Below are 71269 nucleotides of genomic sequence, written 5' to 3'. Positions count from 1 at the left end.
CGATGACTGGGAAGGAGGTGGTGCTGCTTTATCAAATGCATTATTAGCTTATGTGATTCATTGCCACAAAATACAAATGGACGCATTCAGGGAGGAAGTTGATCATCAACAGCCCTCCACCACTGTAGCTCAACAGAGCTTCTATGTTGCATTTCATTTTGGTTATTTATTTATTATCTACACATGAAAACCATCCCTTGCCCTATAGGCTCTCAGGGCATGTTTAGGAGTCAATAAACGACTGCAGTTCGACAGGGCAGGGCTGCTGTCTTTTCTGTCCCTGCTTGGCAGCTCCCAGAGGCATGTGGCTGAACTCACTGGACCTTCTGGGTTGATCTAGTCCCCCGTGCCACACATGGGGAGCATCTGCACCTGCTCAGGCACCCAGTGGAGAGGTCAAATAATCCTGCTATGCAGCAGGGTAGGGGGACTCTCTTCATTGTGTGTTTCTTCTGTGGCTTTTCCCAGCTGGTGAGCACTTGCCTGCAGGAGGTGGCCCCTGCGACCTCCTGGAGGGCAGCTCTGAGCAGTGCCTGGAACAACAAGCCACTTCCTGCCACCCAGATCTGCCAGCTCCTCTGCAGCATTCAGGAGTCATTCCCAGGCCTGCAGACAGTGATGCAGGAACTACAGCAAGCTGGTGAGAATCTTTCTGCCTTGTATATGCCACTCTCTAGGCACGTGGTGGGGGACACGCCCAGCCCCAGCCTGCAATTGGCAACATACACCTCTGTGTGCATGCTTGAGAGGTGCATTGTTTTGTGGTCAATTTGGCAGAACTTGAGGCAAAGGGAGAGTGGGGGGAGCAGCTCACTGCAAAGCGACTCCCGCTGTGCGTCAGTTCAGGAATCCACAGCCAGGAGGCTGAATGCTGCCCAGAGTCACTCCCAGCTTCTTTCAGGGGGCTGCTGAGATGCTGGAGCAAACGGAAGCAGAAGAAGCCTTTCATTGCAGAGTAGAGGTAGCACTCAAAGGCCTACGGTCTTGGGTTGTTGCATGAGGAACCTGGTTGTTGTAGAAGGGTCCAGTAGGGGGGAGCAGCCAGAGGAAAGTGTGGAAGACACTTTCACATGGCAGCTGATTTTGCCTGGTTTCTTCTACTTTCTTCTACTGCCGTGGGGAGGAGAAGAGAGTGATGCAGTCCATGGAAGCATTCTCTAACCCTGAAAACCCTGCTCAGTCCCCTGAAGGCGGCCCTGTTTAGGGAAGTTTTTAATGTCTGGTGTTTTATCGTGTTTTTAATATTCTGTTGGGAGCCGCCCAGAGTGGCTGGGGAAACCCAGCCAGATGGGTGGGGTATAAATAATAAATTATTATTATTATTATTATTATTATTATTATTATTATGAGAGATTCCACCAGACACCCCCCTTGCACACGTAAGGCCTAGAAACTTGCTTAATTAAAGGTAGAATAATTTTTTAGGTTTTTAAGTATTATTATCAATCAATTTCTACACAATCATCTGAAGACAATGTACAGGAAAAACAAGAAAAGTTTTTTAAAAAACAACAGATACACCGAAAACAAAAGTAAGACAATGCAAAATATAGACCCTTGTAGCAGAAACCCATTTGTGCTGTTGCTGAGCTGTTCAGTGCATGGGAAGAGTGGTGTCCCCCTCAGGTGCAGGCATGTCCTTGCAGGACTTCTCCTTCCTTTCAAGCCGCCTGACCTTGAGTAGTTGATCCTCGTTGCCCAGCCTCTCTTGCACTTTCCAAGTAGCTTTAGGGAAGTGGTACAAGGTTTTTACTTCAGGTGCTACAAAGATTAAAGCCATGTGACCTGCATATGTTGCACCCGTTCAAGTGCGCTTCAGAATTCCTATTGCTTTACACAGTTGGTGTAAGTTTTGCTTGGCAAGGGGGTAGATAAGAAGCTGAAGCAGTTGCTACTGCTGACCACTCCTGGGAATGGTCTGGAACTGTCCTGATGCTTGGAAGCACTTACTAGAAACTAGTAAGCTAGAAGCTAGAAACTTGACCCTTACAAAGGTTCTCTGGAAGCTGTGCTCAGCATATTGTTCTACAGATATTTTTGGCTCCTGCTGATGGCCCTGAAGCCACAGTCCACATGCCTCAGAACGACTGTTTCCTTTTGTTCTTCCACAGGGCTCTTGACAGCTGTCGACGGAGGGAAGGCCAGTGTCTGGAAATGGAAGGTGAACAGCATGTCTCAGGTTGAAGCGGTGGGCAAAGCGGAGCCAAAGGGGGGCCGAAGCCCAGAGGCCCCCAGGGGGGCTGCCTCCCCAAAGAGCTTTGCCTGCAAGGCCTGCGGGAAGAGCTTTCGCTTCTACTGCCGCCTGAAGGTACACGAGAAGCGCTGCCGGGTGGCCCACCAGAAACCGGCGCAATGCCCAGAGTGTGGCGAGGCAAAGGCCTCCAAGGCAGAGCTGGAGAAGCACCAGGCGGAGGCTCACGGCAAGCTAGGCTCCTCCCTCCGGAAGAAGAAGCCCAAGAAGCCCCGCCTCCCCGTGGCCTGCGACATTTGTGGGCGGGAGTTTGCACACACATCAGGTATGGCCAGCCGCAGGGCTCCTGGGAGTTGCAGGCTTCCCTTTTATCTCTTCATTTACAGTCAGGCCCCCTTTGCATTCAGAAGTGAAACCCCAGAGGTCCAGTCATCCTCTAGATTGGGGTTTCTCAAACTTGGGTCTCCAGCTGTTTTTGGACTCCCATCATCCCTAGCTATCTGGACCAGTGGCCAGGAATGATGGAAATTGTATCCAAAAGCAGGTGGCGACCCAAGTTTGAGAAACCCTGCTCTAGATCCAGATGCCTGCTGAGCCTGGCTGAGGCAGAGGGAGCAGGCTTGGCAGCCCAGTTCAAAGCCTTGAGGCTGGAGAAGAAGCCTTGCTCCTCCCACTCTGCTTAGCCCAGTCTAGATGACTTTCTCTGGGCACATTGCGAGGGCTGTGCGAGTGAATGCCACTTCCTTACCATGCCCAAGAAAAGCTTGAGAGAGGGCCCTTCCCACAGCAGGGACTTTTCCCAGCGTGAATCCCCTCCGCTGCAGCCCGGGCCCAGTTTGAGCAGGCAGTGGTGAGCAGCTCTGTGTCCCTCGAGAAGCTGATCTGAAAAGGCTGCACATAGTGTGCTGGGGAGCTGAAGGCTTCCTGCCTCACCTGCTGCTGTTTCCTTCTCCCTCCCCGCCTCCCCTCAGGGATGCAGTACCACAAACTGACGGAGCACTTTGACGAGAAGCCCTTTTCCTGCGAAGAGTGTGGCGCCAAGTTTGCGGCCAACTCCACGCTCAAGAACCACCAGCGCCTGCACACGGGTGACCAGCCCTTCGCCTGCAAGCACTGCCTGATGAGCTTCGCCCAGGCTTCGGCTCTCGCCTACCATACCAAGAAGAAGCACGCCAAAGGTGAGGCCAGGCGTCCCTCCGGGTCAGCCTCCGACTGCAGCAATTTGACAGGAGTCAGGGAAGCTAGCAAAGAACCGGGGGCCCTTCCGACACGTGTCATTTCCCCCTGCACACCCAGAGGCTGCATCTCACGCAGCCCACTGCCGAAATGTGCCAAGGCTCCCCAATAGAGCAGGGGTTGGGCCGTGATGTACTGCTGCACAGCAGGGCTGGGAGTCAGGGAAAGGCACCTTGGCAAGCAGCACTGAGCCCCGCTGTGTGGAGGAGCCAAACTTCACAGGCTGCTGGGTACTGAAAGTTGGGGCGTATGAGTGCTTCCCTTGTGGGGCTACCCAGCCACAGGGAAGAGACTGACCTCATCACAGCTTTGAAGACCCCAAAGTGGGTTGCTGCCCTCTGTCCCTCAGCCACCTTTTTTGGCTCCTCTTGCTGTCTTTTCCAGCTGATCCCTGTCACTCTGAGACAGTGTTTGAGATTAGCCAGGCACATTTTGCACCTGGCTTTTGAACACTTTCAACCAAGTGAAGATGCCTGGGTGCCAGGATGGCGTCTGACACCACCATCTGGAGGTGCATGCCTGGGGGTCATTGGATCTGGACTGTTTTTACACACTCATACCCCATCCTGTAGAATTCTGTCGGTATTATTTTATCAGCACAATTGGAATGCATTTCAGGAACCCAAGTACTTTTTCTGCACAGCCTGAGCAGGAACAGTCACCATTAAGAAAAACAGGTCAGAATAGGCCAATATATATGTGGGCTGTCTCTGGGTCAAGTGATTTTTCATCTTTAAGATCACCAAGCTCTTAACCTGGCTCAAGATTGTCATCTGAACTAGCTGGATGTTTAACTGAGAGTCAGTTAGTGGCAACTAGACATTTCATTTTGGCAACTGCAACCTTGGTTAAAGGAGCCATTTGGCACCTAGCTTGTATATCTGATTTTCTAACACTGCTGTGAGACCAGGCACGGCTTGGGTATTCTGGAAAGCTGATGATGGTCCTTCTAGCATGCCAGTCCTTCCATGCTTAGGCTCAGTGTCATAATATTAGCCCTCATACCAACACACTGCATTGGCTCTCTTGGCAGGGAAGATGTACGCTTGCCAGTACTGTGCCGCCGTCTTCGCGCAGTCCATTGAGCTGTCCCGCCACGTGCGCACCCACACAGGTGACAAACCCTACGTCTGCCGGGAATGTGGGAAAGGCTTCCGCCAAGCCAACGGTCTCTCCATACACCTGCACACCTTTCACAGTGAGTGCCTTGAGCTTCATAATAATAAATGACAACAAATAATGACAGCAACAGCTTCCCGCCCTCCCTAGCTTTGTAAGTTTTGCCATTTACTGCTCATGCACTTAAAAGTGCTGCAGACACACCCTGGAAGGAAGCAGTTGCAGGATGCCCCCTGCTCTTCCTCTTATTGTGAGGGCATCCCCTTCCTGGACCAGTGCCAGAGATCTAGAGGAGTTTATTAGTATTTAGAGATTTTTTTTTATAATGATGAGTAATCTGATAGTTCTTGCTCTCAAGCTTACACTCTTGCATGTGTTGCTGCTTTGGAAAAGGAGGCAGTGCTGAGCCCTTGAGGTAGGGTGACCCCAACTGTCCTTCCAGGAGCTGGAGGTCTGCTATTGCTGGCAGCTGTTCTTCTGTGTCTCTGCCTAAAAGTCCCACACAGCAGGGTATAGTCAAGGGCTTGGGCTCTGCCAGCAAGGCTGGAATCATGAGGAGCACCGACATGATGCCTAGCTAAGACTGAATGTGGTCCTGGTTGGGAGCAAAGTCCCTCCTGAGGGTAGGGCAGTCATAATCTGAGGGGAAACAGTTGTGTGATTGTAACCAGCTCTTGTTTTGTCCTTCTGCTCCTCCTGAACCCTCTGCATGTGAACTCGTTGTATCCTGGCCCCACCTTCCTACCCTACCCTCCACATGGGGACTCAGATGTTGACGACCCCTATGACTGCCAGAAGTGCCAGATGAGCTTCCCCACCCTGCAGGAGCACCAGAAGCACATTCATGCAGCCCACTCTAGGGAGTACCACCCATGCCCGACCTGTGGAAAGGTTTTCAGTGCACCATCCCTGCTGGAGCGCCACGTGGTCACCCACGTCGGGGGGAAACCTTTCAGCTGCCAGATCTGCAACAAAGCTTATCAGGTGGGTCTGCTTTGGCAGAAGCAGTGGCCAACAGGACAACCGTCCCTCCCCTTTTCCATTCTTAGGTCTCACCTCTCCCTCGCACACACAGACACAACTTGCATTGCTTCCCCCGAGTCTCTGGGAATCCAAAAGTGCTGAATTCTAAAATGGGCATTTTGTCTTTTTGTACACGATAAAAAGCTATATTTTGCACAAGGCGTTTTACAATAAAAATCAGTCAAAGGTGACTTTGTAACAATAAAATACCAAATAAAACCAGCCCATTGGTTCCAAAGACTGTGTTTACAACAGGCAATCAGATTCTGACTTGGTCACTCCTTTGCACCCAGGGATGGCAGAGAAGGAGCATCAGGGAAGTCTTACTTGGACTTCTTCCAAAGACTTGCCTCCACTGAAGATCAGGCTCTGCTGTGTGCATCCATTCACCTCCCTTTGTGGATAGATAGAAAATGCAATTGGGGGCATGTGGGGTAGCAACAGCCAAGGGAATGATGTGGCAGTGTTTCCTTTGGAGACAGAAGCCATTGTCTACCTTGGGGGTGGAGTGAGGGGGTGGAAACCCTATAGTCAGTGTGAATCCCAGAGTCGAGGCTTTGAACCTGCAGCCCAAGCCCCTCTGTGGGTTGTGATAACCAGAATGGATTTGCTCCCTCCAGCAATTGTCAGGGCTGTGGTACCACAATCGGACTCATCACCCGGACATCTTTGCTGCTCAAAACCACCGGTCCTCCAAGTTCTCTTCGCTGCAGTGCAGCTCCTGCGATAAGACCTTTCCCAGCACTGCAGCCCACAGGAGACACACCAAGGAAGAGCATTCAGGTAAAGGACTCAGAGGGCAAAAGTGCCACCTTGGTGCCTTCTGCTCTTGGTGCCCGACAGGTCTTGACATTTGGCACGGGGCCTCCAGCTCAGCACTGGCTGTTAGGTGAACTTTGTGGGATCAGACCAAGGTCCAGTTCATTCGGCAGCCATTGTTCCTGGCAAAGTCAAAATCAGGGTGGTCCCTGCCCTCCCCGGCATTGTGTTCAGAGGTAGACTTCCTCTGGGGGTGTGGAGGTATATGGAATCCACCACACTCTTCCTAGGAACTGTTGGACCTCCAAAAAACCTCCGTTGCTTGCCATAGTTTGGTGGGGTTTGGGTGCATGCTGTCTTCACACTTCACTTTTAATAATAATAATAATAATAATAATAATAATAAATTTTATTTATATCCCGCCCTCCCCAGCCGAAGCCGGGCTCAGGGCGGCTAACAACAATAAAACAGTACAAAAGTACAGCATAAATAACACTCTAAAATCATTCATTATAAAATTAATGAATTCAAGCCACTGGCAACCATTGGGCCAGAGCTCCGCGAAGATTGCCGAGGGAGGGAGTCAGGCTGTGCCCTGGCCAAAGGCCTGGTGGAACAGCTCTGTCTTGCAGACCCTGCAGAAAGATGTCAAGTCCTGCAGGGCCCTGGTCTCTTGTGACAGAGTGTTCCACCAGATCGGAGCCACAGCCGAAAAAGCCCTGGCTCTAGTTGAGGCCAGCCTAACTTCTCTGTGGCCTGGGACCTTCAAGATGTTTTTATTTGAAGACCGTAAGTTTCTCTGTGGGGCATACCAGGAGAGGCGGTCCCGTAGGTACGAGGGTCCTAGGCCGTATAGGGCTTTAAAGGTTAAAACCAGCATCTTAAACCTGATCCTGTACTCCACCGGGACCCAGTGCAGCTGGTATAGCACCGGGTGAATGTGATCTTGCAGCGAAGACCTCGTAAGGAGTCTCGCTGCAGCATTCTGCACCCGCTGGAGTTTCTGGGTCAGTCTCAAGCGCAGCCCCACGTAGAGCGAGTTACAATAATCCAGTCTGGAGGTGACCGTCGCGTGGATCATAGTGGCTAGGTCAGGGCGAGAGAGGTAAGGAGCCAACTGCTTAGCTTGGCGGAGATGGAAAAATGCCGCCTTTGTTATAGCTGCAATCTGCACCTCCATGGAAAGGGAGGTGTCGAAGATTACACCCAAACTCTTAACGGACGGTGCTGGCACTAATTGCGCCCCCGCAAGAGATGGGAGTTGCCCCCCCAATCCCATATCGCCAATCCCATATTTTTAGGCAGTGGTTTTGGATTGAGGGGACAAGTGTAGGGAGTCTGGCGGATCCCACAACAGCCAGGTTTTGGGGAAGAGGGATCCACTCTACCGAGGTGGGTGGCTCTTTGTGAGGCTGTGTTGGTTGGAAGAGAATGCATTAGAGGAGCCACCCAAAAAGGCTTTGCAAACTCTTCTCCTAAGCAGGGGGCTGGATGAAGGTCAGTGGATATCTGGCCTGTGGCTGAACCCTCTTTTTGATAAACTACCTACCGGGGGTCTCATGGCTTTCCTTTAGAAGTGACATTCCATGAGTGTGAGAAGTGCAAGAGACTCTTCCCTTCGGTCGCTTTGCTGCAGGCTCACGAGAAAAGCCAGCACTCAGGTGAGTGTCCCACTAATTTGCCCCTTGTTGCCCCTCTCTCAGGAGGTTCCCATTTCCCTGCCTACTCATGACTTCGCTGTCTCTCTCTCTCTCTCTCCCTTAGGGTCTCAGCCCCTCCACTGCCCACACTGCTCAGCCTCTTTCCACCTCCAGGGGGCACTGCAGCAGCACCTGGCCACCAAACACACCAGCCCATCGGAGCCTTCCTTGGTCTGCACACTCTGCGAGGAGGTCTTCCCTGGACAAGAGCAGCTGGAGCAGCACTGTGGTGCTGAGCACCCAAAGATGGTGGTTGCCAGTTCACAAGTTCCAATGGCCCAGGTAGTGCAGGTCAGTGATACCTTTCCCATTAGGGATGTTAAGCTGACCCCTTCCCAGTCCTTCGTCTGGGCCCCTGTTCTGTGTCATCCCATCAGGAAGGACAAAGCCTCTTAACACAGCTTCCCCCACACGCAAAGTTTTTCCTGGTGTGTTACGATATAGGCCAGATGTGGGGAACCTCCAGTTCATGGGCCCAATTGACTGCCAACCGGTCAGATCCAGTTCCCCAGTCTGGATGTAAACAGTGTCGCCCCTTTTCTTCTGATGCCAACTTGGAGTTGCCTCAACTTCACCCACTCCCCATTATACTGTGAGGAGGAAAGCCAGGCTGAGCGTGAGTGGCTACCTGCCCGCAAAGTGAATGTCCAGCATACTCTTCTGCCCAGCTGAAGCAGTGACATCCATGTCCTTTCCTTGTCAGGTGCTTCAGACACCTGGGCCTGTGGTCACCGTGGCAGAGCCGGAATTTGCTGACGCTCAGGTGTTTCTGACATTGCCAGAAGTGCAAGGTACCAAAGTGGAGCACAGCTGGTGATGGTGAATTCGGAAGACTTCCTGGATGAAAAAGTCACGGCGATGTGAGATGGGGAGAGGGATAGCCTGTGCCAACCTGTGTTTTTGTTGGGCTGGAACCTGCTTGAATATTTGCCATGGAGCAAGGCACAGCAGGGATGAAAGCAATCCTAGAAAAACAGGGATTCCATGATGGAAAGGTTTGGATCAGATGTACCCATTGAAAGGCAGACTCTCCCTTCTGGGCATCATAGGAGGCTGCGTGGTTTTGTTCTCCACCTGGCTGTGCCCTTTTAAAGGCTTCCTTCCCTTCTGTTTGGGTACGCTAGGCCATTTATGAGATGAATAAGGGAGCTGTGTGAGGGCTGCCCAGGGGCCTGGGTGCCACGTTTATTTTTCTGCTCCTGGAAGCAGGCGTAGGGGAACATGGTGATCCAGATAGAGAGTGGCAAAGCAGATGGCAAAAGCATGGCAGCCTTGCCATGTGGGCAGGTAGTTGAGGACAAGAACCCCTACCCAACCTACTCCTAAGAACATGGCTGCCCATCCTGCAGTCCATGAGCTCCATCCAGGACCATCTCGAGGCTTGAAGGGTCTCTGGATAAACTTCCCTCTGGTAGGCCATTCATTGGTGGGTCCTGGTTGACATACCAGGCAATGGTGGCAGCTGTGCCACTGAGAAGCTAGATCAAAGTGCCCTTTAAATTTCCCTCCAGGCTCCCACCTGTTGTTTCCCTCTTGGGATTGTGTGAAGCTTGTCCCAGCCATCTTGCTCTGCTTGCACCAGAACTTTTTTTTTTTTTTTTAACGGATTGGGGGGGTCCAAGGCAGTTGTCACAAATGGGCCCGGGCAGCAGTACTGGCCCTTGCACTGCAATATATTCTTCATGAGGGAGTCCTTTGGCAAACATGGCTTTGAGCTTTCTAGAAACAGCTTGCAAGCAAGACCTTGTAATATGCATCAGTAGCTCTGACGTACTCAACTGTGCGAGGACAAACTGGTATTGAAATTACTTATATTAAGGTAGCAAACATTAACAATGATGTTAACAAACTGGCTGAATAAACTGAGCTCCTGTTTTGTATGAGTCTGTGCTACAAGTGTTATTTAGTGATAATCCTAAATCCTGAATCCATTTGTTCCTGTTGAAAACCTCTCAGAGTCAGCCTGGGTTTACCGAATATTGAACATGGGTGAGCATCTTCAGCCTGGCTTGGCTTACTGTTTCATTTTTTATTTGGAAGTGTATTTAATTTCTTTTCAATAAAGAGAAAGAACAGGGGATCCAGGAACAACTCTGGAGTACATTTTATGTTTTAAATACACATTATGCAAATGACATAACACAGGACCAAGAGGCATTCTGTGTTCAGTTTGTCTTATCCCTTTGACTCCATTACCTTTTTATGTGGCGCCAAATCCCTTCATAAAGCGGCATGTGGAATGGTGGTGGTGGGAACTTGGACAGTGTTGATGCTTCGGCACAATGAATGAATGACTCCAGGGCTTTTTTCAGCTGGAACTTGACAGAACTTAGTTCCAATACCTCTCAGGTGGGCACCATTGCCATTCTAAGAGAAGGAGGGGGGGGGTGTTCATGGTGAGTTCCAGGACCACTTTTTCTAGAAAAATAGCACTGAATGAATCCATTTTTGACCCAAGCTCTTTAACCATTGTATAGTGCAGTCAGAAAGCCAGTCCAGCCACCCTTTCAGTGAAGGCCATTGCTACTCTGCCAGTGTTGATATCGATGAGTTATGGATGTACGTTAAAAACTTCTGAATGAAGTGAATAAACAAATGAAAAGAGGGTGGGGCAGGGCAGAACCCACCCCTCTGGGCTGTGCCTCCCATCTGCAGGTTGTGAACAACAGTAGCACCTACAAAATTACTTTGATTGGCTCCTAAATTGGCTTCTCACATATAAGGTTAGCACAGATTAGGCACACAAAGCCCGCCACTGCATACAGAGGGGTGAAATCCAGACCGCTGAAGTGCTATCCTTGAGCCTGCTGTCTCTTAAATTGTGTTGCTGCCACCTTGTGACATAAGATCAGTACTCCATCTGTGGAGCACAATCTTCTCTGTGTTGTTTTCATCTGCCTTTATGCTGGTAGTATTAGGGGAGCAGCCATATACCAGTGTGCTCTTAAGAAATGGAGGGCCCTGAGTGCTGTCTCTAAAGTTGACATAAAATTAAAAAGCTATTATATCTTTGTCACTGTGAGGACGGCTGAGCTTTAAAATACCTGGAGCTTTGTTTCATGATTAGTAATCTCGCCTAGGCATATAGTAAAGATGACTTGATAATGTTCTAGTGTGTTTTGCCAGCAGTACTGAAGAACCGGTTAGAAACCTGGACCATTAATTTGCCTTTATCTCCATCCAGGGGTCAAGAATTGGTTGTTTAATGTATCCATTGTGTTAAGGACATTCCTGTTCTATTAGTTCATCAGTTAGGGTATCAAAAGCCAAGCCTAGATCAACAAAGGTTGTGTACAAGGTTTTTTTCTGCCACCTACAGCTTATCTGTGACGAATTCTGACGGCTGAAAGAGCTACCTATTGCAAAAGCCTTTCGTAAAAACCATCCTGTTTTACTGTAAGGCCCAAGAGTGACATTTTCCCTAAGAAGTAAAAAACCAGCTTCTTAACTGAAAGGGCAGGTAGGCTAACTGACCTGTAATATTTTGAGTCTTGGGAATTATTCTTCAGATACAAGCACAGTATTTTACTCCAAGCCACACGGGAGCCTGTTGTCATAGAGCCTCTTAAATGTGATGACAACTTCAGCCGGGTTTGGCGATCACATAATGACATTCATAAGCTTGGAGGAAGACTTTGCATCATACTTCCTCATGCAGGTCTGGTTAACAGAGGTCTTTCACATGATGTGTGAAGGGGCAGTCGCAGATCTGTCACATGACCTCCCATCACAAGGCTTTTTCATTGGCACTCATGAGGTAGTGATGAATTTGCTCAAAGGAGGAAAGGGGGGAATTTGTCCACTTTGGGGTAGAGGATATGAATGGAACAGTTTGTGGTAAAAGCAGCTAAAGAGTGGTATGTCGGCATACCACACTCACTATGTGGTGGCAAGCACCAGGAGCAATCTACATTTACAGGGTCATTTTTCTTGAGAGTGGGCTGATGCTGCTCTTTAACAACTGTTTAATCATTCATTCTTGGAGTATTCTTTCCATTCCTATATGGCAGGGGTATCCAAAGTGATGGCCTGCAGATGTTGGACTACAACTCCCATCAGCCCCAGCCAGCATTACCAGTAGTAAGAGACGATAGGAGTTGTAACCCAACATAATCTGGAGAGCAGCACATTGGCTACACATGCTATAGGAAGCACTCAGATTTACAGGGTTAATTCCAGCTCTGGTCCTGTTCAGTAGACCCTTATCAATCCATTTCATTGCGCCTGCTCTGGATAGGACTTAGTTGGGTACAACCCGCAGTGTTTAAAACAATACCCTACTCTGAGGACTTAAGCAAATCCAAATAACTATCACCCAAAATCTAATGGGGGGGGGTTGGTTGTGATCAACACTAGAACTGTAGTGAACCTCCTTGAAATTCATTCTTGATAATATACTGAAGTATTTTTAATATCTTTATTTGTAAGCAGCTTGGATCTTCACAGAAAATTGGGGTATCGTTTTAAGTTTACTTTATTCTTTATAACAGCCCAGTAATCTGCAAGTGGGGCTTGACAGGAAAGACAGAAAGAGGCACTGAGAGCAGAGCTTTTGACAACCAGGCGCCCTCCAGATCTTTTGGGCAACAACGTCCGGTCAGTCCCAAACATCGCACTAGCTGGGGCTGGTGGAAGCTGTAGCTCAGAAGATCAGGAGGGGCACCTGGTTGGGGAAGTCTGCTTTAGAGAAACAGAGCTCAGAAAGAGATAGATGCATCTACCAAAGCAGCCCATGTTAAGCATCCAAAAGGAAAGTGACTAAAATGACCTTCCTGATTTGGGGATTGTGGTGATGTGCAAGTGTATTCCATTTAATAAATTCACTAATCAAAAATGAGCAAATCAGTGGAAAACCCTATTAGTAAGCAATCAGATCACACCAGAGGGACTTCAAGCCCCTGGATGAATACAGAGCAAGCTGCTGAATTGCTAAGAAGGACATTTTATGTTGATTGCAAAACCAGCCAGTCAGAGGATCCATTGGCTTTTGTCAGAGACATATCCCGGGTTGTGGGGAAATCCAGAACATTGTCTTAGATTTTTCCTGCCACCCAGCAGAAACGCCACTGGGCTATGGCCAGATGGCCTTTTTGTGGTGTTGCTTTATGTGTGGAAGGAGGGGGAGGTGAGGAGGTTCTGCCTTCCCAGAGTTACCAAAAAGGATGGGAACCGAAAATGTTCCCAACCTTTTTTCATTCTTTTGGGGGAAGCTGAGACAGAAGAGACGCTACAAATCTCTCGCTCTGTCCCCAGGCTGCCGTGCATGTGGATTTACACATAAATTGTTCTTGGAAGTGACACCCAACTTTGTTCCTCTCTCACAAAGGGGGCATTTTGGGATGAATGTCAGCTCATGGCTTTGCATACCTGATGCTCTCTCCCCTCAGGATGCCTCCTCCATCCAGATGAGACGTTCCGTATTCATTCAGCCCCAGTCCTTTTGTGTAGCTGCCCTATGAAATGGTTTGTGACAAGGTATTCATCTTTCCCCTTCGTTTACAGCTTCATTTTAGCCTTGGCAACCTGGCTTAGCAAAAGACAAACCCTTCATTCATTATATCCCTCTCTCTCGGATTGGGGCTTATTGCACTGTTTCTTGGAAACCTCCCTTTCAAGCAGTCCATAATCCTTTCTCCGAAGGAAGCATTAGCTCTAGCTGAGTTAGTTCCCTTTTACAGCTCTGACACAAGTGTATTGGGGGGGGGGTGTTTTTATACAAGAAAATGAATGCTGGGGTTGTTGGGGTTTTTTTTGTTGGGCGGGGGAGAGAAAATATCTCATCATGCTGTGTTGTATTTTGTTCCAGAGTTAACTGGGAGCATCCATTATATTTTCAGGCAAAGTATGTAGGGGCTTGCAAGCTTATAAGAACATAAACGTTGTGATCACACTGATCGTCCTCTACTCTAGCGTTCCCTTTCCCAGCCAGCAAACTTCCGGACCCTCCAAAGGAGGTCACGGAGAGAGCAGTGGCTGTTGCCAGTACTATACAACTTTTAGAAGACATCTAAAGGCAGCCCTGTATTGGGAAGTGTTTAACGTTTGACGGTTTACTATGTTTTTATATGTGCTGTAAGCCGCCCAGAGTGGCTGGGGAAACCCAGCCAGATGGGTGGGGTATTATTATTATTATAATTAATTAATTAATTAATTAATGCTGGGGATTTGGGATTTTCTGACATAGTATTATCCAGTTTGTGTTCCACACACAAAAATCTGACCCCTTGCCATCCTAAATATACTGGGTTCTTTCAACTTTTCCTTACCAAATGTAGGTTCCAGGCTCCAGGCCGATCGCCCTCCTTTGCGAATGCTCCAGTTTTGCCTTAAAATATTTTTTTTTTATAAAATATTTATTGAAATTTTCAAAGTGTTACAACATAAAATAAAAGCAGAAGAAAATACAAAATAAAAATAGTTAACAAAGTAGAAAAAGAAAAAAAACCAAACCCCTTCCAACCATACGAATACAAATTCAAAAATAAGAAAAAAAGACAGAAAAAAAACCAAAAATACCATTTAAGAACATTTAAAAACAAATTCATTATTCTCGAATCCTCAACTGTCATTACCTTCTTTCTTTGACCACCTACTCCTCCCTTTCTTTGTATCCTAGTTATTAATTATCCCAGCAAATCCTTTCCATATTTCATAATATTCTGTCATTACATTACCCTAAACAGTTTTAATCTTATCTTTCTATAAGAAAATAAACCTTAAAGCTTAAAACTTAAATCTTATCCTTACCAACTTCTCATAACCATAATATTCTTTCATAATTCTTTAAACATCTTTACTAAAGCTGAGTAATTTCATTCCAACATTTTTCTGACATTCATCAATTTTATAAAACAGTTTTAATGATAGAAAAAAGAAATACAAACAGATCCAATCTTCATCCAACGTCCCTTCCTCCTGGTTCCGGGTTTTGTCAGTCCTTATTATCCCATCGATCTGGCCCATTAACCTGGCAACCTTATATCCGAGGCCCTCAAGTCTCTTCCATGTCCCTTTCGCAGCTCTTCTTCATATTTGTAACTGTTTTTTCCCTTGTCTCCTGCTCGTGGTAACTCCAGCTTGGCAATATTTTTAACCTTTCTCGACAGATCAGCCCCATTTCCATATTCAGCACTGAATTCCATATGGTATTTAAAAGCATGTTTCAAAGACCCTCCAAAATTAAGAGCCCCCACAATCCCAAACATCTCACGGCCCATTGCCAGGTTTGAAAAGTCCAAACATACCAGCATAGGGGGGGTCAATCCAGCCCCCCATTTCCAAGCCATACCAAACTTTTTCTTTCCAAATCTGGCTTTTTCCAAGTTCATTTGTCAAATCCGAAAACTCATATTCCTGTTGGGCCTGTTCTGTCAGGACACACTCCTGATTTAATTCCTGGGTGGGCTCCACATATTTTCCCACTGTCTGTTCAAAATTTCCCACTGCCTGTTCAAAGTTTCTAGTCGAAGTCGTCATCAAATTCACCTTCTCATGTAACTGTTCCAGTAGGGCATTTGTTTTGTAGAAAGCACACAACAAAGCTTCTGAATACATTGTCCTGCGAGGTCAAATGCCTATTCCCACGATTGTAATCTGTAAACAGCTGCCGGCTCCCTGGAGTTGGTTACAGTTTCACAGTCTCCCTCTAGGGCGAAAACTTCTATTTGATCTTGCAACAAAGTTTCCCTTTTTGAGATACTTTGTCAATATTTGTTCCTTTGAAATGCGAAGGGAAACAGTGGAATCACTATGTTTCTCTTCTTTTAGCTATCTGTCAAAAACGTTTGTCTCTGGTCAATGAACTTCAAACGTCAGTCCTGACACCCCGCTCCAGGATCAGGACGGAGGAAAGTTGCTTTACTTTAAACTCACTTTAAACAGTCCAAAAAAGATCCCCCTTCTTCTCTGCTGTCGAAGGGGTGTTCCACAATTTTAAATGATGAAATCCAATCCTTTTAAAGGGATTTTCTAAGCTCTAGTTTACGTTGTCTTTGCTTTATTCTGTCTACAGAAGAACGGAAGGCTGACTTCCTGTTTAGACCTTCCCGTTCCGTACCAAATTGAAATAGATTTTTAAGATCCAATTCTTTTCTGCTCGCAAGTCCCCATCTAATGTCCAGTTGTTCAAAGTCTAAGTACTCACGGGTGCTTATTTTAGAGTCCAAATTGTCCCAGGAAAAAGGCAGCACTCTCCGGCAACAGCTATGCGGCTTCGCTCCACGGAAATAGCAGTTGACTCACAGCACCGCGCCACTTCCCCCTCTTCTCTTCGGAGCCCGTTAGTGGGTTCCTTAGCGAGTTGGGGGGGCGGTAAAGGTGCCCGCCGAGTCCCATGGTCACAGGCTTCATCCGCCTGTGATTTTTGAAAGGGTCCCCGCTTCGCCGTAGCGGAGAAGACCCGTTTCCCGCGGAGCTAGTCCCTCCAGTTCAGAGGGAGTCCGCCATTGCCGTTGGCGCCACCCCGGAAGTCAGTTTTGCCTTAAAATAAGGTGCCCAGAACTGGCCACATTAGATGTGACCCGATATCCAGGTGGAGGAATAAAGTGAGGAGGATTTGGAGGCGGGGCATATGTTACCCTCCTCCTCAATCCCTGACGTTTGTACACTGAAGCTGAAGCTTTTAAGCCAGTGATGTGTTACTTGTGCGTTCAAATGAACGTGTTTAAGAGGTCTTTTTGCAGCTGAGAAACCTGTGCATCCTATGAGGTTTCCTATGGCAGGGTGGATTCTAAATGGGTTCAGAGGAACATGTAAAGGATCTCCTTTCAAGCCATCCCATTTGACACAGGAAGGGTGGGGTGTTAGGGACAAGGCTGGAATGTGTCCCCTGGAGCCCCTCTCAGCAGGTTCTTTGAATACTTGAGTAGGCCTATTGTTTCCTGTTATCGGCATAAAGAGGGGTTGGAAGCACCAAACACAGAAAAAGATGAGCAGGCCATAATCTCCTCCTCAGACCCAACAAATCCAGCCTCTGTTTGTCTTTTGCACCTATCCCGTTGCAAAACCTTCCTATTTGCTTGCCCTGATTGCTCACTTTCAGGAAACGGGGCAGCCTTGTGACAGATCTTGATTGGATTACCTCCAGACTGTCAATATTTTGCTGGAGGAATTCAATTGCATGCCAAAATTTAAGTTTGCACAATTAAAGTGGATTAAAGCACTCTGGTGCAACAAATCCACTTTCAAAATACCCACACTTTTTGTTGTTAGGAAAGTGACAGGGGAAAGGATTCTAAAAAACATGATATTGATTTATGGGAATGCTCAATAAACATTCTCATCATCTGAAGGAGCTCCTGCTCCAATCTATCCAGCTATGTCACAGACAGGATTTATTTAATTTAAAAAAAATACTTTCAGGCCACTTTTCCAAGCAATTCCTGAAAGCTGCTTATGACAACAACAACTCCTCCCCCCCCCCCACAAAAACCAGAAATAGGAATACGAAAGATTAAAACCTCAAGCAACTCATCTGATCCAATCCGCTCACAAGGAAGCCAAGAAAACATCGCCACTGTACAAGCAACAATATATATCACTCTGGAAGACCAGTTGAGGAAGAGGTCATTGAGGCCTGCTGAAAAGCCTGCAGCCTGGGCAATGGCTCAGAGCAGGTTAGAAGGAAGAGAATAACTCCAACCCTTCAAAAGTAGGCAGGGTGTGTGTGTCCTCTGCTCTGCATGAAATCAGACCCTCCAAGCTTCAACCACCTGTGATATGTATGCCCTGGTAATGGGTACAACAGCCTTGGAAAGAGATCCTGTTTGCAGTTTCGAAAAACCTTTCAAGTGCCCAAAGCCTGCCATGTCTATTTAAATCAACAAATTGGTGGAGGAGAGGGATATCAGTGAGTACAAGCCATGATGGCTATTCTCTGCCTCCACATTCAGAAGCAGCAACACTTCTGAATGCCAGTGCTGGAAACCACAGGAGGAGAGAGGGCTCTTGTGCTCAGGTCCTGCTTGCTGCTTTCCCTTGGAGGCATTTGGTTGGCCACTGTGAGAACAGGATACCAGACTAGATGGGCCATTGGCCTGATCCAGCAGGCTCTTTTTCCATTCTGATGTTCTAAATTGGTTCTGGAGACAAACGAAGTTGTTGTTTTTTAATCTAGCTTAGTCTTTTTTTTTTTAATGTACCTAGTTATTACTCTCATTAACAGGATTTGGTTTTGACAGTCTGCCAGGCTCAAGAACAATCAGTTCCAGGGAATCCTTGTGCAAACCTAAGGAGTCAGCAAGCAGAATGCCTCCTGGGTGATTTCAGAGTTCCTGCCTTGCATCATCACCACCACTGCTGTGCAGTATACATGTGTGTGGAACACCCCCTCTCTTTGCTTGCAAGCCAGATCCATTTGTAGCCACGGGCCCTTTGCCATGGAGTTCTGCATGTACAGGAAAATAGATCTTCATCTTTGTAAACCTCTGCAGCAGTCGCCGCCGCCTCTGCTAGTCATGCTTACAATGCCTGGAACAGAACTTTATTCTACTTGCTGAGCTATTTCTTGATACGGTTTTGCATCCCGATAACCCACATGGCCCTGTGTCAAAAGAATATCGAATACTTTCTTCTTGCTTCCTGAACTGTTGGCAAAGCAGAGGGCTGTGGCACCGTCTGTTCTCTGTACATTCCTTACAAAATGCTAGTTATAATCTACAAAGCCCACAGTGGCTAAGGCATAAAATACCTTTCATTAGCTCTCATTCCAAGCTCCCACACGGGGGCTAATTTAATAGCCACCTGTGCCTCTGTTTCAGAGCAGAGAGCAAATGGAGAGAAGTTGTGCTTTGTGACTACTTAACACCCCCCCCCCCCAATAAAACTCTTCCATGCCATGGACTCTTTGAATGTCTTTCTGGACCCCCTCTTTGGCTTTGTCAGAAATGAGGCCAAATCTGATACATATTTGCAGGAAATGTGCACATGCTAACTTGTGTGACAGTACTTTTCATCAATTTATTATGTCTATTTGTTTTGAAAGTTCATTGGGTTTATCGAGGGGGGTTAATTAATATCTTACACTTTTATGTAACCTGGACTTACATTTTTAATTTATTTTTTTTAAGTGGGCTATAAATTTTGGCGGGGTGCTGGGGTTAGCCAAAACTTGTCATCCTGCAGCTGCAGCACGTACTACCTTGGAAAATGGCAGTCCAGCCTTTGAGGTCCTTAATAGTCCCTGCTGTTGGTGACCCTTTCTCAATTGCAGGGGAAATGACAAAATAACTGCTTTGTTTGCAGGCGTAATTACGTGCCGCTCAGCCCCAGCTCTTTCCTCGGGTCTCTGAGTCAGGGCGACGGTGTGCAATTCCAGCTCTGATTGCCATCTTGATCTTCTTAACAGGATGCGACACACCGGAGACAGACAGACTTAATTGCAGTGCTGAGGCTGCTCCTGCACCAGACAGCCAGAAAAACCTGTGAGGCCATAGAGAGACTTAGGTTTCATTGGGAGGTCCCTGCATCCACGCAGAAGGCCTGCAAAGACATGGAAGGCAGGGAGCGGCAGGCTCTCCCTATTCAAGAGGGGGCAGTTGGGGGCAGCTCGGCTTGGCAGGTAGCCTGGAACCCTTCCAGGAATTTCAGCCCCGTCTATCTGCCCCCTCCCCCACACCTCTCACACAACATTAGTTTTCCCACTCACACAAGACACTCGGATTTCTCTTGAGGCCAATGATGGCTGCATTGTATGGTAGACCTCTGTCTCTCCTCGCCCCCCTAAAAATCAGATCCACCAATCAGACTCTTTGGAGCCCATTTTCAGTCTCTGGTAGACAATCTGCTGGAAGCCTAAACGCTCATTTGCACCCAATGGGCAGTCAGGCATAGCCCATGTCTTCACTCTGCAGTGGAGTCATAGAATCATAGTTGGAAGAGACCATGAGGGTCAACCCCCTGCAATGCAGGAACCTTTTGCCCAACGTGGGGCTCAAATCCACAACCATGAGATTAAGGGTCTTGTTCTCTACCCGATGGAGCTACCTTCCTTCATAGAGAAAGCCTAGGCAGGGCTTCTGGGCTCCACACCCATTTTTGACCCCCTTTGCCCTGATGGTTCACGTTCATGAGTTCTTCAGGACACAGCAAGAGAAAGCAGCATCTGGCATCGTTCCCCCCCCCCCTTCTCTGTTCTTCTTACAAAGAGAAAAGGGAAGTAGGGACGGGATGTCCCGTCCAGAAGGCACATGCCAACATCCCTGAGCCAATGGCTGCCTCTGTGTGGTGGGTGGCGGCAAACTGACCTCCCAGTTCCAGGTAACTGCAGGGTAAAGTCAACACAACTGTTTGTAGAGCGTTTGACACAGAACAAATGCCAGGGTCAGCTGGCTAATAATCTGCCTGGCAGAAGCTGTGACCTTTGGACATCCGACGTGCAGGATACAGCCGGAAGTTTGGTGAGAGTTAGCAGCCCAGCAGGCTTCTGAGCAAACGGCACTGGGAAGCGTTGCATGTGGGGGTGGGGATAGTCACCAGCAGGAGCTGAGATGGCTAATTCAGAAGCCAGAGAGAGAGAGAGAGCTGGGGACATTGGGGGCAATGGGACTCAGCAGGATGCCAAGCTGGGCAGTGGGCTTCCCCCACCCCCACAAGCCTGATTCCCCTCTGAGTGCAGCTAAACCAGAATGTGACTGCTGCCCTCAGCTCACAGCATCCTGTTGCCTCACTTTGCCTAATGGTACCAGTGATTTTGTACAGCTGTTTCTATAAAGGACTTGTAAAGTTTCTTTTTATTTTATTTTATTTTTTACCAACCACCAAAACATAAACAGTGAAACCCCCCAGGCGGCTGATACATTGGTATACAATATTCAATAATATACATATTCAATAATATTCAATAATAACATATTCAAATCAACCATATGTACACTCCTCTATACCTTAACACTCCTCCTTCTACAAGGTTTAATAATAATAATAATAATAATAATAATTTATTATTTATACCCCGCCCATCTGGCTGGGCTTCCCCGGCCACTCTGGGCGGCTTCCAAAAGAATATTAAAATACTATAATACATCAAACATTAAAAGCTTCCCGAAACAGGGCTGCCTTCAGATGTCTTCTAAAAGCCTGGTAGTTGTTGTTCTCTTTGACATCTGGTGGGAGGGTGTTCCACAGGGAAGACGCCACTACCGAGAAGGCCCTCTGCCTGGTTCCCTGTAACTTGGCTTCTCGCAGCGAGGGAACCGCCAGAAGGCCCTCGGTGCTGGACCTCAGTGTCCGGGTAGAACGATGGGGGTGGAGACGCTCCTTCAGATATTTTACCCACTCAAGAACGATGGGGGTGGAGACGCTCCTTCAGTTTATTTAACTTTTAACATTTTAATTGCTCCAAATTGTTCAAACCTACTCAAATAATTCAATATCTTCTCAAACATCTGGTTTGAGAAGATATTGTAAAGTTTCTTATGAAGTGTGGACCTCCATGTTGCATACGCTCCAACACTGGACACAGGGACATCCTATTCAATAATAACAGCAGCAGCAGCTGGTGGTGGTGGTCTATTTATACCTTGCCCATCTGACTGGGTTGCCCCAGCTACTCTGGGTGGCTTCCAACATATGTAAAAACATAATAAAAAATTAAACAATAAAAAAAACTTCCCTTTGTAGGGCTGCCTTCAGATATCTTTGAAAGGTTGTAGAGTTATTTATCTGCTTGGCTTGACAGTTGCATAGCTCCACACCTTCCAACATTTTTCTCATGAAAATAAGTACATCATAAGGTAAAGTAGGGGACACGGGTGGCGCTGTGGGTTAAACCACAGAGCCTAGGACTTGCCGATCAGAATGTCAGCAGTTTGAATGCCCGCAACGGGGTGAGCTCCCGTTGCTCGGTCCCTGCTCCTGCCAACCTAGCAGTTCAAAGCACGTCAAAGTGCAAGTAGACAAATAGGTACCACTCCAGTGGGAAGGTAAACGCTGTTTCCGTGCGCTGCTCTGGTTCGCCAGAAGCGGCTTCGTCATGCTGGCCACATGATGAGCTGTACGCCGGCTCCCTTGGCCAATAAAGCGAAATGAGTGCCGCAACCCCAGAATCGGCCACGACTGGACCTAATGGTCTGGGGTACCTTTTCAAGATAAAGTGGGACATTCCGGGATCAAATCTGAAACTGGGACGGCTTCTGTAAATCAGGGACTGTCCCTAGAAAATAGGGACACTTGGAGGGTCTGCATGTTGAACTGGAGCAGAACTGCATCACTGACTTCCCAGCAGGAATATCACTGCCACCGACCAGGGAAAGGGAGGGGCAAGACTGCAAAGAGGCTGGCACAGGGTTAGGGGTGCAGCAGGAGAAGCTTAGGACTCAACCCTTCCTTACTTGGGAGAGCTACAGGTAACCTGAATGGAGGCCATCTGTCTCTCTCAAATGCTGGTGGAGAAGAACTGGCTTTTGCTCAGAGACAGAGGTCACTGTGTGTATAAGTTGTTGAAACCTAATTACCACTGAAGTGGATGGAAGCATTGCCTTGGCAGGACAACATTCGCCGCTGCCGCCGCCTCCTCCAGAAGGAAGTCCCAATTTCCTTGCATCCTCCTTCAGGATGTGGATCTGGCTTGTCCACCTTGGTTGTCGAAGCCCAAGGAAGTGATTATGATCTAGTGCTTCAGCCCACAGCTGCTGTCACCCTGGGCTAGTCATTAAGGCTGACTGTTTCAGAGGCAAATGTCAAGAAATGGGGAATCGGGAAACACAATATTCACCTCTTAACTTTCCTTCCACTGGAGAGATTTACAGCATTTTCCAGCTCCCCACCACCAACACTCTCTGATTTAACGGTGCCTTGGTTTTGCTGCTATTGGTCTCCTCAAGCAGCTGTTGCTTTTGCTCTTTGATAGCTGTGAATGAAAGAGTGTTCCAGGCCTGTACCAAATAAATGTTGAGGACTATGGATGGTCTTTCCCCACATAAATGGGAAAGTGACCTCCAGAATTTCGGTTGCAATGCCAGTCCCTAGCAGTGTGTTTCCAGGTAGGGTTAGGTAGGGTGTGGGGGGGGGTGAAGTTTGGGAGGCTGCCCAGGTTGTTTTCAGAGAAGGGGGTCTTCTGTTTGCCCTAGTATTATCTCCCATAGTAGGAGCTCAAGGGACCAGACTTGATTCTCCCCCCTCCACACAACAAGCCAGTGAGTTAGGTTACACTGGCTGAATGAGGAAACATACCAGAAGAATAAGAAATCAAGATAACAAACTTTTTATAAAAGAATGGTAATGGTTTATTGAATATTTACAAATTATAAACAGATAAAAGCATTAGCAGGATTCATGTAATAACCTGCAGTTTTATAAGAGTATATATTTACAGTAGATAAATAAAGGAGCAAGTTACGGTAGTTTTTAGGGGGGGGTTTTCCTTCTTTTTTCTCTGGAAAAAAATTGTGCCAACAAAAAAGGAATGGCAAGACAAACTGTTAGAGTATATTGAACTGGCTAGATTAACAGGGGCAATTAGAGATCACACTAGACAAGAGTTTCAAAAAGCGGGAAAATGCAGAGAATACTTCACAAAACAGTGCCCTAAAATACATATCTGGACTTGTTTCAATTAATGTCTGCAGGAGACTTTGTGGATATTTAAGTTATAATTAGAAAAATATTAATAATCATAATGGAAACAGCTTGTAAGAAGTAAATAAGGAGGCCAGATACAGGGTAAAGGAAGTCTTTTATTTGGTTGTTTGTATTGTTGTATGTTATGTTTATTGTCTTTCTGTATTGGGGGGTGGGGGTTTATGTTATGTTGTAAATAAAATTTCCGATAATTTTTTTTTAAAAAATGAGCAAGTTAAATGAACTTGGATATGCAGAAAATATTTTAAAAACTTAATTTAAGGAACCGCAGAAAGGGGGGAAGGAAGTCAAAATTTGGAAATGTTAAATTAATTGTAAAACTAATGAACTTGAAAAATATAAATAAATTTTTAAAAGAGTGAGGATTTGAACTCTGGTCTCCTTAGTCCTGGTCTCCAACACCCTAAGCAGCACCACAGAAAAATGAAGCAAATGTTACAAAGGTCTCTCAGACAATGGAAATGCAACTCAACAGGTATTGTTGCCCTGGGGTAGGCACTCATTGTAGAACTGCAAAGAACCTGATTGGAATCATGGGTGTAGCCAGCAGGGGGGCAGCTGCCCCCCCCATCAAGCAAATAAATAAAAATACTTAACGTACTGAGGTTCTTCCTCACCACCACCAACATAAATCCTGGCTACGTCCATGATTGGAGTTGTCCACTTCGTTTTCCAAATTCCTCAACAACCAGCAGAATACAAAGGAGATGCAAAATGGACTAGACCAGATAGCAGGGGAATTCTGGTCCTGTCAATATAACTCTCAAGGGGTATTTTGGCTTTGCCCTCTCTTCCTGCATTGCTGCATGAGTGCAGGTGTGTTTATTGTTTCATTTTGATGTTTTGATTGTTCGTTCTTCTTGAATTATTTTAATGGGGTATTTTAATGGGGAAAACAGGATATTCTTAAAAGGAGAAAACAAATATATAAATGCACTTTACTACTATTACCTATTATTAAACACATTTTCTAAATCATCATCAACAACAACAAAGTTAATCTGGCGATCCAATCAAGGCCAGTACAGAAGACCATGCCAAATCCTAGCCAACACACTGACACACCCTGGGTCCTTCGGTCAATTTGTTTAAGCAGTAACCCAGCGGAGAACCACAAACTCAAGGCTGCAACTGGAACTAATCCATCAAGTTATTGGCATACCAAGCTGGAGAGAGAAATCCAATTCAGTTTGTATTTAAAGGCGAGCCTTCCAGACCTGCACTTTCTGAAACAATATGAACATTGAAACTCATCGGTCCTCAAAATCTGCACGTCTCTGAATTTTGCAATGAAACTGGTGCTCAGATCCCTGTTGGACTGGAGGCCATGTGGTTGCCCCTAGGTCAACCATTCTCAAACTTTTTTTCTTTGGGCCACACTTTCAGAATTAAAAATCGCTTGTGCCACACCATTTTTTAAAAATAAGAAATACATTGGAAAACGAAGGTGAACAACTCCCAGCAGTGCTTGATTTATAACTTAAAACACTACTTATAATGTGATAATGGGGCATCCAGAAAATATAAAACAATGTATCATTCCCAAAATATATTTATGAACGAGCCTCTTACATTAAGTATGCACACTAACTCAATGAGATGTGTGAGCTTGCTTTTGCCAGGTAATCTCATTTACATTAGGTCTAATATGAGGCAAACAAACTCTTGTCTCATCAACACAAAGAAGCCATTATCCTTTCTGATCTTGGTACTCTGCTACACTGAAATGCTTAAATGTTTCTTTGTCCTTGAATCTTCCTGCCACACCAGTGTGGTGTGCCACACCTTTTGAGAACCACTGCCCTAGGTGGTGCTGTGACTGGCAGGAGTCCCAGGATGGGCTGCCAGCCCTGAGGTGCCTAAGAAGGTGCTGTGCATGTGACTGGGCAGCTGACAGCAGCTGAGAGAGAGAGAGAGAGAGAGAGAGAGAGAGAGAGAGAGAGAAGAAGAAGAAGAAGAAGAAGAAGAAGAAGAAGAAGAAGAAGAAGAAGAAGAAGAAGAAGACGAAGAAGAAGAAGACAAAGAAGAAGAAGACAAAGAAGAAGAAGACAAAGAAGAAGAAGAAGACGAAGAAGGAGAGGAGGAGGAGGAGGAGGAGGAGGAGGAGGAGGAGGAGGAGGAGGAGGAGGAGTTTGGATTTGATATCCCGCTTTATCACTACCCGAAGGAGTCTCAAAGCGGCTAACAATCTCCTTTCCCTTCCTCCCCCGCAACAAACACTCTGTGAGGTGAGTGGGGCTGAGAGACTTCAGAGAAGTGTGACTGGCCCAAGGTCACCCAGCAGCTGCAGGTGGAGGAGCGGTGAAGCGAACCCGGTTCACCAGATTATGGGTCCACTGCTCTTAACCACTACACCACACTGGCTCCTGAAGCTGCTACCTGAATACTCTTTCCAATGGCAAAATGGACCTGGCCTGGGGAAGAGCTTTGCCTGGGCAGAGCATGTGGAGGGGGCAGCAGGTGGAGGGGCACATTCAGCCTCTCTGGACCGGAAAAGTTATCCATCCCTCGTGTAGCTCCTCAGTCATTCCAGCGGCTGACAGCAACTTTCTGCTGAGCTCTGCCAACTCCATCCTCCTGGCAGGTTACATAATGAAATGAAAGATAATGAGCAGAAACATCCACTTAGTTGGGTGTCTCCCTTCCTCCTTCCTTTCCATCCCATTTCGAACTTAATTGCTCAATTAGCCCTGCTTGAGTGCTGGGCATTATAACCACATCGCAAGCGCAGAAAGGGTTAAGGTCCTAACCGGTTTGAGTCTGGCAGGGCATTCATTCATTCATTCATTCATATCATTTTTATTGGAAGTTTGGAAATTATAAGACCAATTTACAGAAGGAAAATAGCTTTCTGTTTTCCTGAATCTGGCAGAAGACTTCTGAGTGTTAAAGTGGTTTGGTGATTCTACTTATTTATTTAAGAAAGCATTTCCCCAGAACTTAACTCCAGATGCAGTGATGACTCCTTGTCTGCATCCACAATCAATGGAAACCACAATGTTGCAAATAAGTCACTTGTTCTGGGGAGCCTCATTCGGTAGAGCATGAGTCTCAGGATTCTGGGTTTGAGACCCACGTTGGGCAAAATATTCCTGCAATGCAGGTGGTTGGACTAGATGATCCTCCTGGTCCCTTCTATTATTCTTTAGACAGGCTTTGAGTATCCTGGCATGAGGTAGATTTCTGCTGAAGAGTAGGCAAAGCTTCCTAAAGGCAAGAACCATGGACCATGGGGTGGTGGTGCAGGACCCTAAAAACCAAAATGCATTCAGAAAAGCTACGTTTATATTCTGATACTCTGCTTTTAGACAAACCTAGACAGCATCTTAAAAAGCAGAGACATCACCTTGCCAACAAAGGTCCGTATAGTTAAAGCTATGATTTTCCCAGCAGTGCAGCAGTGATGTATGGAAGTGAGAGCTGGACCATAAAGAAGGCTGATCGCCGAAGAATTGATGCTTTTGAATTATGGTGCTGGAGGAGACTCTTGAGAGTCCCATGGACTGCAAGAAGATCAAACCTATCCATTCTGAAGGAAATCAGCCCTGAGTGCTCACTGGAAGGACAGATCGTGAAGCTGAGGCTCCAATACTTTGGCCACCTCATGAGAAGAAAAGACTCCCTGGAAAAGACCCTGATGTTGGGAAAGATTGAGGGCACAAGGAGAAGGGGACGACAGAGGACGAGATGGTTGGACAGTGTTCTCGAAGCTACCAGCATGAGTTTGACCAAACTGTGGGAGGTAGTGGAAGACAGGAGTGCCTGGCGTGCTCTGGTCCATGGGGTCACGAAGAATCGGACACGACTAAATGACTAAACAACAACAACACACTGCTTTTAAAGGTGCTTTCTGCAAGGACAGGCTTCATTTCACCATGAAAAGAAAGAACAACATGCAAGCTTGCTGATGGACAGAGGAAGTGGTTATCAGGACAGAGGAATCCGGGCAAAAGGGCAAGTCTGGGATGCTGGAAAAGTACTGAGTTGATATGAAGATGCAGGTACAGTACAGCCTAGTACTGTTTTGGGAAAACAGGATGACACCTCGGGTGTCCAGCAGAAGGGAGAAACTGAAACTGGTACACAAGGAACACAGTACAGCGGGGGGGGGGGGGAGGATTACTAAGAGTTGCGGTCAGACATGGTTTCGTTAGACAGGACAAGCACCTGTTTCGGGTGAACAAAACAGGACAGGACAGGAGATGAGTTAACATATCAGGATGTGAGGAAAGAGAATCTTGCTCACTTTTGTGTAGCCTTTGCAAATACAGTGGTACCTCGGGTTACATACGCTTCAGCTTACAGACTCCGCTAACCCAGAAATAGTACCTCGGGTTAAGAACTTTGCTTCAGGATGAGAACAGAAATTGTGCTCCCATGGCGTGGCGGCAGCGGGAGGCCCCATTAGCTAAACTGGTGCTTCAGGTTAAGAACAGTTTCAGGTTAAGAACGGACCTCCGGAACGAATTAAGTACTTAACCCGAGGTACCACTGTATCAGAAATAGGTTTAACCCCTCGTGGGGAAGGCTGCTGCCTATCTATTCAAAAATGCTGGAGACTTTGCATCACAACTTACATATTTCTGGAGCGGTGGCGTTGACAATTTTTAGTGGATAAAAGGAGCCAAGAGAATGTCTTCTCCACTCCAGAACAACCTCTCCCAGGGTTGAATGCCCATTATCCAGAGAGCCCTTGTCGTTTTTCTGCTTTGCTTGTTATTACTGTACAGTGCACTTGTTTGACCTATTGCCTCTAACCTTTGGCATTCTGTTTTTGTATCGGGGATGATTCTTTATTATAATAAACTCTTTTTATAACCTGTTTCTGGTCTCTTGTGGTTACAGTTGCCTATGCGACGTGCGAGCTGCTCTCTCGCTGAGCCCAGCCTGGCAGAACCACGGAAGGAGCTTTCGGCAAGCAAATGTCATAAAAACTGCCTATAAGTTTTCCCCTTTACCTCCTTAAATGCCCACAGTGGACTGCGGAGAGGGCTAGGGACCTTGATAATAATAATAATAATAATAATAATAATAATAATAATAATAATAATAATTTATTATTTATACCCCGCCCATCTGGCTGAGTTTCCCCAGCCACTTCTGATAGAGAAGTTGGGCAACCACCTCAAACAGGGATGTGATTACAGTGCTATTTTTCCAGAAAAAGTAGGTACTGGAACTCACCATGAACATGTGTGGCATGCGTGACACACACGCACATGTGCACAGAAGCACTGGGTAGAGTTTCTTCCCCCATGGAGGAGGCAGTGGGCCCCATTTTCCCCTTAGGTACTGATCCTGTGCTCCCTGCCCCATGTGTGCTGGGGGATTCCCCCTCTGTGCAGCAGAATCTGAGCTACTCCCTGCCCCCCCCCCCCCATCCAGCAGTTGCAAAAAGTGCACTAAAGGGTAGGGGCAAGCCACATCCGCTGCCCTAAAGGCGGCTGGGGTCAGGCTGTAATCTCCATTCGTTTAGTCTAGTTTTATTTTATTTCTGGGGCAAGATGACTTTACAGGAGGAGCGCAAGCTATAAATACTTGTGGGGTCATAAGTAAGCTGGAGAAGTGCTCCCCAGACCACAGCGGACTCATGAAAACGCTCCTTGTCGAAGGAACAAGTGCAGACTTGAACAAATATATGGGAGAATGTGTAAAAATAAATCTGACACACAGACCGGGCAGAGAGTCCTGATGGAAACCTGAGCCCAGGAACATGCTGTGCCGCTCAGTCTTTCTCTCTCTCTTTCTGCCGAAAAGGCTCTCAGTCTCCTTGCGTGGATTTCCACTGATTCATGCTTTTCGCTGCCCAGTCTGACCTGCAGCGTCACACTGTGGGGGTGTAGCAGCTCGTGAAAGTTGAGCCACCAGTTCCTGCTGCTGCTGCTGCTGCTGCTGACTCAAGCATCCATTCCCTTCGCTGTGTCTTAAAAGGGCAATGGAATCTGCGCTGCAAGTCACTGCTTCTGTCATTTAATAAGAATCATCCTTCTCTCGGTTAAAGTGATCATGCCAAAGCAGGCTCACAGCGGCTAAGCAGGTGTCTTTTCTGGGATGCCCAAAAGCTGAACATAGCGCAGCAGAAGCAGAAGCAACATGACTCCCTTCACTCATAATGTTTGATGTTTCATTTTGTTCCTTTGTTATTTTGTTGGAAGCCACCCAGAGCGGCTGGGTTAACCCAGACAGATAGGTAGGGTATAAAAATAAATAAATAAATATATCATGATCCTCAGGAGAATTGGATAGCTTAGTTGGTTAGAGTGTGGTGCTGATAACACCAAGGTTGCAGGTTCGATCCCTGTTTGGGACAGTTGATAAATGTATATAATGTATATAAATGAAGAGATAAGCCGGCACATGCTTAGCACATGCTGTGGGAGGGCCCTCATTCTTTTGGCCACAACGCATTGAGCATCCTATGCTGCAATTCAGCAGATGTCATGCTTGCAGGAAGACTCTGGTCATGCCTAGACTGGGTAGGTTGCCTTGGGCATGTTTTCTTTTAGATAAATGGGCAAAACCAGAAAATGGGGAGCTGCCTCTCTCCTCTTCTGCAGTTACACTGATGATGCCTTACTCGTTTGAGGGCATCAACCCACCTGTCCTTTCCCCATTTTTTGCTCTGGTTGTGGTTTGTGGGCATCGCAAAGGACAGTTTAAAAATGGTTGGTGCCAAAAATTCTAAGTAGAGATGGGGAGAAAAGGATAATTTATGTACCAGAGCTCAGGCTTCCTCTTTGCCCCTGCTGACTGAAGGAGCAGAGTTGAAATTCAGAAGATAGCTGTAATCTGAAAAAATACGGGGAATCTGCAAAGAACATCCAGGTCAGCCTGGGAGGTCCCAACAGCACAGCCATGTTTTGTGAGCTCAGCTCTGTGTTTCTCAAGGTTAGTCCAGTGTGAGAATTTCTGCAGAGATTCTTTGTCCCTTTCCCTCTGCTCACCCACCCATAGGAGGAGTCCTAGGACTGCGCAGGACCTGGAGGGGTGGTGTTCGCAGCAGTCAGCTGAGGCACCGCAAGAAATCTAGAGGCATTTCACAACACCCTGCAAACACAACCTCTGCGTGACCTGTTTACCAACCAGGATGGGAGATTAGATTTGAACTGATGACAGATATCAGAATATTTGTTCAAGTGAAAATATAAAAAAGAGAGAGAGAGACAAAGAGAAACGACAACAGAGCCTGACACAATTTCTTGCCCGTGTCTCAAAAGCTCCTGCTCCAGAGCATGACATCACTGGTCCTTCCGCATGGGCTGAATGATGCAACCTCAAGGAATGGGGCAGAAGCTGTTTGCCCAGGAGGGTGTGAGCACCTCCCTGGCTGATGAACAACTCGTGAAATTAGATGACATAATTCTCAACATCCAGCTCCGGCTGTCACTTGAGCAAAGCCGCTCTCCTAGGGCAGGGAGACTTGTCACAGGTAGAGGCGATCCACCTGGGACTGGAGCTGTGCATGGCTGTGGGAGCATTGCACAGATTCCATTTTTCTCTGTGGGCTTTCGTCTGCACAAGAGCTCTCAAGAGTATTCAGTGAGACCCACTGAAAGGAACGCACCCAAGTTAGCTGTGTCCATTAACTTCAGTGTGTCTACTCATGAGAAGGCTTAGCATTGGCTACAAGTTTAGGTGTAACTGCAAACCTGAGGTTTATTGCGAGCACGTAAGATGGTATTTGTTCACCTGTGGGCATGCAACTTTAATAATAATAATAATAATAATAATAATAAAAGATTTGTCAATGGAATAGCACAATGGTGAACTTACACCCAAGCCAACCTATGTTTCAGAGTGGGCCAAATGGGTTTTTAATCTAGCCATTTCAAAACTAGAGAAATAAGGTTGTGTTTGCACCTTATCCCCACCAGGTAGAGAACCAGCATCCTACCTAGGAGACCCTTGACAGGGCAAACCGCAGGCAGGCAGGCAGGCAGAGAGGGCACCTCTTCCCCCAGAACACTGCTCACAGTGCGGGTCTGCCAGCGAATGAGGCACCATGGAGCTACCCAAACAGAACAGGGAAAACTGAAAGAGAAAAAGGAAGGAGAAAGGGTTGGGAGGGGAGAGCAAGTGAGGGAGTCAAGTGACTCACCGGTTGCAAAACCAGGAGAGCTGTATGAGTGTCCTTTGAATCACTTCCTCCCCAGCAGCAGCCAGTCGCTCTGGCAATTTGCTGTGGCTGGGAGCCAAGCGTTGCAGTTATTCAGCCGGTCGAGGGTTTCCAAGGAAAAGGAGCATCTGCAACCCAGAATGCTTGTTACATCAGGTAGGGCAGGCTCCAGCCTTGGAGTTTGCATACAGTCAGCCAGGCCTCTTCTGTTGACATGCTCACGCGAGGACACGGTGTCCATTTTTCACAGGAGGGTGGCTCATTTATAGTCAGCCAGGCTTCTGGGGCAAATGGGTAGCATTGGGAAGTGGCTGTCCTTGGTCTGTGGTGGAGGAAAGCCTTTGCTATCCACCAGCCCCTAGGAGCCACAGAACTGGAGACAGGGGCCAGTTCCCGTTTTCCTCGAAGGGCCCCCCAAGGCAATTTGAGAGGGGCTCATAAAACTCAGACCCGACACCCTGAAGGGCCACAGAACCCTGAACTCTTTCCTGAAAACTTCAAAAGTTTTTAAATGCGCTGTACACACAACCCACAAATCCAAACACCACCAATCATTATCTAACTTAAAAGGCAAGTGTTGCAAACATTGTATTTGCCCTCTATAAAGTATCCCAGGGATGAGATAAAAGCTAAATGTGGATTTTAACGGGACAAGAAGAAGAGAGGGTGCAAAGCGTGAAGATGCCAATCAAGACAAAGCCTTTGTCTTCCAGTAGTCATTTTGGCAGCCGTTGCCAGGCTTAGAACCATTTCTGAGTCAGTCATCTGTTTTCCTGGACAGTTCAGCTGCAATTAAGGAAGGAGCAGCAGGGATTTTGCAACAAGTTATTTGTTCGACAGAACCCAACGTTTCTTGATAATGTATTTCTAACGTATATGCAAACAATCTGCAAAGCACCAACAATAACACACTGTGTCAGTTTGTAACCTAATGTCAAGGCTTTTGTGGTTTGCATCTTTTCAAGTCATTTCCTTTCACATTCATGGAAATCTGTCTCCAGGGCTTCTTCCAAGCTATTGCTACTTCCAGGTAAGATTCCACCACACACAGGCAAACCGAGATTGCGCAATGAAAGTTGATTTGGAGCTCTTGTGCAACAAGCCCATTTCCCTCCCAAAGTGTGACTTTTTGCAACAAGAAAAATGATGGGGGGTGGGGTGGAAATGCAGTGGAAAGTGCTTGACACTGTGAGATAGTTTCTGTCTCTTGCGTGCATTAAAGGGTTAAGCTAAGCAATCAGATCCAGTAAGCCCCCTAGTTATGAACTCATTCCCCTGGGAGAGACTTAAAGCACTTTGCATTCTTTGTTTCTCTCAGGTTAGCTTGCTTCTTTGTGGAAGAATTAAGATTTAGGAGCAGGTGCTGTGGGCTTTCCACATGGCGAATCTTCCCAGCTGGAAGACTCACCCAGCCTGCTTTTGTTTCATTAGCACGAATATTTCACCTTTTGTTCCTGAGTTTAAATTTACCGTATTTTTCGCTCTATAAGACTCACTTTTTCCCTCCTAAAAAGTAAGGGGAAATGTGTGTGTGTCTTACGGAGTAAATGCAGGCTGCATGGCTATCCCAGAAGCCAGAACAGCAAGAGGGATTGCTGCGCAGCGCTCCCTCTTGCTGTTCTAGCTTCTGGCTTAGCTGCGCGAAGCCTCTTCAGGGCACGGGGAACCTTCATCCCACTGCCCCGAGGAGGCTTCGCATGGCTATCCCAGGCTTTTGCGGGAGGTGGGGGAAGGGACAGAGGGGCTGCCCTCTGTCCCTTCCCCCACCTCCCAGAAAAGCCCACAAGAGCCACGCTCCCTTTAAAGAGCCCCTTTCCTTGGGAAAACACACAATCCTCACAGCTCGTGAAAGGGAGCGCTGAGCAGAGCCTGGGATGCATACAGGCTCTGCTCAGCGCTCTCTTTAAAGAATTTTTTTTTCTTGCATTCCCCTTCTAAAAACTAGGTGCGTCTTATGGTGCGTCTTATGGCCAGGTGCATCTTATGGAGCGAAAAATACTGTAATTATTTTCTCTTTCGGAACCTCCATTTTGAATCCTTCTGCCAACTGGATGGAGAGATATGTTTAAAAAGCCTTGTTTCTGGGACTTCAAATGTTTTGAGTATAATATCCTTTACTTCTTTATGCAGTTCATTTTTTTTAGCATAAGCTTTTTGTGGAGGGAACACATGTTAAAAAGGTGGATGCAATTCAGGCCTCACTGCCACTGCCCAGGTTTAAAACCGCTTGGGGCAGCCAGCCATTCTGCAGCTCAGCAAAAGGGAGAGAAAGAAAGCAGGCAATTCCCCATCCGTTTCTTTCTCACAACAGACACAACCTCATGTTACGTCTTTGCAACCAAAACAGGGTGAAAGTTCCATAAGCAGATCCTCATAAACTTGTGCAAACAAATCAGGATGCATGCTCAACTAACAGGTTGTCTGGAAGCAACCTTTGGCTCCAATCCTGTGGCCACCTGGGAGGGCATCCTAGGAGCCATGCAATATACTAGATCTCTCTCCCCAGATTTAGAGAGCTTGGAGATCCAAGATCAGTGCCCCTTGCCTGGTCACTGAAGCTGTTTCCACAGCCCTGACCCTACTGGCTTCCAGCTTCCTACGATGGCAGGGCCCTAAGAAAGGTTGTTGGTGTGGTTTGGGAAGGGTGTCTGGCAGGTGGGAGGGAGAGGGAGGACCAGGAAAAGCCTTAGAGCAAAAGGATGCAACACTATCGCCATCAATCCTCCTACCTGTCACTAAACCTAGGAGATGTTTCTGTCCACTAAAGAGCTGGTGTAAAAGGGGTGTCCCCAAAGACATTCCTAACTAACTCGCCCTGATGTCTCCCACAAACTGGCCAGTCTGAGCTGTGGTCCAGCGATGCCTAACCAAGCGATGCCCTGCCTTCTGCTGCTGCATCCCTCACACTGCCCTGCGTTTGGGATGCTAGTGTCAAGGAGTGTGGGTTCAGGGCAAGTTTGGGGGCAAGGAGTGCTCTTGAAGAGTCCTGGCTTCATCAACTTCCTTCACTGGCTTTCAAGGGCCGGGAATCAGTTTAATTCTTCCCCCTGAAGGGTCCGCATGCACTGGAAACTGGTGTGGAGGTTTCTTTCTTTCTTTTTCTGTGTTTTCCATCAGTGGCATGCCCTAGACAGTGGCAATTTTCTCGTCCTCCTTCCCTAGTCTGGGATCTTGATCACAGTCAAAGCAACATTGTTTTATCTGTTGTGTCGATGGATATAAAACCATTTGCTCCATCCTTCCCCCCCACCCCCAAGCCAATTGCACAGGTCACTGATCACGGGTGGGGCTGTGTACTGAACACCCTGCCTTTTGTTCGCTAATGATATGCTGTTTGTGTGCTCTGTTTGATCACGTGGTCTCTGTTTCTTGAACATCTTGTCACACGGGCCTACGCTGGCTGGGAGCTGAACGTGTTTTCAGATCCCAGAGCTCCCTCCCCCTCTCCCCCCACCCCTTTCCTTGTATTCATGCCTCACCTGGCCTAGAGATTGCATGAGACACCTAAACAGACGGGTTGGTGGAGTTTGCCTTAACTCTTTGCTGAGCTCTAAACGTTTCTTCCTTTGCACGGATGTTGTACGTGCAAGTTTAAAATGAAGGATGCTGTCTGCAGGATCCATTTCTCATTTTGTCATGAATATGCTTTGCACATCATACCTGCAGAGCTGTTAGCAAAAATGACATTTTCCTAGTACTCAAAGCACAATATTAGAATTTATTTGAGGCGAGGGCACATGAAAGGGAGAAGGGCTTTGACATTGTGGAAAGTGTGCTTTTGCAGCTTCTTCCTCTGCAAGAAGATTAAAGCAGCTGTGGATATGTCTGCAGAGATGTTGACTAGCACTTTTTGGAAATAAGCAAAAAGTCATCTGAGCATTTTGCAATTACATGCATGCAGTTTTCTGGGTGCTGTTGCCTTTTGAAGCTTAAGGATTTGGATAGGCAGGGTCTGAGCTTGGCTGTGCATTGATGTTTTCTGTGTTCTTTTCGGAGATTACGAAGTTATTTTTGCCTTTTGCACAACCACACACACGCACACACACACACATACATATAGCTTTTAAATTTGTCATACATCTCTCTTTAAACTTAGACTTCCTGCCTTCCCTTCCCTGCTGTTATTAATCCCATCCTGTCTACATACTGCATTTCACCTAACACATATTCTTTTATTTCAAATATTATCATTTTTCTTCCGCTGCTCATATTTAAAATCCTGCTTGCTATTTCATCTGGTTATGATATTTTTTCAGATATTCCAAAAGGTGCTTCCATTTTTCCATAATTAGTCTGTCATGTTGGTTTCTTACTTTTGCTGTTAGTTTTTTGCCAGTTCAGTGGAACCGCAGCTTCCAACAACATACCCTCCAACAATTCTCTGATGAAAATAGGAATGTCCCATTCCATAAGGATAATTTTACTATTTATACCCCACACATCTCACTGGGTTGCTCCAGACACTCTGGGCAGCTTCCAACATATATAAAAACATAATAAAACATTAAACATTTTTTTTTAAAAAAAAAACACTTCCCAATATCACATTGCCTTCAGACGACCCGGGGGTCACATAACTCCATACCCTCCAACATTTCCCCAGTGAAAATAGGGACAATCCTAAGGAAAAGTGGGACATTCCAGGATCAAATCAGACAGTGGGATGGCTTCTCTAAATCAGGGACATCCCTGGAAAATAGGGAAACTTGGAGAGTCTGCAACAACTTTTCATTGAGATAAGGCATCAGCCCCAAACCGATTCCCCGCCCTAGTTTAGTTCTATGCAACTGTAGCTTTAAGCAGATGTAAACTATGTATCGGTTACACACTGACAGTTTGCTTAAAGTAGAGGTGTCCAAACTTTTTCCAAAGAGGGCCAGATTTGATGACGTGAACATGTGTGAGGGCCAACCAAAATTGTTGAGCTTCTTTTAGGATTTTACCCCAGGAAATAAACTGCCACAGGGGCCGGATTAAAACAAACAGCAGGCTGGATTAAGCCCCAGGCCGGACTTTGGACAGGCCTGGCTTAAAGGCACAGGTCAATTCTGTGTCCAGGGCAGCTGTCTACCAGCTCCATCTGATACACTGGCTGAGACCCTACCTGCTCGCAGACTGTCTCGCCAGAGTAGTGCATGCTCTGGTTATCTCCCACTTGGACTGCTGCAATGCACTCTACATGGGACTACCTTTGATCAGCACCCCGTTTTGCTTTGAGACCTGCAGGCCTGCAGCCCAGTTTAAATCACTTGAGATTATTATTATTATTATTGTCTCACCTTTCTGCCTGCATTGGGCTCTCAAGATAGAACGCCTAAATATAATTAAAATGGTATCCAGTCCCTCTTTATTCACAACAGCGGCCGTTCCCCTAAATGCCATGGTGTCTCACTGGGCAAGGAGCCACCTTCTAGAAGGAGCCAGCATTCGTCAGCCCTTGAGGACTGCCTGATAATAATCCGCACTGGAGTTCCTTCAAAGGCAGCATTTAAAAAAGCAAAGTGTGCTTCCGCCCTTGGAAAGAGGCTGCTGCCAACTTCAAGGCTCAGAGAGGTCCACGCCGCGTGGAGGCGGCAGCCGTGGCAGCAAGGCTGGCTCATCACCTCTTCCAGCGCCAAACTCAATTCAAAGAGCTCAGGTGCCTCCAGTGGCGCCCTGCTAATTACAGCTCTCTCCCTCTCTCTTTTTGGTTAGCCACAGAAGACATGTACTTCACTTAAATTTACTTATGAGGGGGAATGAAAATGAAGGAACCTGATTGTTTTTAATTAGGGGATAATGAGTCACACATCTTGAATGGGCGAGAGCTTATGTAATGACAGGTGCACATTAGTGGATTTCATTTGAGAGTTTACCCTGCAGAAGGCGCTTGCATAATTGCTTCCTGGGGGTGGCGGGGGGGGGGAGGGTGGCGGTGGTGGTGAAGGTGCATTATCTGCTTATAGGCCACACACAGAGTAAACTCATGTGCAGTAAACACACACACACACACAATGCTGCAGGGGGTGATTCAAGGTTCCTGTCCCTTACCTGAGCAGGGAACTTCTGAGAACTGATAAAATGTCCATTTCATGGTACGGGGTGGAGTTTCTTTGCAGATGCCTTGTTCACAGTTTCCTCACCCTTCTGTTATCTTTGGAGCTGCCAATATAAATAAGACACACTGGCTAAGCTTGCTAAAGCTCCAGTGTTGTAACAAATAACAGATTAAAATCTGCTGACCTCAAAGCAATTCCTCCAAGGCCCTTCCTGGCATATTCCATGTCTAGCGCTGTTCTCAGGCTTCCACAGTGCTAAACCTCTCAGATCCCTTGCTGGAAGCGAAATCCTAGAAAGGGCTTCAGCCCATGGGGAGAGCATGCAGAAGGTCCCAGGACCTCCTGCCAAAAAAGAATTTTTATTTTTAAAAAATACATACCATATTAGTTTAAGGTCTGGTTAACTACAATAACAATTCCCCCGCCACTGCCTTTTTTGTACAGTGGTACCTCTGGTTATGTACTTAATTTGTTCTGGAGGTCCGTTCTTAACCTGAAACTGTTCTTAACCTGAGGTACCACTTTAGCTAATGGGGCCTCCTGCTGCCGCCATGCGATTTCTGTTCTCATCCTGAGGTAAAGCTCTTAACCCGAGGTACTACTACTGGGTTAGCGGAGTCTGTAACCCGAAGTGTTTGTAACCCAAGGTGTTTCTACCCAAGGTACCACTGTAATGTACAAAATATCTTTGTTTTGTTTTATGCATAGATACTATTTCCTGTTTCTTCCTTTTTGTGTCTTATCTTACTCTGTGCCCTTGTAATTTTGTACTTGTTTTATTTTTCAGTAAAGAATATAAAAAAGCGAACTTGGGGAGGAGGAGCAGGGGAAACAGAGGATCGCTGTGGAACGCAATAGCTAGAGGAGTCATGATTCTCTGATGATAGCTTAGCAGAGTCATATCCAGGCTTGGGTTTCACATATTAATTCAACTTTGAATCAGGCCAGTCAAAAGTATCAAACGCCTGCTCTCCTCTCAAGCTTCCCACTTGGAGGTCACCAAAGGCACAGGATTCTTTTTCCAAAACACCAGCAGCCGTCCCCACCCCCTCTCCCTCTCATATCAATATTCGGGCCTTCATGGATGCCATAAAGTCTGAAGCTGCCTGGCTATTGCCTAATGATTGCTGAGATCCCAAAAGCTGGAGGTTGTGGGGGGGTGGGGGTTGTCAATTTTCCAGCTGTCAGATTTCCCTCGGGGGGCCTTTATAGCTCCTTCCTTGCCCCATCTCACCACCCACTACAGAAGCAGACTGAATTTGATGAAAGAGTCAGAAGAACCTTTGCAAAACTTGCTGCTCTTTTGCATAACCAGCAAAACAGACAGGATCACAGTCTGTTTCTGAGCCCATTTTAAAGTGCTGGTTCTGTTACCGGAAAAATCCGAGGGCTCCCTTGGACAAAAACAAAGACACCAACCAGGATAACTTGGAGCAAAACAGCAGCCTGTAGGCTTGGCCTTTATTGAACTGTTGCAACAGGGTGTTCCCCTCACTTGCAGGAGAGAGGAAAGACCCAGAAAGATGGTGTGCAAGACCTTATAAAAACTTTTGAAATTCCCATCCTCTAGGTCAAGCCCACCCCCAGAAACATCATGCATACATTACAGAAAGGAGGGGTTGAGGGAGGAGTTGTGGTGGTAACCTGAGTGTCCTGTCACCTGGCTGGTTCCTCCTTTCCCCCTCCCCATGAGTCACTTCCAGGAGACAAAGGGGAGTTGGCAGTTTGCTGCCCCCAGAGGGAAGATCTGATCATTGTCCTTTGTTTCAGTCCATGCTGAATCCACTCCGCAAGTTCTTTGTGATCTTGATGGTCTTCTGTCTAGGACCATCAGGGTTGGCATAGCAACTGGGCAGGGCTCCTGTGGATGTGCTGGGATGGTGAAGGGATTATGGCTGACCAGAACCAAGCCACCCCCCTTTGATAGTCCTTGTCATATGGAGTAAAATAAAAATGGAACAGTGCAAATCCGATGTATGGTTGATTTTTCTATGAATTTATAACAGAAGTGTGGCATATGTAGTGTGTGAGTGTGTGAAGTTTGTACAAACTGAATGATTGGGGTGGGGGGTTCCTGCTACAGTTCGAACCAAGAAGGGTTTGGATTTGATATCCTGCTTTATCACTACCCGAAGGAGTCTCAAAGCGGCTAACATTCTCCTTTCCCTTCCTCCTCCACAACAAACACTCTGTGAGGTGAGTGGGGCTGAGAGACTTCAGAGAAGTGTGACTGGCCCAAGGTCACCCAGCAGCTGCATGTGGAGGAGCGGAGACGCAAACCCGGTTCACCAGATTACGAGTCTATCGTTCTTAACCACTACACCACACTGGCTCTCTAAGGGGCACAGGAGCAAAAAGCGGGGGGGGACGACCCCAGGTCCAATGCCATGCTCCCTCTCTCTACCCACCCATCTAACTGGGTTGCCCCAGCCATTCTGGGTGGCTTCCAACATATATAAAAGCATTAAACATTTAAACTTCCCTATACAGGGCTGCCCTCAGATGTCTTCTAAAGGTTGTATAGTTACATATCTTCTTGGCTTGGGGGGGTTTCATAACTCCATACCCTCCAACATTTATCTGATGAAAATAGGGACAGCCTAAGAAAAAGCGGTACATTCTGGGATCAAATCAGAAACTGGGACACCTTCAGTAAATCTGGGACTGTCCCTGGAAAATAGGGGCACTTGGGGGGGCTGGAGCAGCACTCTCCCCTCCTGTGGCTTCCAGCCACCTTTGGCTTTTGCTTCGGACTCCAGTCCTAACCAAATGGGACTAGCCAAGATTCTCTCTCTCCTGAATGCCACCCCCACCAAAGCACAGCTATTCATTTCACCAGGAAAAATGGGGTGGGGGCCACACAATGTGGCCAATTGTTCCCAGCAGCCCCATTCAGTGCAATGTTTACTTATTTTGGTCTGCAACCAAACAGGAAGCCAGAGGTCAGCGATGCCTTCTCTGCTGGGAGCAAAGGGTTCCTATTTCTGCCTTTTCTCTCTGTGCGTGTTGTTGTTGTTTTAAATCCTGCTATTCACCTCTGGCCAAGATTCCTCCTCCTGCAAGAGACATCAGACTGGGCCCCGTCCCCACCCCCTTCCACCCCCACCACTTCTGGCTTTGTTTGCCTTTCTAAGAAGTCAGCTGAGGTGTCAGGTAGTAGATTAATGCTCTGGCAGCCCTTCCAATCGGGTCAGGGTGCACTGCTTGCCTGCCTGCCCACCCTGGATTCTGAGCTCTTTTGACACATAAAAACAGGATTAGGGGCCTGTTTCTCCAGCTGTGCGAAATGGGGAGGGGGCTGGAGAAGACCCCATATAGAATTCCCTCCAATGCCTGCAACAGGTGACCTAATGTCCCCACTTGGGGGGAAAAGCCATTTGAACTGCAAAGCTGTAGAAAGGCAACTACAATTTCCCTAAGGGTTTTTTGGTGGAAGCAAGGAAGGGGACATGATATGAGGAGATTAGAAAGCAAATCTCAACCATCTTTTCCCCTTGATTAAATGCTCTCCTAGAAGCAATTTCAGCCAGTCGTTTTTCCGGTCAGCTAAACAAAGTGAATACTCATGGATGGCTGTTCAAAATACAGTGGTACCTCGGGTTACATACGCTTCAGGTTACAGACTCCGCAAACCCAGAAATAGTACCTCGGGTTAAGAACTTTGCTTCAGGATGAGAACAGAAATTGCGCGTCAGCGCAGGAGGCCCCATTAGCTAAAGTGGTGCTTCAGGTCAAGAACAGTTTCAAGTTAAGAACGGACCTCCAGAATGATTTAAGTACTTAACCCGAGGTACCACTGTAATAGTTAAAAAGCAGCTGTGAATCAAAGCAGCTATCATCAAACCCTGTACCACTTGCTATGATGAACCAAAGTGCAGGAGAAGACCAGGTCAGTAAATTTACCGCTGAGTAAATTGTCCAGGGATATTTTTTTTCCCTCCTGGCAAAGGCCAGGCAAAAATATTTTGGGGACTTTCACATCCTACCAAGGATGACTTTCACATCTGCATGCACCCTTTTCTGGCCTGGGGTTTTGGCTGCTGTTCAGTTTCCAGAACAGACAGCAGTGATGGACACAACATCTCTCGGTCTGTGAATCATCCACCTGCCTGTGAATCTTTGTGGGTTAACCAAACTGTTGCAGACATTGGGACTGGCTCTGTTTTGCAGGAGGGATTCCGGAGCATTCTGTAACTTGCGGTTTACACAGTTGAAGTGGATTAAAGTGCTCTGTTGCCCTGGTGCAACAAATCTGCCACAAAAAAATGGAGCTCCATCCCACTATACATCAGGTAGCCACCATCTTTTCAGTGCCTATTGAAAACCTTCCTTTTTTCAACAAGCCTTTTTTAGGGGCAGTTTTCCTCCCAGTCTGCATCTGTATTGGATTCAAACTCGTTTTTTCCTAATGAAATGGATGCAATTGATTTTTTACATAGGGTGTTGTGGCTGTTGTTATTGTTAAATCACTTCGATATATTTTATAGGAATAAATTCATGAATGGAATGAAATAAGGAGTACAGTGGTACCTTGGGTTAAGAACTTAATTCGTTCTGGAGGTCCATTCTTAACCTGAAACTGTTCTTAACCTGAGGTACCACTTTAGCCAATGGGGCCTCCCACTGCTGCCATGCGATTTCTGTTCTCACCCTGAAGCAAAGTTCTTAACCCAAGGTACCATTTCTGGGTTAGTGGAGTCTGTAACCTACTCTGAGCTGAATAAAGAGCATGAAATCCACACTCGACTCCGAGTATATTTCACCAGAGTATCCAAAACCTGATGGAGAGTTGAATGCAGTTCAGCACAATCTCTCTCTCTCTCTCTCTCCCTCCCTCCCTCCCTCTCTCCCTCTCTGCTTCTCCTTTTAATAAGCAGGGCTTGGTGCTAAGGTTGCAGATGTGCAAAGGTGCTGAAGTCCCTCCCGGCAAAGCAGTGATATCTTTTCGCTGAAGTGCAGGAAGAGGAGGAAGAAGGTGGGCTGTGGTGTGGGCTGCACTACCGGTAAGTGTGTTGCAGGTCCTGAAGGAAGAGCTCTGCCTGTCTCTTTTCACGCTGCGGCTGCAGCCCTGTGCACCAGGAGACTTGCCAACCTTGCTCACTCATCAGCCCTCATTACCACTCCATCCCGAATGCGTTTGTTTGCTCTAGACCCTTTCCTGGCCTCCTTATGAGTCATGGTTAGAAACTGGAATTTTGCTCCTTCACTTGAGTGACAGGAAGGCAGGCATGGCTAGGCGAGGAAGTGACTCACTCTCCCTTCTGCCTACACGGATTTTCGATGGATCATTTCTGGTAGGGCTACCAGAATGGTTTCGTTTTTCAGATAATCCCCTAGTCCCAATTCTGCTTGACTAGATGATCCTCTTTTTTAAAAAAAATAATAAGATATTTATTGAAATTTTCAAAGTGTTACCAAATAAAATAAAAGCAGTAGAAAATACAAAATAAAAATAATTAACAAAGTAGAAAAAAAAACCCTTCCAACCGTATGAATACAAATTCAAAGATAAGAAAAAGTGACAAAAAAAGAAAAAAAAGAAAATACAGAAATACATCACACACAATTAAAAAACATTTAAAAACAAATTCATTATTCTCAAATCCTCCACTGTCATTACCTTCTTTCTTTGACCTCCTCCTCCTCCCTTTCTTTGTATCCTAGTTATTAATTATCCCAGCAAATCCTTCCCATATTTCATAATATTCTGTCATTACATTACCCTAAACTGTTTTAATCTTATCTTTCTATAATAAAATAAACCTTAAAGCTTGAAACTTAAATCTTATCCCTACCAACTTCTCATAACCATAATATTCTTTCATAATTCTTTAAACATCTTTACTAAAGCCAAGTAATTTCATTCCAACATTTTTCTAACATTCATCAATTTTATAAAACAGTTCTAATGGTAGAAAAAAGAAATACAAACAAATCCAATCTTCATCCAACGTCCCTTCCTCCTGGTTCCGGGTTTTGTCAGTCATTATCCCGTCGATCTAGCCCATTAACCTGGCAGCCTTATATCCGAGGCCCTCAAGTCTCTTCCATGTCCCTTCTGCAGCTCTTCTTCATATTTGTAACTGTATTTTCCCTTATCTCCTGCTCGTGGTAACTCCAGTTTGGCAATATTTTTAACCCTTCTCGACAGGTCAGCCCCCTTTCCATATTCAACACTGAATTCCATATGGTATTTAAAAGCATGTTTCAAAGACCCTCCAAAATTAAGAGCCCCACAATCCCAAACATCTCACGGCCCATTGCCAGATTTGAAAAGTCCAAACATCCCAGCATAGGGGGGGTCAATCCAGCCCCCCATTTCCAAGCCAAACCAAACTTTTTCTTTCCAAATCTGGCTTTTTCCAAGTTCATTTGTCAAATCCGAAAACTCATATTCCTGTTGGGCCTGTTCTGTCAGGACACACTCCTGATTTAATTCCTGAGTGGGCTCCACATATTTTCCCACTGTCTGTTCAAAATTTCCCACTGCCTGTTCAAAATTTCTAGTCGAAGTCGCCATCCAATTCACCTTTTCATGTAATTGTTCCAGTAGGGCATTTGTTTTATAGAAAGCACACAACAAAGCTTCTGAATACATTGTCCTGCAAGGTCAAATGCCTGTTCCCAGGATTGTTATCTGTAACAGCTGCCGGCTCCCTGGAGTTGGTTACAGTTACACAGTCTCCCTCTAGGGGGAAAACTTCTATTTGTTCTTGCAACAAAGTTTCCCTTTTTGAGATACTTTGTCAATATTTGTTGCTTAAAGATGCAAAGGGAAGCAGTGGAATCGCTATGTTTCTCTTCTTTTAGCTATCTGTCAAGAACGCTTGTCTCTGGTCAATGAACTTCAAACGTCAGTCCTGACACCCCGCTCCAGGATCAGGACGGAGGAAAGTTACTTTACTTTAAACTCACTTTAAACAGTCCGGAAAAGATCCCCCTCCTTCTCCTGCTGTCGAAGGGGGGTCCACAATTTTAAATGATGAAATCCAATCCTTTAAAGGCGATTTTCTAAGCTCTAGTTTACGTTGTCTTTGCTTTATTCTGTCTACAGAAGAACGGAAGGCTGACTTCCTGTTTAAACCTTCCCGTTCCGTACCAAATTTAAACAGGTTTTTAAAATCCAATTCCTTTCTGCTCGCAAGTCCTTATCTAATGTCCAGTTGTTCAAAGTCTAAGTACTCACGGGTGCTTATTTTAGAGTCCGAATTGTCCCAGGAAAAAGGCAGCGCTCTCCGGCAACGGCTATGCGGCTTCGCTCCACGGAAATAGCAGTTGACTCACAGCACCGCGCCACTTCCCCCTCTTCACTTCAGAGCCCGTTAGTGGGTTCCTTAGCGAGTTGGGGGGGCGCTAAAGGTGCCCGCCGAGTCCCATGGTCACAGGCTTCATCCGCCTGTGATTTTTAAAAGGGTCCCCGCTTCGCCGTAGCGGAAAAGACCCGTTTCCCGCGGAGCTAGTCCCTCCTGTTCAGAGGGAGTCTGCCATTGCCGATGGCGCCACCCCGGAAGTCGACTAGATGATCCTCAAGGGCCCCTTCCGATTCTGCAGTTCTATGAAGTATACCTGCGGAATGAAAAGAATGTGGCGTTTTAACTTTTAATGGATGCTGAAAATGTGGGAGAAGAAATGAACCAGCTCATTTTGAGCTGAGGACATGGGTGGTGCCCTATCTGCTTTCAGGGCTGCTTCTTCCTAGAGAAGAATTTTAGATTTTTCCAGCGGGGGGGGGGGGGGAATCTAAGCCAAAATGGCCCTGATGAGCAGGGAGACCTCATGCTGTGTTCTGAGAGGCTGTTGGGGACAGCCTGCTTCATAGCGCTGAAGTCTTAGTCCAGGATCCCTGAGGTCAGTTTCTGCACCTGAAGTTCAACAGAAGACCCAGCAAGGAAGAGCCAGACTGGCAGACCCAGAGACTTCGTGGTTGCTGAGGTTACCTGAAATATACTCGAGTGTGGATTTCATGCTCTTTATTCAGCTCAGAGTAGTGAGGAATGGAAGTTCCCCTGAAATGTCTGCTTTATATACATTATTTACACAATGGGCCCCACGTGATTGACTAATTCTGGGATTCTCCTGTAGGCCAATCAGGTTGTGGATTCACTTCCACCCGGAGTTGGATTGGGTGGCTCCTGTGGACCAATCAGACTGCTGCATTCTGGATCCTATTGTTCTAGGACCAATCAGACTGCTGCATTCTGAATCCTATTGTTCTAGGACCAATCAGACTGCTGCATTCTGAATCCTATTGTTCTAGGACCAATCAGACTGCTGCATTCTGAATCCTATTGTTCTAGGACCAATCAGACTGCTGCATTCTGAATCCTATTGTTCTAGGACCAATCAGACTGCTGCATTTTGGATCCTATTCAACTCAGTACATAACGTTGCCTTTCTTCCCCCTCCTGTGCCTGAGTGTACACACACTTCCCAGTTGCCTTACTAAGGGAGGCCCTCACGTTTAGCCGGAGGCTATAAGGTTCCAAAGGATGCCTGAAAGATGGAGAAGGGGGTGGATCCTTCCTCCTCTTCCATATTAGGCAAACTTGGCTGCTTGGGAGACAATGAATGGGCATCTGAGTCACCAACCCGTACATGACGTGATGCAGGAGGCCTGATCTCACATTCGCTCTGCAGCCGCCGCCGCGAAAGGGATCAGGCTGGTTTAAGGCGGGAGGTTGCAGCTTTCTAATTTTAGCAATGTTTGCTTTAGAGTAAGGAGCTGACGATTCCCACTGGCATTCGGTACCCGCTCGGGGGCTGAGTCAGACCCATGCAGAACAACATTTGACCCAGTAAAAAGATACATGGCGCCGTTGCCAAGAGCTGCGTCTCCATGTCACCACAGGCCGTTTGCGTCTGAGTCATCCCGGAGCAAAGATGAGTTTCAAGGCTGGGTGCCGCTAGCTCAGGAGAAACGGCTCCGGGCAAAGGAGAGGGATTCTCCTGGGAAGCATGAAAGGCAACGTTGGCGAGATGGAAATAAGCACATCAGAAGAGCTCTGCAGGATCTGCCCAATGTCCCATCTAGTCCTGTTCTCACAGTGGACAGGTAGATGTGCCTATTCTGGGAAGCCCCACAAGCTGGACCAGAGCATAAGAGGCCTCTCCCCTCCTCTGGCTTCCGGCCATTGGTATGCAGAAGCACTCTGAGCTCATAGAAAAGTTGAGTGACCAACCATAAGGGCTGTAGGCAGGGCATGGAACCTTACAGAACAGCCTCAGGGAACTCTTCAAATCCGTCAACTCAGAGAGAAGAAGACGAGTTTGGATTTGCTATCCCGCTTTATCACTACCCTAAGGAGTCTCAAAGCAGCTAACAATCTCCTTTCCCTTCCTCCCCCACAACAAACACTCTGTGAGGTGAGTGTGGCTGAGAGACTTCAAAGAAGTGTGACTAGCCCAAAGTCACCCAGCGCTGAATGTGGAGGAGCAGGGAATCGAACCCGGTTCACCAGATTACGAGTCCATTGCTCCTAACCACTACATCACACTGGCGTCAGCTGACAGAGAGGTTTTTTTCTTTTTCAATTTTTTTTGAAGAGGGAAGGGTAGGGGGAGATGGAAATTGCAGGGTATGGGTGCTTTAAACCACATATCCAAAGTCATTTTAGGACTTTATGGCCATTAAATGCATCATGCATAACTTGGTTTACCACAGAGGTTTTCACGTCTTAATATAAAAAAAGGGCACTCATCTCGCTTTCAGCCGAGGGAGCCAGCATTTGTCCACAGACAGCTTTTCAGGTCATGTGGCCAGCATGACTAACCCGCTTCTGTCACAATTGGACACAGTGACAGAAACCAGAGTGCACAGAAATGCTGTTTGCCTTCCCGCCGCAGTGGCATGCTTTCAAACTGCTAGGTTGGCAGGGACGTCTTAATATACCATCGACCATTGATACCATCAACCATGGTTTCCTTCTGGACCGTCTAGAGGAGATGGGAACTAGGGGCACTGTTATGCAGTGCTTCTGCTCCTTTCTCCTGGGCTGTGTCCAGAAAGTGGTGTCGGGGTGTGTGAGAGAGTGTTTGGACCTCTGGGCACTCACTTATGGGGTGCCTCCAGGCTCTGTCCTCTCCCCCATGCTTTTCACCATGCTGCTGGGAGAGATCATCGGGAGTTTGGGCTGCGTGATCACCAACATGTGGATGATACCCAGATCTACCTCTTGTTTAAATCAGAACCAGTGAAGGTGGTGGACATCTTGTCTGGGTGTCTGGAGGCAGAGGGGGGTGGATGCAGTGGTGGAGCAACATGCTGCAGCCCCCGGAGCGGAGAACAGGCAGGGACATGGCTGGCGTGCATCCCGGGGGCATGTCCCGTCACCCATGGGGGGGGAAGTGTCGCGCATACAGGGTTGTGCGGGATGCAGCGCGTGTCCTGGGCGGCGGCCATAATGGCACCCTTTCCCCAAATGGTGCCTGGGGAGATACACTTCCCAGCCCCAATTCGTACGCTAGTGGGTGGATGGCCATTAATGGATTGAGACTGAATCCCAAGACAGAATTACTATTTCGTGGGGGGGAGCAGATGTGGGGAATTCCCTGGTCCTGAATGGGGTAAATGTGCTCCGAAAGGACCAGGTGCACTAGCCAAAACCAATAAAAGCAGAAACCATCGACCATTTAGTATGTGTTTGGGAGGGTAAAAAGAACCATCTCAGATAATAAATTCAAAAGTTTTCCCCACCAAACACTCCCTGCATCCTTGTCTCTCAAACATAAAATGCTTTCTTCTGCCAACATAAGTCAGTTTTGAGAGTGGGGGCCACAGACAGAGAGGCTGTGACTGAGCCGAACAGCAGTTTGCTGCATACAATGAAAGACAAGAGTGGCCTCAAAACCATGCCGAAAATCTTGGTTCAGTCCCATTAACTACAAACCCCCAAATTTGGGATCCTCTGCAAACCTGTGCCAAAATTTTGCAGGGTTTTTGTTTTGTTTTGTTTGCAGCAAAAACCCTGCATTTTGCAGCACCGCACAAACTGAGCAATTGATCAAATGTGGGGTTTTTGCTGCAAAAAAATGATGCAAAACCCCCTCCTGCAAAACTTTGGCACAGGTTTGGAGGAGATTCCAAATTATGTGGTTTGTAGTTCTTTTGCCTCCTTGGCTCTGCTGTGGCCAAGCTTCGAAATCTTGCACCCGTTGCCAAGAGCTGGGTGATGACGCCAGGGCAGCATCTGGGCTAGACTCTGAAACGCTGAGAAGGTGGTTCCAATTAGATGCCTTTAGGAAGCAGGTGTGAGTCCTGAGCCAAACAGGAATTGGTTTTTCAATTCCCCTCCTGCCCCTGGAGCAGTTTGGGGTGTTTAATAGTCACTTGATCCAACAGTCCCACCCTTTGTCAAGAGGAAATGGCCTTCCTCCTCCAGTCAAGGCTTCTAGTGTTTAAGTCATGTGATGCCACAAGAAATCCCTGCAACAAGGGCTAAAGAAGAAACAGGTTATGGAGTGGGACAATGAGAGAGAGAGAGAGAGAGAGAGAGAGAGAGAGAGGGAGGGAGGGAGCTCTGGTCTCCTAGCTTTCATCCTTGCTGTGGCCTTGAATGAAAGTTTTCTGCTGGGCATCAGGGCTTTTTCACACTAATTTTCCTCCACATTTTCTAGGCACAGGCCTATGCTTTTCCAGTCATGTCTGAGCGCTTTCCTCCCTGCCTGCTTTCCCCACGAAAAAACAACAACACTCTTTAATGCTCTCAGCAACCTGTGGAAAATGTGAATTGCCATTTGTTCCGATTCAGCACTAAAGATCGGGTTTTCCCGGAGAAAGCAGGGTGGGTGGGGAAAAGCACTCGGACACATACTGGGAAAGTGTTAAGTGTGGACAAGCCCTCAGTGTCTCATAAAGGGTACTTAAAACAAAACCTAAATTATTTTTAAAAATCTGCAACTGGGCCTCGCTCTCTCTCTCCTTTTCTCCCTTTCTGTCTCCCAAGCTGTCAAAACGTAGGGCCCTTCTGGACTGGGCTCTTCTCACAGGTGTTTTCTGCAACAGGTTCTCGGCACAAGAATAGATATTATTCTGCTTTTTTTGTCGCTCTGCTCTGCTTCTGGAGTGCTGTCGCATAATTGCTGTCTGGGGAGGCTGCAGTGGGGGCCTAAAAGATACCCCAAAACACTGGTGGCATGAAAAGTTGGGGGATTTCAGCAGGAAGTTTCTACACTGATTGGAAATGAAGGAGTGTGCCTGCCTCAAGACCTTTGGCAGCGGTCAACAGTATTCAAAGCAGGTTCTAGTTCAGGGGTTGGACTAGATGACCCTCATGACCCCTTCCAACACTACAACTATGATTCTACTATCATGACTGTGCAATGAAAAGGCTGTCCAGAGGGGCTCTTTGGGTATAGGCTCCTTCAAGCCAGGACTTGGGCTATTTTATCATTATGTTACCATGTGAAGTGTCATGGACACTGAAGGGCACCATACAATTAGCATAGCTGCTGCTGCCACCTCTACTACTACTATTAGTAAACAATAAGGAACATGGGTGGCACTGTGGTCTAAACCACTGAGCCTCTTGGGCTTGCTGATCAAAAGGTTAGTGGTTCGAATCCTCATGACAGGGTGACCTGCCGTTGCTCTGTTCCAGCTCCTGCCAACCTAGCAGTTCAAAAGCATGCCAGTGCAAGTAGATAAATAGGTACCACTGTGGCGGGAAGGTAAACGGTGTTTCCGTGCACTCTGGTTTCCATCACGGTGTTCCGTAGCACCAGAAGCGGTTTAATCATGCTGGCCACATGTCTCAGAAAGCTGTCTGTGGACAAACATCGGCTCCCTCGGCCTGTAAGTGAGATAAGCGCTGCAACCCCATAGTTGCCTTTGACTGGACTTTCCTGTTCAAGGGTCCTTTATGTTTCCCTTTTAGTAAACAATAATAAACAATAATAATTCAAACTTTAATCAGCTTAACAATATAAACTAAAGTGCTGTAGATTATTCTGGTTATGGTGCATTATGGTTTTGGTGCCTTTGGGGAACGAAAAATAAAATATTTAAGATGATTCTTTCCTCACTTTTAGCAGTAAGGCATGGGAGCCAACTACTAGGGGCCGAGATCCCTTCGACCACCCCAATAAAATATTTGAGAGGGTGTCGTCCCCCCCAAAGTTGATGGGCATTGCTGTTCAAATGGTTTGTGTGTGCCATGTCATGTAACTGATTGCATGGAGCAGAGCTTACCTGGCAATATTTTATTCAAGTTGGCACCCCAGCAGGGAGGGAACGCTTTTGTTTATTATCCCACATTTTTTTCAGTGTCCTGAAAAAGCCCCCCTTACCAAGGTCCTAGTAATACGCAAAGGTTTAAATGTAGCTTCTTGAATAATCAACCAGTTATCCCATCAGTTAATTAATTAGTCAACAATAATAGGTGCAATCCCATTGAACTCAATGGGACTCTTACTGCCGCTGAGCAGACATGTGTAGGATGGCACTGTAAGTAGGTGAAGCCCCTTTGGGTTGGAGACAGTTTAACAGCCAGGATCCCCTTATGGCTGGGCTTATGAAAGTGCACCGGGATGGCCAACCCACTTGCCAGGTGACTGTGAGTACAGGATGAGAGATGGGAAACTGGCTGTGCTATCGTGGGGCTGATGGGAGTTGGAGCCCAATGCCATCTGGTACTCTACCCCCGATACAGAGCATAGCTGTCAATGTTTTCCTTTTTTTAAGGGAAATTCCCTTATTCCGAATAGGATTCCTCACAAGAAAAGGGAAAAGTTGACAGCTATGATACAGAGGGATGAGTTCATCTTCTAGCAACCATGGAGGGAACACTTTCTATGGCGGGGCTGGGGCTGTGTGCTTTGCACATTTGGTCCCCCCCCCCCCTGCATTCACCTGGAGGAGACACCAGCCCCAGAGCTTCCTGGCTGTGTGTTTGAGTTGTAAGGAAGGGGGCCGCTGACCTCAGCGGCGGCTGGCACTGCAGGTTTGCACGTAGGCATTGCCCTTTGCCAAACGTCAGAGAGGCAATTCTGCCAGCACGAGCCTCCTGTGAACCAGAAGGGATTGGCGGGCCTAGGACTTTGCTCCTGACATGGTGGGAAGTGTCAGGCTTTGACAAAAGGAGATTTTGAGCGAGGCGGAGCAGCACATTCTCAGAAATGCTTCGTGTTTGTTTGGGTGGTGTGTTTTTTTTAAAAAAATACTATCTTATTTTCTCTCTTTTTTATCAATTTTCTTTGTTATGCAACTTAACGGAAGCACTTCTTGCTACTTGTTTAGTTTTGTTGTGTTTTGTTTCGCCAGTTTTGACTGCATTTCTGTACCACACTTTGGGCCAGAAAGAAGCATGCAAAATAATTTTTTTTCAGAGGCAGCAAATGTCTCTTGAGTGAGTTGAGTGAGATGCCAAGCAAGGCGGGTCCTGAGGAGTGTGCATGTTTTTTTTTGGGGGGGGGGTGAGATCGAGCCCTAAGCCCAGCATCTGTGAAAGTTATTATGACTACTAGCTAGCAAAATGCTCACGGACCCTCCAAGTGCCCCTATTTTCCAGGGACAGTCCTGGATTTACAGAAGCTGTCCCGGTTTCTGATTTGATCCCAGAATGTCCGGCTTTTCCTTCGGACATTCCTATTTCCATCGGAGAAATGTTGGAGGGTATGGAGATATGCAACCCGCCCCCAACCCAAGCCAAGGAGATAAGTTAAGTAACCATACAACCTTAGAAGACATCTAGAGAAGCTTTTTAATGTTTAATGTTTTGTTGTGTTTTTATGTATGTTGGAAGTCACCCAGGTTAGCTGGGGCAACCCACTCAAATGGGTAGGGTATAAATAATGAATTTATTTATTTATTTAGGATGTCCCTATTTTCATTGGAGAAATGTTGGAGGGTATGAAGTGTTAGGAGCTCATCCTACACTCGAGTAGGACCCTGGCAGAGACACATGCCCGACTGGCATGTTCTATCCCTCCTGGTCTTTTATTCGGGAGCTTCAAAAGCTTTCTTCTGCCCGAACATCACAGCGACCGATGCCAATTGACACCGGCACACTTAGGGATCCGCAGGGTGTTCGCCGTTTGCGTAACAGACCTCAGCAACTCAGCATTTTGGCTAATCTACTTTATTTACATATAAACACACACGGAGCGCAGCAACATGGCTCCTCTCTCTCTAGCATCAGACAGCAAAGAGAAAAAACAAAGGACAATAGTCCCACTTCACGGAACACAGTAACACAAACATCCTGTCTCTGTCACTTCCCACTTTGTGGGAACATATACCATCAAAACATATACCATCATGTGATAGGCAACAATCCCATGACTGCAATCACGGAGCAGGAATTCTAACATGAAGACACCCCCCAGCAACAGTGCCTACCCTTCACACCAGAGAAGAAGGCCATAGCTCAGTGGTGGTAGAACATTTGCCTTTCATACGGAAGATCCTAGGTTCAACCTCCAGGCAGCATCTTCTGGTAGGGCTGGGAGAGATTCCCTGTCTAAAACCCTGGAGAGTCACTGCTGGTCCACATAGACAAGACACAAAGCTGTCCATCCCTGGCAGCCTGCCATGGGGTGTGGGGATCGGATTCTCTGATGCCTGACAGTTCCCATGAACAATAAGACATGAAGAGGGCTTACCTTCTCGGTTTGGTGTGCTTCTAGGTTGATGAGGAGAGTCCGCCAGTATTTGGGACTCACTTTGTCCTCACTTTCAGAGAAGAGGGAAGAGGAAGAAGTGCGCTGCTGGTGTTGCCCCATACGCAGTGGGCCAAGGTAAGTGTGTGTGTGTGTGTGTGTGTGTGTGTGTGTGTGTGAAAGTGAAAGACCCATTCATTCAATTGATATACCACCCTTTATCAAGAGATTCCAGAGCAGCGTCAGGGCCAGATTTAGGTTTGATGAGGCCCTAAGCTACTGAAGGTAATGGGACCCTTTATATGTCCCTCTGTGTCAACAGCAAATTTTCACTGCATTTTGTGTTGAATATATGCTATATGGTAATTTATGGACCTGATAGGTATCTAAAACCATTTGCACATGTTGCCATGCAACCAGTCCACGCAGAATGTAGGCACCCTATGTATAGAAACGAACAAATATTTTCGGGAGCAGGCTAGCAGGCGGGGCCCATTACTTACATCATAGGAGCCTTCGCAACACAAAACACTGTTGCTGTATGTAGGTTTTATTTTATGTGTTTTTTATCTTATATTTTGGAAATGTACATCCAGGTGTTTTTTTCCTTTAATTTTTTTTGGGGGGCCCCAAGAGAGTAGGGCCCTAAGCTATAGCTTGTTTAGCTTATACGTAAATCCAGCACTGCAGCGTATAACATTAAAAACATGCTACAGAACATCAGTGATAAAAACATAATAAAAAACACCCTGACTGACAGCCTAATTAAAAAAATAGTCATCATCATAGCAATCCTCTCTGCCCCACACTTTCACAGACCACAGACGATTTAATAGCCATAAGCCTGGGTAAAGAGGAATGCTTTTGCCTGGCGCTGAAAGACATGTAGTGATGGCACCAGGCGAGCCTCTCTGGGGAGAGCATTCCACAATTGGGGAGCCACCACAGAAAAGTATCTGCAGCAGGGTCCTTGGTCTCTATCAACCTAGAATCACCCAATAAGCATGAAAGGGTTGCTTTTAAAGCCTCTCTGTGCTCCGAAGCTAAGCATTTGGGAATGTGGAAACCACAAGGGTGGTTTCAGTCCCAAGAGAATGGTGCGCAAGTTCTATTATGTACAACGGAACTTCAGGTAATGCACAGATTTAGTCACTTCTAAAGAAGATATGGTGGTCCCTCAAATGATTTGCACAGAGAATAGCAGATGTAGCTGAAAGGCAGATCTGCTTTGATCATTGCATTACATCCCTAATTATGATTGTTGCATAAGGATAAGGTTATCATAGAAGGGGCGTGGCTGCGACTATCCTGACGCAAACCTGCACTTCTGAATTTGCCACTCCACCACTGCCTGCATGGAGACATCCTCCCCGTAGCTTCTATTGTGTTGGCTGACCCATTGAGAAGAGGAACTCTGGGGCTGCTCTCTTCAGTCATAGAAGGGAAGTTGCCGGCAGGTAGCGTGCAAGCCATGGGGTCAACTAGAAGGGAAGGGAAGGGATGGGACCCCTGCAATTTGGGTTTTCTCCTGAGGCATTCAAATGTCTTGGGCTGCCAGCCCTGAAGGTGAAAGCGTGAGGGCTTTGGGGAGTCTTCTATTTTACACAAACACACAGATTTCGCAAGAGACGTTTTTTAAGGGAGGGAAGTTGAGCAGACAGAGGGAAAATATCCTTGACAGCCTTCTTTTTTAGTCTAGCCCAACCTGAAATACAGGATTTCCTGGCCAGGGGCCTCCTGTGTGGAGGTTGTGTAAGCCACACATCACAGGTGCTGCTGTTGCAGCTGCCTTCAGTTAACTCCTTCAGTTCCTCCGGCCTGGCCCTGGTCGGCCTCCCTTCTCTCACCAAGGGAGAACAAGACATGCCTTAGCACTCTCTGAGGCCAGCCAGACTCTCTCAGGGCCAATCCTTCTAGGTAGGCTGATGGTTTTGTTGCTGCGATCCCACAGCCAGTCACATGGAGCCACCATAGGCTTTAGAGCAGTGTTTCACGACTTGAGTTTGCTGCTGTTTTTGGACTACTCATCATCCCTGACCACTGTTCCTGCGAATGATGGGAGCTGTGGTCCAAAAACAGCTGGAGACCCAAGTTTGGGAAACACTGATCTAGTGCTTGAGGCCATAGCCTCAGAGTTTGGCTCTGGGATATAGCCTACTGCTGTCCAGAAGGCCAACCAGGCTTGCATCACTTAAGACCAGGCTAGATGAAGTAGGTACGTTGCATGAGTCTCTCTCCTTAGTACCCATTCAGCTGCATTCTTGGCACAACAACAGCAGCACAGCCTCAGCGGGGAACCTGCAGCTCTTCCTATGATGCCGGACTTCAGTTCCCAGCAGCCCCCAGCCAGCATGGCTAATGGTCAGGGGTGAGTTTTGGAGTTCTACTCCAGCAATATCTGCAGATGCGAAAGACAAGCAGAACCTCTGAGGTGCATCTGCGTGTGTCCAGGTAGGGATGCAGACCAGAGGCGCCAGCTTCTCCAGAGGACTGGGGGAGCCCGGTGCAACATCACACACACACACATACACACAAAACATCGTGCAAAATCCTGGTGTTATAAGGTGCCAGAGGGCTGGAGATGAATGCCCGCTGAACAACAAGGGGGCCTTACCTCTCCAAAAAATACATTCAGAGGGCCAAAACTGCCTCAGCCCCTATGATGCAAACAGTTCAGATAACCCAGCCTCAAGCTGCTTCTGGCCTTCAAAGTCAAACCTGCAATTTAATAGGGCCTGGAAGTCCACTGGTAAGCAGCACAACTGGAACAGTATTGGTGTGACAGTTCCTGTGCACACAGTTCCGGCAAGCACCTGAGCAGCCATGTTCTGCACCAGCTGAAGTCTCCACGCTATCTTTAAAGGCAGTCCCGTGTAGAGTGCATTACAGCAGTCCAGATGATCTGCATCTATAGCAGCACAACCGGACGCCCCCAGCTGCAACATAACCTGTCTCTCCCGTATCGGTCTCTACAGCCACAGCAGGTGCTGCAACCTTAGGAGCCAACTCCAAGGGGCCGAAGGGTCTTCGCACCCCCCCAATAAAATATTTTAGGGGATCAGCCCCTCCCCTAATGATGGGCATTGCCATTCAAATGGTGTGTGTGCACCACATCATGTGATCAATTATGTGGGGCGGTGCTTACCTGCCTCCCCCCCCCCCCATATTTTATTCAAGTTGGCATCCCTGGCTGCAACCTTCCAATGGTTTGACTTCACTCCAATGGCCCACTCCTCCATAATATCCCAAGAAAAGACGGATGCCAACTAGTCTAGATGATGAGGATGAACTAAATTCATAGACCTCTTCACAAGCCATCAAATCGGTGAACAAGATATGATCTGAACAAAACATAGAAACAATTAAGGCTAGATCCACTTTTGGATTCCTCCCTGATTTCATTCATTCTCAGGGTCATTTTGTACGTTCTCAGTGATAAATTACTCTTGACATTCCCATAGATTCTACCAAGGGTTCCATGTCTAGATTCCTCCCTGGACTGGGCACATTGGAGATTATGCTTTGGCCACAAATGATGGGCCACCTTCTCCTTCCTGCCCCCTTGTTCCTTGCCGCAGTTTCAGCAGCACAGGAGTCAGGGTCTGACTCTCTCCCTTGTCCATAAACAGATCTGCTCTTGTATTCCTGGAGTCTGCTGTTTCCCTCCTAAACCTCCCAACAAGAAACATCTCTCGCGGTTCAGAGAGTCTGGTTCTCCTTCGGCCACAGGGGGAAAAGTACATTTGGTTTTTAACGACTTCGTTTTTCCAGAGGCTGGCTGCACGACGAAAGAAATGAAATATGTCTCGTGCAATTCAAAAATGTTCAGGGGCGAGGGAAGCCCCTCGACAAGATCTGTTTCGGCAGCCAGACATCTGTAAATGCTGCCAGTCCGGCAGCCGCAGGACCCGGGAGCATCTTGCCTCCATGTCCTCTGGTGCCTCGGAGACAGGATGCAGCAGAGCAGGGCCAAGAAGCCCCTGGTTGTTGGGATGAATTATGGACCCTTTGGCTTCGCAAGGGAACCTTCTGTCTGCGGCTGAGGCTCTCCAGAGTCACAGAGGTGGATGCTGGATTTAACATCTCCTGCCTCTGCTCAACTGTGGCAAGGAACCTCCCAGCGTTATCTACAAGGAGAGGAAATAGTCTGGGAATGTGTCAGAAAGGGACAAAGTGCAGCACTGGGTTCAGAATCCCTTTCCCATCCGCTCTCTTGACAGCTGAGGATGAATCCATCACATCCTTCCAGAAACAGACCTGGATGCCATGTTCCCACTCCACCATAGCCAGCTGAAAACTCTGTGTGCTTAAAAGTCAAACAGCACGGCTAGTTGCTCTGTTTACCTTCCTATCTTTGTTTGTTTAAGAGAATTATATCCTGCCCTTCAGTATTTCTCTTCTCGGGGAAGCTTACAAAATTAAACAGTTGAAAATCAGTGCTTTTCTTCTAGGGGGAAAAAGGTGCTGGTACTGCATACCATTCAGTAGCCCCCAGAAAAAAGCACTGAACAAAATAATATTTTAAAAAAATAATCAATGAGAAACCAATGAGACTGCATTGGCAGCCATCTGTGAGCGATTTCTGCAGCACTTCCAGGAGAAAGTTGCTCCAGTCTGCAGCACCCTGGGTGATGCAGGACTTGCAGACCCAATGTCTAAAGTAGCACCTTCACGTACTTGATGGGATCGATTTCAGTTCATGCAGCTTGGTGATGTGAACAGGGCACTTGCAATGATGGGACCATTATTATTATTATTATTATTATTATTATTATTATTATTATTATTTCAACTTATACACCATCCTATACATGGAGGTCTCAGGGCAGTTCACAACAGGACCACAACATATAAAATCAAACCAAATCAAACCAAATGCAATAAAATAAAATCAAACCAAATGCAATAACCCAGCAACCCCCCCCCCCAAAAGCCACATTCTAAAAGGGTGTTGGATGTCAATAAGATCCACCAAAGGCTTGGTTAAAAAGGAACGTTTTTGCCTGGTGTATAATGGAGAGAGCATTCCACAGATGGGGAGCCACTACAGAGAAGCCCGTTCTTGTGTTGCCACCCTCCGGACATCTCGAGGAGGAGGCACACGAAGGAGAGCCTCAGAAAATGATCTCAGGGTCCGGGTAGGTTCATATGGGAAGAGGCGGTCCTTGAGGTACTGCGGTCCTGAGACATTTAAGGCTTTATAGGTCAAAACCAGCACTTTGAATTGGGCCCGGAAACTAATTGGTAGCCAGTGCAGTTAGACCAGGGTTGGTGTTGTTGTTTAGTCGTTTAGTCGTGTCCGACTCTTCGTGACCCCATGGACCAGAGCATGCCAGGCACTCCTGTCTTCCACTGCCTCCCACAGTTTGGTCAAACTCATGCTGGTAGCTTCGAGAACACTACCTAACCATCTCGTCCTCTGTCATCCCCTTCTCCTTGTGCCCTCCATCTTTCCCAACATCAGGGTCTTTTCCAGGGAGTCTTCTCTTCTCATGAGGTGGCCAAAGTATTGGAGCCTCAGCTTCAGGATCTGAGGATCCTTCCAGTGAGCACTCAGAGCTGATTTCCTTAAGAATGGAGAGGTTTGATCTTCTTGAATTCCATGGGACTCTCAACAGTCTCCTCCAGCACCATAATTCAAAAGCATCAATTCTTCGGCGATCAGCCTTCTTTATGGTCCAGCTCTCACTTCCATACATCACTACTGGGAAAACTATGGCTTTAAAACTATGACCTTTGTTGGCAAGGTGATGTCTCTGCTTTTTAAGATGCTGTCTAGGTTTGTCATCACTTTTCTCCTAAGAAGCAGGCATCTTTTGATTTTGTTACTGCTGTCACCATCTGCAGTGATCATGGAGCCCAAGAAAGTAAAATCTCTACTGCCTCCATTTCTTCCCCTTCTATTTGCCAGGAGGTGATGGGCCCAGGATTGGTGTAATATGCTCCAGCCATCTTGCTCCAGTGACTACCTCCTTGCTGTCTTGATTCCTGTCCATCCTGGCTGGCGAATGGCAGTCTAGGGGACAGGGGGCAATTGGCTGGGTGGGTCCAGAGTGTGGTGAACATGTGATGAAGTGAGTCCCCTGCCCTTAAACAGGTGGTAGTGTATGCACTCCTGCAGAAGCCCACCTTGGATCTTGCAGCTGTTAACAACTGCCACCTGGTCACAAATACCCTGTTCTTGGTGGAGTTGGTGGAGAGCAGTGGCAGAGCAGATTCATTTCAATCTGGGTTCAGGCTTGATTTTGGAACTAAATCCAACTTGGTCAACCTAATGGGTGACCTGTACTAGCAATGCGACTCCGCTCCTGCCTCTCAATCTCATCCAGACTTCTTTTCATGTCGCGTTACCTGGCACAGGCCCATGCTTTAAAACGCTCTGTCCAAGCACTTTCCCCACCTTTTTGCCCTGGCAATTTCCGCACAGAAACCTGCTCTTTAGTGCTGAATCGGAACAGATGGCAATCCATGGAAAATACGAATTGCCATTGGTTCCGATTCAGTGGCAAAGAGGCAAGTTTTCCTGGGGAAAGTAGGGGGCAGGGAGTTCTCAGACACAGAGCTTTAAAGCAGAGGCCTGTGCCTAGAAAACACAGGGCAAAAGTTGGGTGCGGATGAGCTCTCTTTTAGCGCTCATATCTGACAAGAGCTATTTGTTCAGTACTGTGGACCAGCTAAGATCAGACAGGCCCCTTCCCTGTTGAACTGCAGGTGCTTGATGAAAAAGACCTTTCCATTTCAGCAGAAGTCATTTTAAAAGAATACTCTGCCTATTTATTGTGTTTGTGTTTGTTGTGTGTGTGTGTGTGTGTGTGTGTGTGTGTGTGTGTTAATCTGTGATTTCTAATACACCACTTTATTTTGATTGATGGGTTGCTTTTATTGATTGTTGCAGTAACTGTTTCATGTCCATTAGTTGTGACACTTTTAGGAGGAATTTCAAAACGTCCCTGTTTACTGAGGCATTTGATTGCTGAAAGATACGGTCCCTGGATTTCCATGCTCCTCACACCACCTGGCACTTGGATTTGTGGTTTTGCAGACGAGTGGCAAAACACACTTTGGGGCAGCTGCTGAAAGGGCCTGCTGTTCCTTTTAGGGACTGGTATTCTTTCAAAACGAGGACTCCCAGTCACTGTGTCTGCTTCTCACCCACTTCCACTCAGAGTGCATATATTCATAAATAAACCAATGTTAAGAAAACACCCTGAGTGTCCAATATGTTCCTTTCAACAGGAAGCAGCTTCTGCTAAAGGCTGCCCCTGAAATGTCGCACTAAAGGGAAGTACAAAATCAATGCTTATAAATCCATCATCCGCTGCCAAAGAAGCAAGCATATTTTAGCATGAATCTCTTTCTTTTATTAACATTGTTTATTTTCACACCACCTTTCAGTTATAGCTCCAAGGAGAGAAGGCAGTTAAAATGAAGAGGATTATTATAATAACCAACTGGATAGCTCAGCTGGTTAGAGCATGGTGCTGATAACACCAAGGTTGCAGGTTTGATCCCCAAATGGGGCAGCTGCATATATTCCTGCATTGCAGGGGGATTGGACTAGTATCCCAAACTTGAGTCTCCAGCTGTTTTTGGACTACAACCCCTATCATCCCTGACGACTGGTCCTACTAGCTAGGGATGATGGGAGTTGTAGGCTAAACGCAGCTGGAGACCCACGTTTGGGAAACCCTAGATGATCCTCAAGGTCCCTTCCAACTCTGCAGTTCTATGATTCTATGATAAGAGGCGATACAAGAAATGCCGTAAAACAGCCAATTTTATGCCTTCTAGATGTTTTGGACAACAACAGCTCTCATCAGCCCTAAAAGTAAGAGGCTCTTATTCCTTCCCAAAACTGCCATGGCATCTGGGGCTGGTGGCAGCTGTTGTCCTAAACATCTGGAGGGCACACAGTTGGGGAAGGCCGACATGAAAGACGTAAAACATGAAGCATCCCTATGACCGCCATCCCTTACAGACACAGATTTCCCCCCCCCCACCAGCACGATTTCTGACACATAAAAATGCTGAGAGATGGGAAAAGGCCTCTGTAAGAAGCAACCTGTTAAAATGGTTAAGTTCGTTTCAGCTCCTTGTGAGTGTGATGGATTTTCTCTCCCTAGGAAGCAAACGATAGGCTTGCAGAACATTTGTAAATGTGTGGGAGAAGAAGCAGAGACAGATGTCCGGCCGGCTTCCCCTTGGAGGCGGCCAAGTTCCAGGCTTCCTCTTGCTTCCAGCCAGGTGGTTTTTCTGTTGTCCGCCTGAGGCAGCAGAGCAGCTGCCCTTGTCAGTGGACCCTTTGGCTGTGTGTTACTGGTGGGCAATTTTCCCGTAAAGAATCTGAAAGCATAGATATGGCACACGAAGAGGCTGCATGGAGGAATGTAGCGTGGCTATTGGGATATTGCAAGTGGATGATCTGACAAAGAAATGAAGACAAAGGAAAGATCTCCTGGGATCTTGTATCAACGGCATCATTGCTGGGGAGTCACCCCAGAGGAACAACCAGAGAATCTTGGGGCCCTTTGCAGGTGCAGCAATTCTGCCTGGGAATCCCTTGCTGGGCCTCCTTAGCACAGGGGCTGGATCAGGTTCAGAGTGGTGGGTGCTGTTCAGAACAGCAAGAACACCATCCATTGACTTCAAATAACATGAGAAAAACCAAACAAGTCTCTGCCCCAAAGGGCTTCCATGCTGCAGATTGACAGAGGAGAGAGGGAGGGAGGAAAGAGAGGAATAAGGAGGGAAAGAGTTGGATTCCTGAGCCAATGCATTTCCGAGCATTGTTCAGGGGGGAGAAATCCAAATACTACTTTGCATACCTTGATTCACCAAATGTGACTCAGTGCGATATATTTTTGGGTTTCCAAAGCACATCTATTTCCAGCTTGCCTCAGCCGATACTTGGGAAGTTGAGGGGGGTAGGTGGGAGGCAGATAACATATGACCTGAATACTTTCTGGAAACATCTCAAAGACCTGAAATGTGGGTTATACCTTCTCAATGCTTTGATCCTCCTGACCTTGTTGCTAATACTTTCCGAACAGTTATGCTCACTTCATCAGTGACTCATGGTTGTGTAATAAGCTGAGAGGAGCTTCGGATGTGGGCATGCCACATTTTTGCACAACCGACCAAGTAGTTTCCAGACCCTTGGTCATCTTGGTCACCCACCTCTGCCCACATTCCAACTTGTCCATATCCATCTTAAATGGTGCCGCCCAGAATGGTGCCAGCAGCACTCCAGGTGTTGTCTGAGCAAGGCAGAACAGAACAGGCCTATTACTTCCCTTGATTGGGAAACTGTCCCTCTCTTGATGCAGTCTAGAATAGCCTTCTTTTCCCTGCTGAATCACGCTGTTGACTCATGTTAAGCTCATGGTCTGCTAAGACCCTTAGATCCTTTTGACATGTACTACCAGCAATCCAGTTTATGCTGATGTGCAAAGAAACAGGCAGCCTCAATGCCAGGGAGACAAGGGGCTGATGGGGGGATGGGGTGGGGGTGGGACGGGTGCTGAGATGTGCTCAGCATCAAGCAGCAGCTAGGAACATCTGTATACCCTCCAGATGTTGCAGGATTCCATCTCCCAGCATCATCACAGAAGGCTAGCCAGGCTGCATGGGCGTAGTCAAGATTTATTTTAGGAAGGGCAGGCTTTATGTTGGGGGGGGGGCACAGAACCGAGTTACCAGTGACGTAATTGGTCAGTTAGCTTTGTTTGTTTGTTTTTGCTTGATTTTAGGGGGCAGCTACTCCCCCATTAAGGGACACGGGTGGCGCTGTGTGTTAAACCACAGAGCCTAGGACTTGCAGATCAGAACGTCGGCGGTTCGAATCCCCGCGACGGGGTGAGCTCCCGTTGCTCGGTCCCTGCTCCTGCCAACCTAGCAGTTCAAAAACACGTCAGTGCAAGTAGATAAATAGGTACCACTCTGGCGGGAAGGTAAACGGCGTTTCCATGCGCTGCTCTGGTTCGCCAGAAGCGGTTTAGTCATGTTGGCCACATGACCCGGAAGTTGTACACCGGTTCCCTCGGCCAATAAAGCGAGATGAGCGCCGCAACCCCAGAGTCGGCCACAACTGGACCTAATGGTCAGGAGTCCCTTTACCTTTACTTTACTCCCCCATTATGCTCATGCCAAGCTGCGGGAGGCTGATGGGAGCTGGGTGGGGTGATAGCAACATGTGAAGGGGGCACAACACAGGCAGCTCCCCATCATTGGCATGACCTGGGTGGGTGAGCAGATCGTTTTTAATGGAAGCCTCGTTTTCTTGTGTTTCTGAGTCGCCCTCTCCCTGCTAAGCTCAGAGCCAACTTCTCCCACTTTAAAACGGGATGGAGGATGCGCTTTGATCAGTTAGTCGGCGTGGGTGCAGATCTTCCCTCCGCCTCCGTCCTAACCCGCGACAATCGCACGGGATCAGGCCGCCGAGGGCAAAGCCGAGCGAGGGATGGCCGCGAGAAGCTGAGCGGAGACGCCTCCGCCTCGCAACAGACGGAGGAGCAGTGCCGCCGCCGCCGATGCGTATCAAGGAAATTGCAGCCGGAGCGCAGGCGCCTCTCGGGGAACAGCCGCAGCATCAGCATCCCCAGCGCCCCGGCTCCAGCCAGCAGGCAGCGGCGTCTGCGCCTGGAACTGGCTGGCTCGACCTGCCAGCGGGAAAAGACGCGGGGCGCTGCTGCTTGAAAAGAGGAGGATCAGGCACATTCATGGAAGAGAGGGCTGTACATGGCTACTAGACACGGTGGCTGGCTCCTGCTAGCCAAGATGGCTACGCTCGGCCTCCGCAGTCCGAGGCAGTTGTTTGCATTTGTCTGGAGAGGCAATGGAGTGCGCCTCCAGAGGTGAAGTCAAATGTTAGTAGCAAGGAAGTACCGTAACCTCTTTGGGGTGCAAGCCTGGGCAATGTGTGTGGAGGTCCTGGGCTGCTTAGAAGACCCCACCCCACCCCACCCTCTTGGCCTCGCTGATGTAGTCCAAAGGGAAGGAGAGCGAGACGTTTGGCACCAGCTTGGCTGCAGGAGTTGCTGGAAGGAAGCATGCATCCAACCATCTTAGAGACTCCACTCCAAATCTGTGTAGGGTTTAGCCATTCCTTCTCCCAAAGATATCCCTCAAGGCAGCAGAGGCTTAGGACCAGAGTTTTCCTTCTCCTAAATGAGCTACCTCCCCAGGCTGATGAGCTTCACCTGCCTCTCACTTCCTTCTAAAGCACATGCAGAAACCTCCTTCTTGACCGCTGGCAGCAGCCTGTGATCACATGCAGGGGAAGTCCCTAACTCACCAAAGGTTCGAGACCCACTGGGTACCCTCACCTGGTTTAGCCGGCTCGTCTCAGGCGTGGGGCCTCTGTCTCAGGCTGACAGCTTCCAGGAGCCACAGATGATGATGATATTGGATTTGATATCCCGCTTTATCACTCCCCGAAGGAGTCTCAAAGCTGCTAACATTCTCCTTTCCCTTCCTCCCCCACAACAAACACTCTGTGAGGTGAGTGAGGCTGAGAGACTTCAGAGAAATGTGACTAGGCCAAGGTCACCCAGCAGCTGCATGTGGAGGAGCGGAGAAGCGAACCCGGTTCACCAGATTACAAGACTACTGCTCTTAACCACCACACCACACTGGCTGAGAACTGAGGCAGTAATGCTTCTGAATACCAGTTGGAAACCACAGGGAGGGGGAGTGCTGTTGTGATGGGGTGTGGCTTGCGGGTCTCCCTTTTGGACATCTGGTGGGACACTGTGAGAACAAGATGCTGAACTAGATGCTTTCGACTGATGCGTCAGGCTCTTTATGTGCTATGCTGCTGCTGAAGGAGGGGACTGCCGGTCATCAAGTGACTTCCAGCCAGAGCCATGGTAGATGCAGGCCATGGGCAGAGCAGCCTGCCAGGTTTGGGGGCATCTCTGGGGGGCCCTGCCAAAGTCCCAACGGGGGGCCCATTGAACAACAGCCCAGGGACCGAAGAGAGGAGGCAGAATGCCCCCTGCACAGTGGCACAGGTCAGCTCGTTCCCCATCCATACAAGGAAGTAGGTGCTCCTGCCATTCTGGGCTTTGGAGTCAGCTTTTACATTTCACTCATGGAAACTGCTTTGCTAGACTAGCCTCCAAGGATACCAAAGGGGAAGCTTTCATTCATTTGCTTGCCCCATTTCTATCCCAGCGATTCACACAAATAAAAACACACCAGAAAATTAAAAATAAAAACCTTAACACCAGCCTAACAATATAGAATTCGTCCCACCAGTTCCTTCTCAAAACACACACACAAGGGGGATCTGGGTGGCTCCTTGTGCAACACCCCCATCGTTCTGCCCGGACACTGAGGCCCAGTGCCAAGGGGCTTCTGGCGGTTCCCTCGCTGCGAGAAGCCAAGTTACAGGTAACCAGGCAAGAGGGCCTTCTCGGTAGTGGCGCCCGCCCTGTGGAACGCCCTCCCATCAGATGTCAAAGAGAACAACAACTACCAGACTTTTAGAAGAGATCTGAAGGCAGCCCTGTTTAGGGAAGCTTTTAATGTTTAAAAGGTTATTGTATTTTAATATTCTGTTGGAAGCTGCCCAGAGTGGCTGGGGAAACCCAACCAGATGGGTGGGTATAAATAATAAATTATTATTGTTATTCTTCTTCTTCTTCTTCTTCTTCTTCTTCTTCTTCTTCTTCTCCATCCCCAGAAAGGGTCGGAAGAGGGATGCTTGCGACTGGTGCCCAAAACTAATGAGTGACAGCACTGCTTTGTTCAATTTCCCAGTAATATCTCGCTCTTCCTCCTGAAAGAGCCCAGGGGAGTCCCAGCCATGCCTCAGGGGGAGGAAATTCTACAGCCAGGCTGCCAACAGTGGAGAAGAAGGCCCCAGAATGTTTGTGGTAGCCAGACAGGGGTGTGATGGTGGTACAAAGATTACGACCTTTTCGCTAGGCTTTTCTTTTCTTTTTTTCTTTTTTACTGCTCATAAATAAAGATGTTCCTTTCATGTGCTCTGGGGGCTAGCAGGTGTTTGCTTAACCTGTGTGGCTTAGGTTACACGGCTGAGATTGTGGGCTAGTTGCTAAGTGGCAGTACCGGACTTTGTTGATCTGGGTGGAGCTTCCTCATCTTTCTTCAGGGAGACAATGAAGTTCTTGTCTAGCTTTCTGGCTGACAATACAGCCTCCCAGTCTTCCACAGTATGGTGCCAGAAACCGAGTTTTAAAATCACAAAGTCCTAACAAGGCAAAGAAAATGTAAATATCAGGCATAAACATTAGGTTTTCTTTGGCCCTGTCTTGTTTCTCATAATGGCAGGTGAATTCCATTCCTTCCAGCCATTTTACAACTTTGGCCACCTAAACACTAGCCCTCACTGCCATCAAGCACACTGTGAGATACAGACTGAAAAGAAATTGACACAGAATAACCAGCTAGTGCTCTTTTAACTTGTGGGTCCACATCAACTGAATTGCTGGGGGCGGGGGGCAAATCAGGACAACCATTATTCATTTACTATGTTGATTGATGTTCTACCAAGGCACCAAGACAATTTACAGTAATGAAATGATAAAAGAAATAGAGGCTATAAAATGTGAATTCCAACCTTAGAGGGAAAGAAGCAGCTCCTCCCCAAGTGGTCTGATGTGGACAAAGTTGCTGCTGCAAGTTCCCAAGCTGAGAGAGGCTTTACAAAGAGTGGGGTTGATATTTAGAGCTAGCTAGGGGAAAGAGAGAGAATTCATAACCAGGCAGAGAGAAAAAACAAGGTGGACTCCAGCTTTTGTGGAAAGGAAAAGCGGGACACCCTGGTCATATTCGGTCAAGAAGGCTGGAGAGGGATGAGTTAACAGAAACCAGCAACAGAGTTTTCTCTCCTTGAGAAGACGCAGCTGCCAATGGCACAAGCAGTGCTGGAAAAGCCTAGTTCATCTGCTAGAGACTATGCCAAAGCTAACTGGTCAGGCTGGCAGCAGCCACCACCGTCTCACCTGCTGCTCAACAGGCAGCACCAGGCTGGACTTGGTTGTGTCTGGATGGAGTCAGAAGTTTCCTGTTGCTTTTTGGCTCTTGTTTCAGAGAGAGAAGAGAAGTGGCATAGCAAGGTCAGGTGGTACCTGGTGCGAAAAAAATTTTCTCACGCCCAAATTGAAATTTCCCCTCCTTCCCTCCACTCCCCACCCCCGTCAAAGAAAGCCACACAGGCAGCTATCCAATGTAGATCCCACCTTCTCCCTCTTCCTCCCTCCACGCCCCCATCAAAGAAATCCCTGCCCTCCTCCAGCAGCCCGGGAGCATGGGCGGCAATGGCGTGCCACCCACTTGCAACTCCCAAGTCTCCCCCAAGCTGTCAGAATGAAGGAGGAAAGGCCATTGGCAAAGCAGTCCAGCTCCTTGCCTTCCCCCGATGGCTCGGGGTAGGTTTTGGAGTCGCAGGCAGCATGCCGAATGTCACCCCCCTCAGTGTGTGTGTGGCCACATTCGAAGCTGTGCTGCTGCTCAGGAGGCAAGGCAGGGTCCCACCAAGGGCGGGACATGGACAGGACAGGATGGGAGAGCCTGGCTGATCGCTGAGAAGGGGATGCGTCACGATGCAACTCAACCCTGCTCAGTTCCACAGGCAGCGGCGAGTTGCATTGGACAAGAGGCCTCTCTAGACTGGTGGGTGAACTCTGCAGCCCTTGCCAGGGTCATGGATGCAATTAGTGGGCTTATACCAGGTGGATGGGTACCCATGTGCAGGCTCAAGCAATATTGAAAGTAAGGTAAAAGGTAAAGGGACCCCTGACCATTAGGTCCAGTCGTGACCGACTCTGGGGTTGCGGTGCTCATCTCGCTTTATTGGCCGAGGGAGCCGGCGTACAGCTTCCGGGTCATGTGGCCAGCATGAGTAAGCCGCTTCTGGCGAACCAGAGCAGTGCATGGAAACGCCGTTTACCTTCCCGCTGGAGCGGTACCTATTTATCTGCTTGCACTTTGAGGTGCTTTCGAACTGCAAGGTTGGCAGGAGCAGGGACCGAGCAACAGGAGCTCACCCCGTCGTGGAAGTAGGAAGGCATATAAGTATCAAGAAAACAAACCATCATGAATGCACAATGAAAAAGCTATCTGGAGGGGCCCAGCTAAGTTTTTGTTTAGCCTTGTGGGAGCATGACTGTGTCCTCTAAGCCTCCCATGACACTAACCCCGGTGGCTTTTTGATTCTGGCAGCTCCTGAGAACACCCCACGTGCTTGTGTAGAGAGCTGGGAACAACCAAGTGGTGGGTGAAACGCAGCTGCCAAAGGAAGACAGAAGCCTAATATTTTCGACAGCTGACTGAGACGAAGGAACCTTGATGTGGGAATAAGCCCTTTGCTTTTGGGACGCTTTTTGCTTTGCAATCAGCATCCGTCCACCCCCACAATGCTCTGCTTTGTATGTTACAGATCAGCACCTGCCCTTAAAATGTCTTAAATGGGAAATCCTGTTTCCTGAATTAAGCTGGCTAAGTGGTCCTCCTGGGAACTCTCGTAAGTACCAGCCATGCTGGTGTATCTGCAACCCAGCATAAATGCGGCAGGGAGATTATTCCGTTAATGAACAGCAACCTTGTCTTCACAAGTACACGCACACACACCCCATCCTTGAAAAGCTGTTTCAAGAGAACTTCCTCTTATTTGGGGCTGGCATGCCAAACAGCATTTTTCTCCATGTATCGTTTGCAAGAAGAATTTCATTTTTAGATTGCAAAAAAATAAAAAAAATTAAAATTAAAATTAAAACCAAACCTTAATGCACTGGCAAAGTAAAACTAGCTTGATTTACTGCTACAAGTAGAACATATTACTGCATTTTTATAGCTGATCTTTCAGCAAACCGCATGGATGGTGACCAGATAAGCAGACAGTTATCTCTCTTTCCAGACAGAGTCTTAAGGAAACTGAGCCTGGGCAACAGCAGGTGCCCATTGTGGGCAGGAGGAGGCACCAAAGGTGAGGAAGAGAGAGGTGTGATTGGCTCAAATCTGTGCTGCCATCAGCTTCTCATTTCCAGCACATCCTCTTATGCCATAATTATATGCAGGAAGAGCCAGGTCATTCCAAGGGCATGGCTCAGTCACAGACTTAAACTGGCTCGATAGCCATTCCTTTGCTGGAGGGTTCTGGGCACTCCAAGGAGCCTCACCTCCCAAAGGATATTGTAGAGTTGGGAAAGGGTTCAGAAAGGGACAGTTGAAATGTTCAAGGGGATGGAGCAACTCCCCTATGAAGAAAGGTTGCAGCAGCCTTTGGGACTTTTCAGTCTAGAGCAAAGGCTAGTTAGAGAAAAGGCATGAGAGAAGTTTATGAATGCACAGCATGGAGAACGGGGCTAGAGGAAAGCTTTTCTCCCTCTCTTGCATTGCTGGAAGATGCAGGACAGAGAAAAGAGGGCACTTCTTCGCACAACGCATTGTCAAACTATGGAACTCACCACCACTGGAGGCAGCAATGGCCACCATCTTGGATGGATTTAAAAGAAGGTTGGATAAATTCATAGAAGCTAGTAATGGTGGCTATACTCTGCCCCTACAGTTCAAAGCAGCAAATGTTCCTGAATATCTCCCGCATTCTAAATATCTGAAAAACCACAGAGAGGGAGAATGTTCTTGTGCTTGGGCCCTGCTTGAGGATTTCCCATCGGGGCACCTGGTTGGCCATTGAGAGAACAGAATTCTGGGCTAGATAGACCATTGGCCTGATCCAACAGGCTTCTCTTACATTCTTAGGAGACTTTTCTGCACCTTCAGTAACTGCAGTTCCCAGAAGCCATGACAGTTAAAGTGACACACGCAGAAAAGCTTGCAGCATGGACCTGCCCTTAGGAGGGAGGTGGGCTTTGGTTGTTGCTAAGGAACCTCCAAGAAGGAAAAGGTGAGTGGCCAAGCAGGTGGGCACTCTGAGAAGACGGTCCTAGTTTCTTTCCTTATGAGGTCACAGAAACCAGCAAAGGTTACCTTCTCCTCCTTCGCTGCAATAAATAAATAAATAAATAGCAGCTGCCTGTCGCCATGTGGCAGACAGTGGACGGAAGAGGCCAGCTCAGGGTTCTCCCATTGCAGAAACCAGGAAAGAGGCATGAATAGCCTCTTGCTCACAGAGGAAGTGAGCACGTTCTTCATGAGTTACTCAGTGTGCGCTTGTGTGTGTCATGAGCCAGAGGAGACACACAAGATCTTCCTGCATCAATTAAAGGTGCTGCTCTGGTCAGTGTGAGAGGAGGAGGAGGAGGAGGAGGAGGAGGAGGAGGAGGAGGAGACCTGCCCCTTTTCAGGGCAGTTACCAGCTTGCAGGAAGTTTGCTTTGGGTTGTTGTTTTAGCTCATTACCCATCCCAAAAGCCCGTCTTTTGACTTCCAGCCACTGTTAGGAACAGGTTCAGAGGAAAAGCACTTAAAATTACAGGCCCTCCCAGATGGAGTCAGCTCTGTATGTGGGATGAACAGATGTTACTCATTTGCTGAGTGTAACGCGAGCGGCTTTGCCCCAGAAAGCACGTCCATTACTGCAGGCCACACCGTAAAGTAGTAAATCACCGCTACCCCTAATCTAGCTCCTGCCAGCCCACAGCCCTGAAACCAGGACAGCACATAATACTCTTAGAAGTGTTGTTATATGGCGTGGATTTGTTTAGCCCTTCCCTGTATAAATGTGCCCAAATGTGGCTGACGCGAGATGAGGACAGCAGCACAGCACCAAGAAAAAGCTTAATTGCATTACTTAATTGCATTGAATGGTCTGATATAAATGTACAGTGGTACCTCAGGTTACATATGCTTCAGGTTACAGACTCCGCTAACCCAGAAATAGTGCTTCAGGTTAAGAACTTTGCTTCAGGTTGAAAACAGAAATCGTGCTCCGGTGGCGCGGCGACAGCGGGAGGCCACATTAGCTAAAGTGGTGCTTTAGGTTAAGAAC

The 71269-nt window shown here is 47.4% G+C and overlaps 1 protein-coding gene and 1 long non-coding RNA gene across 5 annotated transcripts in view; both read left to right on the top strand.

Moving 5' to 3' along the window:
* LOC308482999 (zinc finger and BTB domain-containing protein 40-like) overlaps nt 1-9912 on the top strand; it is a 14721-nt gene extending 4809 nt beyond the window's left edge. For 3 of the 4 annotated variants that reach the window (XM_081016534.1, XM_081016536.1, XM_081016535.1), the window contains exons 6-14: nt 469-640; nt 2112-2516; nt 3163-3369; nt 4461-4625; nt 5316-5530; nt 6190-6352; nt 7904-7990; nt 8094-8320; nt 8733-9912. In XM_081016534.1, the coding sequence (XP_080872660.1) occupies nt 469-640; nt 2112-2516; nt 3163-3369; nt 4461-4625; nt 5316-5530; nt 6190-6352; nt 7904-7990; nt 8094-8320; nt 8733-8846 (1755 nt within the window). In that variant the 3' untranslated portion in view covers nt 8847-9912. The remainder of the gene's footprint in view (nt 1-468; nt 641-2111; nt 2517-3162; nt 3370-4460; nt 4626-5315; nt 5531-6189; nt 6353-7903; nt 7991-8093; nt 8321-8732) is intronic. The other variant, XM_081016537.1, reaches the window with a different exon arrangement.
* A 32005-nt stretch (nt 9913-41917) lies between these two features.
* LOC308484043 lies at nt 41918-53458 on the top strand. Its single transcript, XR_013989880.1, has 3 exons — nt 41918-42051; nt 42637-42762; nt 53381-53458. It is a non-coding gene; the product is annotated as an uncharacterized lncRNA (long non-coding RNA).
* Nucleotides 53459-71269: the final 17811 nt, after the last annotated feature.

This window comes from Podarcis pityusensis (genome assembly GCF_964106645.2).
Source record: "Podarcis pityusensis genome assembly, chromosome: 8".
In the NCBI taxonomy this organism is placed as follows: Eukaryota; Metazoa; Chordata; class Lepidosauria; order Squamata; family Lacertidae; genus Podarcis; species Podarcis pityusensis.
This window is presented reverse-complemented; position numbering and strand designations above follow the sequence as displayed.